Source organism: Spermophilus citellus (genome assembly GCF_964194105.1).
Source record: "Spermophilus citellus genome assembly, chromosome: 12".
NCBI classification, from domain to species: domain Eukaryota; kingdom Metazoa; phylum Chordata; class Mammalia; order Rodentia; family Sciuridae; genus Spermophilus; species Spermophilus citellus.
The window spans coordinates 36,922,540-36,994,628 of NC_138198.1; the positions used below are offsets into that span (position 1 = coordinate 36,922,540).

The window sequence follows — 72,089 nt, forward strand, 5'->3', positions numbered from 1 at the left end:
TTCAACTCAAGAGCCAAGACTCTGGCCATTAAAGAATTTGTGGGTTAGTCTCACAAAAATAGAGCATCTTCTGTATCTGTCCTCAGGTGCCACAGCACCATCCATGACTTTCATTTAAAAGAAAAACAGAAGCCAGGAAAAAGGAAATTTCTCTCCAGGGAACTTTAGTGACATAATCAAAACAAGTAAAAAAAATATGAATGTCAGATATTCAGATAATAATTCAGCCTACAGCAGCAGTGCTGATAATCCCTTGAATGAAATCTTTATATTCTTTTGTTAGTCATCCTGCAGTCTTGGATGAAAAAAAATAATTAAACTATGCTTTTTCTTTAAATTACTATACAACCTATGTATTTAAACTTACATTTTTATGGAAACTACATAATAAACCTTTCATTAAAATTTTCCTTGTTGATGTATGCAAACCAGGTCAATTTCTGCTGGATTTGCATACTTGGTTTTATCCCTAATTCAACTTCTTGTTAAAGGTTTAAAACGGAGAAAACGTCAGATTACAAATAAAGCAAATACTGCTTATATGTCTAGTGAACACTGACACCATTTACAGGTTTTTCCCCCTCTTTTCCTTGGGGTAGAGAGCCCTGTCAATAATCATTACTTATTAAAAAGGCTGCCATTCCCTACTACAGGATGTAGAAAGAGAGCACAGAGAGGCAGAAATAATTACCTTGGGCTTTTCTTTAAAGACCTCCCAAGAATGGAATGAAAGGAAATCAACTAAGAACATGAAATACCCCCATCATGTGCCATCTCTCCACACTCGCATACACACAAGGTTGGGAAGTATACCCACACTCCATTATTCATATCAACTGCATCAAAAGGATTAAAAAAAAATCTGGGGTCTTCCAGAGAGATAGACACCTATTTTCAATCCATTGAATATGCTCATACTACACTTGCAAATCCTTTATCCCTCCACAAAACTCAAGCTAGATTTGCTAAAAGGAGTCTCTAAGCACCTCCTGAGAAAACGTGCTCTTAGAAATGATTGCTTCAACCAAAGCAGAGAAGAGCTGCAAGTTACTGGCTCTACTGCCATTCTGGCTTGTGTCAGATTCCTTCCTTCCCCTTTCCTTCCTGTCTCCCAATTCATCTGCTAGCCTCCCCCGCCCCCCCCCCCATAGCAGACTATAGGCAAAAGGACTTGATTCTGGAACTTACTAACAAGTACACAAATCCTATCTTTTACAAAAGTTTCAAGGGTTAAATAACACCCTTGGTAAGATCACAGGTAAGTGATGTGAAAAATTACCAGATGACTGAAAGCAAAGATGGTGTTTTTACCAGCACGGAAGAGTTAATGATGAGCACTTTCTTTCTTTCCCCAGATGTTAGGGCTCAAAACAGAAATACAGTATCAAGACAGCATAACCTGACAGTTTTTGCAGAATAGGCTTGCACAGAACTTGAATTGGCATGCTGGGGGTTTGTCCTAAATAAACTTCACAAGTTGCACAAACTGTTCCCATACCCTGATCAATAGTCAGATAAAAAAAGGTTCCTGAGAATTCTTTAGAGTAAGAATAAGGTGAGGGGTGGGGGTGGGAGGTCAATTAGCTACCTAAAACGTTAATAAAAATAGAAAATATACACCTCCAAAACATAAGATGCTGTTTTGCTTTGGGTAATCTGGCCAGTACTGGCACCAATTGCACCCAGGATGAACATGCTACCTCCTAAGGGTGACATGTTTCAAAAGCGTTGGATGTTCTCACCCTCCAGTGCAGAGAACTCTGTCCCAGACCGCCTATATTTTACAGGAACTGAGAGGTGATGAGGTTCACACCCCACCTTTGGGAAAGGAACAAAAGCTAACGCTTGGCAGAAGTGTGTATTGGGGTGGGGGGGGACCCTTCTCTTTCCACAGGACCTTAGAACCCTAGAGGTGGCAACTCTGCAGGGCTCCTTTCATATATCCGTCTAGTTAACTCACAGTCAGTGGACACAGAATCCAACAATCAATTTCTGTACCTTGGAATAGCTACCAAAAGGCTGAGGGGTGATCAGTTTAGCCCTTTGCCTAGGATCTTCTCCTTTCCCTACCTCCCCCAATGGTTTCTAATTAACCCTTCCAGGTCCCCGCCTGGGCTGGAAGCGTCTTCCCTACATTCTATCAACACCCCCAACAAATAGCCATTCCCCATGGGACATAACTTCCCTTTGTGGTTTACCCTCGGTCAATTTGCGAGTGCTTTTGTCCCTGTCCTTCCCAGCAGCGGGCGGGGAAAGGGTTGGGAGCTTTGGGGAAGGCCCACCCTCCCTCCGCAACCCTCTAAAGGAACCGGATCCGGGAGCTCGCCGGCAGGTCTGCAGTGAGAAGGGATCACACTGGAGTTAACCCTTTGAAAGGAGTTGGGAGATCGGTTCTCATTTGGGACCCACTAAAGTAGGACCGGTGGAGCTTGAGGATCTACCTCTCTTTCTCATCCCCCAGACTCCACACACAGTCCCACAACAGGCCGACGCCTTTACCCTCCGTGTGACCAGTTGGAACCATCTTCCATGCTCTGCCCCAAACCTGGGATGGCGGGGAGGGGCAGGGGGGTGTTAAAGACAGGCAGCTAAGGGGAAAGACAGCAGGAGAGCAGAAAGGAAACTCGGTAGTAAATTATAGTTGAGACAGCGTGTTTATTTACGAAATTTGGGGCTGGTGATAGTTTCTGGTGTAGTGGTGGTGGAGAAGGAGGAGGAAGAGGAAGAGGAGGAAGAAGAGGCGGCAGCATCCTCAAAGGGAGACAGGGTCCAGGAGGGAGTAGAATCATGAAGGTAGGAGGAGGTAGCATATGCCGCAGTGGGCCAGGAGGGCATCGCCTGGGTACTGGGGGTCTGGAGCCCGGCGTACTGCTACTGAAGAAAGGGACGGTGGTGGACAGGACCGTCGGAGGGACCGCAGTGTTCCGTGCTGTGGTGGAGCGCGGGCTGGCCCGGATAGGCACTCGGTGCCCGGGAAAGCGAGTGGGTGCCCGCGTGATAGTGGTCAGGCGAGTACTAATCCGGTTGGGCGTCCTAGAGGAGGCGGCGCCGGCGGCGGAGGGGGTGGCGGGGGACGTGGTTGAAGTGGTGGTGGTGGTGGTGGTCTCCATGGCCTTGGGGAAAGAGCTGGGCTTGGAAAGGAAGAAAGGGTCCTGGCCCATCCCCTTGGAGTCCACCAGGTCGGTGGGCACGTACTCCTTGACGGAGCCCACCACGATCCATTTGAGGAGCATGAGGCTGAGCCCCAAGCCGATGAAGCCGATGAACAGAGGCACCACGCACAGCCACGTCTGCTGCCGGTTCCACACGATGCAGTCGCTACAGCGTAACTCCCGGGGGGGCTCGGCCGCCCCTTCGCCGCCGCCGTCCGGGCCCCCGCCCGCCGCCGCCGCGGTGCCCTCCTCGGCCGAGGCGGCGGCTGCCGAAGCGGCACCAGGTGGCGAGGCAGCGGCCGCCCCTTCACTCATCCTAGGAGCCGGTCTTCACCTTCGCCCCCCCCCGAGGGCCGCGCCAGAGGCATGGGGCCGCGCGGGCCGGGCGCGGGCGCGGGCTCCGGCGGCGGCGGCGGGCTCGGGCGCAGGCAGCGGCCGCGGCGGCCGCATGCAAATCGGCTCCCTGCCCCCACGCCCCTCCCCCCGAGAGGCAGGCGGCGGGCGGGGAGGAGAGGAGCGGGGGAGGGGACGCGGCCGGGGAGGGGGCGGTGAGGATCGCGGAAGAGGGGCGAGAGCGGCCCCCCGGCGCCGCCGGTCGGTCAGGGAGCTGTGGGGCGCGTTTGCAGCCTGCCAAGCAGCCTCCTGTGCGCCGGGGCCCCGCGCCCGCTGATGCTGCTACTGCTGTCGCTGCCGCCGCTGCTGCTGCTGCTGCCCGCCGCCTGCGTGCGCTCCAGCCGCGCCGGCATCCTCGGGGCGCCGCGCCCGGCCCGCTCCCTGGGGCGCCCGCCCGCGCCGCCGCCGGGCCGCGCCCAGCCTTCAGAGGCCGAGCGGGCTGGCCGCGGGGTACCCGGCGCCGGTGGACCGCATTCCGACACAGGGGGCCGGCCTGGCCGCCGCTCGCCTAGCCCGGCGCGCCGCGTTCCTCAGCGGCTGCTCGGCGAGCCCCGGCGGTGAGGTGCACCTGTTCTTCACCCGGCCCACAGCCAACCCTCGGCCAGCACTCTCCGGGAGAGACCAATCCGAGCACAGCGCGGAGGGCGAGCGGCCGGGCTCGCCTCGCTCCCGCCGCTCGCGGCTCCGCGCAGCCACTGCCGCCGCCGCCTGAGAGTCAAACTCCAGCGAGAGACGCTGCCAGTGCCACGACCAGGGGCCGGGGCGCAAGAGGGTGCCCGCGGGAGCAACCCAACAAGCAGGCAGAGAATTCAAAATCACGCTAAGGCGCCGCAGCCGGGTCGAGCTTGGGGAGCAAAAAGCGGGAGAACGCGTCAGGGGGTCCCGAGCGAGGCAGATCCCCGGCCAAAGGCGGTTCCAGGCGGGCTCTGACAGCCAGGCGGGTGCGGGTGTGTGTGTGTGGAATCGCGGCGGACGGGCTGGGATTCGGGCAGAGTAGCACCTCCCACCAACACCTAATGGTGGTTTCTTAATGCACACAAGATAAATAAATGATCCAAGCAAAACCCCGTTGGCGATGTGTGGCAAAAGCAGTTCCCGACCGATTGTGAGAAGGTCTCCTGCGCGGATCCAGTGGGGGTCAGAGACTGACGCTGTGGGGCGAACGATTGGGGGCGTGTACGGGTGGGAGGGTGCTTGTGCCATCCGCTGCCTAACTGCGTGCCATGGGTGCGGGATGCAGAGCCACCTTTGCCTCTGAGTTCCTGAGAGGAATGCTGGTGAAGCAGAAGACCTTTGTGCGATCAGACCTGTCAGATCTCTCCAAGCCATTTATAACTTGCCTTTAAAAAAAAAAAAAAAAAAAAAGGATTTTTTTTTCTTTAAATGTATATGTGCGCACAGGTACACAAGTCACAAGACAAGCACATTTGAGAGAAAAATGTAAAACGATTTGGGTTGGTTATCTGAAATTCCGATGCCGGTTCTTTCCCTGGTGTAGGCAGGCACCTGAGTGCTTGTATCTCAGGTGCAACGTGGTACCTGTCTGGCGCTCAGGGTGGCATAGAAAAGAAAGAAGGGTAAAGAGCGTTATCACATGGTATATGCTGATGGTGCAAAACCTCGCTTGCCAACTCTCCCGGTATTTCCTAGTCGAAAGTAGAAACCGAAGAGATGTTTTTATTCACAAGTGCCAAAAAGGAGAGGTTGAGAATGGCAGTGTCCTAGTACACCTCCCTAGCACTGTATGGAGCAGATGATGGAGCCAGCGTCCTCTTGTCCTGTCATACTCTCAGCAAAATGAAGTTTTCACGCGGTATCCATTTTATTCACAGGTGAAGAGGGAAATGGCACTCTGAGGAGATGGCAGAGAGCAAAGGATGCATTGAATCAGGAAGCCCCTGGGGTTTTGTGCCTACAGAGTTCTTTGTACAGACATAGTTAATAAATTATTTTTGGTGGCAGTAATATGACTGTCACCTTTTTCAGCTATAACATTGAGACTTCTCCCATAGGAAAGCTTTTGATTTTTAGTTTGATGGAACATGCCCTAATCCAGTAGAGCTGAATTATGGTTCTAAAAATTGCAAGTAAAAAGGCCAGAAACTCTTGAATCCACATTCCATCAACTTTCTAATGCAAGGCATTGTCCTCTTAAGTCAAAAATTGATCCAGTCCCCACCTTCTGTAGGTGCTGGGCATTTACTCTCAACCTTTCCTACATAGCAAATCAAAATGTCCATACACTTCAGTAGATTGCTGTCACATATTTGAGACAGAAAATTACTTTTCCAGAATACTCCTAGTGTACTTCTTTTTTTCCCCCCAGTATTCCTGTGGTCTCTCTCTTCATCCCTGCCCACTGGAATAAATGCAGTGTACAAAGAGGGGTGTTGTAATGCTTCAGCTGGGCAAATGCTTGGTTTCCTGAAACCATGACTCAACCACATTCACTCCATGTCCTCTCAGTGCTCCCCAATGCCTTCTTCATCTACTTCTCCAAATTTCCTCCACTTCTCATTTCCACCTGGCTTTAACAGCTTATTCATGGTTCCCCATTGAGTTCATTTTCTCCTGGATCCCAAGCCACTGCACCCAACTACCCATTAGCTGCTTTCACAAGGCATCATCACTGGAGGGGGTAAAAAAGAGCCCATTGCTTTGACAGTTTTCTATTGGGGAATGGATTTTACCAGCCCATCCAAGAATGTTTGGCTAGTATAAATATTAAATTGTGGTTTTACTGTGAGGCTTTCTGGTAGCAGGTAGTAAGGACTGAAATTGGAATTGGGGAGGGACTGTCCACAGTGGAGACAAGAGACAAGTGGTAGGCTGTCACTGCTCATGAGCTGCCAGTTCATAAGTCCCCCAGTAAGGAGGAGTCTCATTCCAGTAACTCACAGCTCACTGAAGCAAAACACTGGATTTGGAGCATCTAGCTTCGAATGAGGGCAAAAATCCATGTTAGAGTTATGCCCTTAATAGCTATAAAATCACTTTGAGCCAGTTTCCTCAGTTGTGAAATGGAACTGCTATACCTACATACTATACCAAATATATGAGATTGTATAGCTAAAGGAACTATTCACGTATGGCACCTTTTAAGCACCATTATCAGATACCTTTCTAAAACGAGGCAGCTGTATGTGTTATTCTACTACAATTCAATTTTTTTTTTTTTTTTGTAAAATTGCCAAGTCTTGGCTGGGCACAGAATCACGAGCCACCACACAGCTTTGTAGATTCAAACAGCAATTCTTTATTCCCGAACTCACACCGGCCTCCACACACGTTCTGGGGCAATCCCAGTTCTGCTGCCACCCAATTCACCTACTCCACGAGGCTTTTTTCCCAAAATGCTCTCTGATCTCACAAGAGCTCAATGGGAGCTCAGGTAGCAGGAACGCCCTATTTCCAGCAGCAATAATCCTCAACATCGAACTTCCCTAAAACCCAAGGTCTTAAACTGGGAACGCCCTAAACCCAAGGACCGGGATACTATACTTGCTCAAACTGCAGGATACACCCTAATCCTGGATCCACCCTCGTCCTTGAGTAGGGTCATCTTTCTCAAACACACATGCAAGGTCACAGCAAATTTAACATGGGGTACGCTGGCAAGGAAATCGATGCGTCATTCCTACTTGGTAATAGCCCTCAGCATAAAATGGCATCAAAATTTCCAAACTGAGAGGCTCTGAATCCTTTCCATTCCCATATCCAAATTCAGTTGGTTGTCAAGTCATTTACCTTCTGTCTTTATGGCATGATTGTCTAGGGACCTCAACATGAAAAACCTTTGATGAAGTCTCATGTTTAGAACCACAGAGATGAAATGATATTAGTGGCCAAACACATCCAATCTGTGATCCTATAAAATGCCCAGCACAAAAAGTCATTTTAATTCCAATGGAGCTGTATGGAAGATGTCACTTCCTGGGAAAGACGACCCTGCCTGTCCATAGTACACATCATTTAAAAACAGTTCTTGTTGAGCTAAAAAATTTGCCTTCCAATTCTCTCACTGTTTCTTTTTACCTCATTCAATAAAGAAAATTTCCAAAAATTGGGTGACAGACATGGAGATATAAGAGAACACAAAATAAAGGTTGCTACCTTCTTGAAGCTTCTATTGTAGTGGGAAAGACTCACAGTTAACAACCAAAACAGATAAATTATGTAGTATATCCAAAAATGTGCAGTTTTGGACCACAAAGAACTTGCCTAGTCTGCATGATTATACAGGACCTCTCTTCTCCAATCCCAATATCCCTAATCAACTTACTATCCCCTCCATTGCCACTAGAACTTGAAGCAATGACCAGGGCGATTTTTTTTTTTTAATAAACAGGATTCTCTGGGTAGTGTAGTCACTTTAGCAATCAGTCTGTCCACTGGGAATAGTGGTGCACGCCTGTAATCCCCACAGCTAAGGAGGCTGAGACAGGAGGATCACAAGTTCAAAGCCAGTATAAGCAACTTAGGGAGGCCCTATGCAACTTAGTGAGACCCTGTCTCAAAATTGAAAACAAACAAAAAGGGCTGGGGAATATGACTCAGTGGTTAAGCACCCATGAATTTAATCCCTGGCTCTGAAAAAAAAGTCTGTCCTGCAAAGTACTGATATATTTTTAAAAATTTTTTTAGCTGTCAATGGACCTTTATTTTATTTATTTATATTTATATGGTACTGAGGATCGAACCCAGTGCCTCACACATGCTGGGAAAGTTCTCTACCCCTGAGCCACAACCCCAGCCCCTAATATTATTTTTAATGTCCACTGGAGTCATGTATATAGTCCGTGTGAAACCTCAACTCATTTCACAGAGTAAATATGAGACAATGGATAAAGTTCACCCTCTTCCATATGGTTACCTATTTCCTCATTCTTTCTTAGTTTTGTCCAGTGCTGTGAATAGAATAACAAGCATTCTGTTGTAATTCTGGTGGCTATTTAAAAAGAAAAGCTGATTATTTTCTTCTCAAGTGTCAACAAGTTACCTAATTTTTATGGTTTCTTGTGTGCTCTTGAAGACTCTTGATGTAAACAATCAGCACAAAAATGTACTAGAAAATTCCCCCAGCATGGATTGCACTATTCATAACCTCTTGACTTTAAGGATTTATGAATTGCAATCCAATGTAAATAAAATGAACAATAAGATACATGAACTATACAAAGGAAAACTCAGAAAGTGCAAAAATGAAGAATTTCCATTCTAACTATATCCTAGTCACAAAAGATGATTGTAACAATATTCAAAGGCTTAAGGAATTTGGAATGTTGCCAAATTGCTCTATCATAAATTAAGAAATGCTGATTACTCTATAGCAGGATGTGGAATTAGAAGTTTTGAAAGAGGCGCTAAGAAAAAAATAGATGTGAAATTTCAGCAGGAGTTGCCAGAAGATAATCTAAATTTCAAAATAGGTTAACTAAGGACTGGATGTATGGAAGGAGGATTTTCATGAAGAGCATTTCTTTAGCAGAACCGTGATCTGAGTTCAAAGGGGGAAGATCAAAAGTACACAGCCCTCTTATTTTAAGTTCAGTGAGAGGGGACTCAGGGAACCCCAGATATTAGGTAGATCCTATTTGGATTGGGGTACTCAGTGACACAAGGCTCAGGAATCTCAGGTCAAAGAGCTGGCCCAAGTGACCTGTGGCAGGAGAGGCTCTGTGTGTTCAGTGTTTGCCATCACCTGAAGGCATGAAGCCATGCCACAACAATAGCATCCAGAGGAATATAATAGGGCAAGCACAGAGGAGAACAGAAGTGGAAATGAACTGGAGAATAGTGCTGAAGAATGTTGGTGTCCCAGACACATGTCTGAATTCTTTCTTTTACCCTGAATTCCAACTACCTCTACCTTCTCATATTCATGTGGATACTTCATTCTTAGCGTTCAGAGTCACGTTTGCTGTTTGTCTATCTGGTTTTGATCTCTTTGTTATTATTATTATTATTTTTTTTTTTGCCTTTCTACGGAACACTGGCAGATTCTGATTTTTTTATGACTACACAGTAAAATTCCCTTATTTTGGATTGTTGTTGTTATTTTTATGATTTAGGATTGGAGAACTAGTAAGTGGAAGTTTATCTTGACAATTCACAAATCAAGTTCCCTCAGAGGACCCCAGGCTTTGTGAGATCCAAGATGTCTTCTCAGCACAGTCTGAAACAAAGGAGGGGAGTTCCCGCTCTCTTTTCCTCCCTCTGGACCACACAGTGGATTCCACTTGACCACGTGATGGTTCACAAGTTTGCCATCTCTCTTAGTTGGGGGTGAGAGTGAGAGAAGCTGCAGGCATGGAGGAGAGGCAAAGCTGCCTCTCAGAAATGCTTTCTCTTAACCAAGGAAAAACATCTTTGACTCAAGCTTCATTATCCCTAAGAAAGGCAGTGAAAAACAGCTGCACTCAGAAAGAGTTGATGTGATTTTTTGTTTGTATAAATAACACTTTGGCTTCATCTCACCTGTGTTTTCTGGAAATCTACATTCTGCTTTCTTCGATTTGGGCATGAAACCTTCATATCACTTGATGGGAGAAAACAAAATTTTCCACAATTCTTTACTGGTTTACTTTATGCTGACACAAAGGGGACTCCCTGCTAAACTGTTCAGAGAATACCCAGCCTTGGTGCCAGTCCCTGAGACCCTGGCCACCATAGCTGCCACACTCAACATAACCCTAACTTTCTCTCTTTTTTTTTTCCTAATATAGTACTTAAAGTCATAAGTATAAGCTTAGAGTTTCCTTTCTCAACTCGAAATCTCTTCTAAGAATTATTGGTGGTCTCTGGAGGTTTTCAGTGCTCTACAAACTCTCTCTCTTTTGTGTATTGGATCCAGAAATTTTTTTTCTTTACATAGTTCAATCATAAGTCAAGGGGAAAGAGCAGAGATTCTGGAGTCAATCAGGCTTGAATATGACTTTCAGCATGTGGTTGCACAGTTGAAAAATGTCACATGTGTTGTGCCCAGTGCTGTGTTTGGCATATGAAAGGCACCCCAGAAATAGTAGCAAGTACTATTTAATGAAAATAGACATTAAATAGAAAAGCTGGATACAACATGGGGTACCTTTGAGATTGTTTAGCAACCAGTGAATTCTGAATGGAATATTGCTATCATTTGTATGTAATCTGATTATCTCCCCAAAGTCCATATATAGAGGTTTCATCCTCAGAGAGGATGCTATGGACCTTTAGCAGGTGGAGGCTAATGGAAGTCTTTATGTCATTGGGTGTGTGCCTATAAAGTGGGTTGTGGAATCTAGCCTAAGCTGCTTTCTGTCCTTGGCTTGAGGCATGACTGCTGGCTCCAATGCATGCTTCTTCCATTGCCATCCATCACCCTCACCAGAGGCCCAAATCAATGAGGCTGCTTGATCTTGGACATAACCTCTAAAATCGTGACCTAAATTAACCATTTCTCTTTATTAAGTTGGCTGCCTCAGGTATTTAGTGGTAGTAATGCAAAGCTGACAAATACAAGCATTATCTAAGGAGCCCTCTTTATGCAGGAGATAGTCACAGGAGTTTGGCACTTGCATTGTTGATTTTAACAAGTTGGATCTTGGTGGGGTGTATGGACTTCAGGATCAATAAAGGGGTACCATGGAAAATCAGTATCATTAGGGCCACCGGTGATGAATGTACATTCATTCCATGCCTTGTGTGCCATCCCTACCACCATGTCCTTCTCAAAGGAAATCCACAGAATTTCCAAGGAGTAAGTGTTGATACTCATAGCAGATTTGGCACATCTGTTATTGCTAAGAAAGGGTATTTCAGGAGAACAAAACTTGCTTTGTGCTTTTAAATTGAAAAAAAAGAAAGGAAAACACCACCTAGTTTATTTAGAAAAAAAATATCAACAGAACCCAAAATGGCTAACAATGCCCATCCCTTCTGAGATAGATACTCTAAGGGATTCCCAAGACTTAGAAAACCTGTTTTTTGGGGGGTTGGGGATGTGGCTCAAACAGTAACGCGCTCGCCTGTCATGCGCGGGGCACTGGGTTTGATCCATATATAAAATAAAATAAAGATGTTGTGTCCACCGAAAACTAAAAAATAAATATTAAAAAAAGAAAACCTGGTTTTTATCTTGTCTTTGAGATTTTCACAGCAAGGAGGAAAATGATCCTCTATTTTAAATAAAGTGAACAAAGGCACCAATGAACATTTAAGTGTTCATGTGATGGGGTGCAACAATAATGCCAATAGGATATGGTAAAGATAAAAGGATTGTTCAGGGACTGTTTTTGGTGGTTAAGTTATCAACTGCCTTCAGAGTTTTATTCAGAATTATCTGAGCATCTTCTTAAGAGTTGTAGTTTTGCTGAGCATCATCAATGCCAAAGACAAAAGCAGAACAAGTAAGGACATTGATTTTGTTCAATGAAGAGATGCCCCAGGTCTGCTGATCAGAATGTCTCAGCACAGTGGTTTGTTTATCTTTTGATTCTCTTAGGGAGGGACTTGGGATGTTATGGTCTGAATCTTTAATATCCAGGAAAACCTCATATTTTCAAAGCAGGGTGCCTAATAAAACAAGTTTCAGAGGTGGAGATGTTAAACAATGATTAGCTTGTGGGGGCTGTTACTTTGCAGTGGATTAATCCTCTTAGTGGATTAATCCTTTTGATGAATAAATAATTTAAATGGACTACTGAGGGGAAACTGTAGGCCAGTGAAATGTGGCTAGAGATGGTAGCTCACTGCGGACATGGCATTGGACTATAACTATCCCTGGGCCCTTCTTCCCTCCCTCCCACCACCCTCCCTCTCCCTCTCTCTGCTTCCTGGCTGCCATGAACTTAGCAGCTTTTCCATCATGCCTTCTGCCATGATATTCTGCCTCACCTCAGCCCCAGAGCAATGGAGTTGTCCTAGTACTAAGCCTTCTGAGACTGTTAGTTCAAATAAACTTTTCTTCCTCTAAGTTGTTCTTTTCAGGTATATTGGTCACGGTGATAAAAAGCTGGATACAACGTGGGGTACCTTTGAGATTGTTTAGCAACCAGTGAAGTCTCAGGAAACCAAACAGGAAATATTCATTTCTGTGTCTGGCTAGTTTTAGTGGGGAGGGAAGTTATAATCTCAGGTAATAATTGAAGAAAAAGTTGTTGAAGGGGTTTGTTTCTGGTTCATGATAAATAAATGTCTATGTTTGGCCTCATTACAGGTAAGTAAGGAGGTCAGCTGTGAGTCTTATGTGAGTCATGCCAAAGAATGGACAAGGAATCTTACATCAGGCATTGGAGAAAGGGTGGTTCTCAGTGGTAAGCTACTTCCTGGAACACAGAAGGTAGAAGGGATTTCTGAAAATCAGAATTATGGGGGTGGATTCCTTAACTTTTATTTTTTTCTAAAAGCAGAGGGCTCAGGTCAAGCTCAACATTCACACTTAGTTTTATCATTCTCTTTTTAGCTTTACAAGAAAGTATGTGTGCTCATGATTATTACTAAAGATAAGAGTGATAATATGTCTATATATTTATGCTTCCTTCTTTCTTATATGGGAGAAATAAAGTAAAATTTTCCCCATATATTTAGTACCTGTGAAAAACACTGAAAGCACATATAAATTCTGTAGGGAATAGATAGATGTATCATAACTTGATAAAGTATTATTCTTATTCTAGTTATCTTAGCAGTTACAGGATATTGTAGAGGCTACAAAATTGTGCCTTAGTGAATCCTTGAAAACCGTGAGTGTAATCCTATATAACATAAAGCACACAAGCTATGTCAAGGTTTTTGTTGTTTTCTTCAGAATTTGCATAATATACATATTTTTCAGTTCAAGTTCTAAAAATATTATTTTTAATTAATGTTAAGAATATAATCATTATGAGAGGATCTTCTCTTTTGAATGTAGATTTCTGGGAACATTTGATTAAAACATTTAACCAATAGTTGTGTTTATGCATCCTTTTATGGGGTATGTGTGTGTGTACTAACTTATGTAAAGAAATAAGAGTGGTATGGAAGCAGTTGTTATATACCTAGAGAAAAAGTTAATGTAAGAATGGAATTGCTTATGCAAATTAGGGGAAACTAGATACTGCACTTGGTTACTAGATTCCAAATGCAAGTGGAAGAGGATAGAAACAGAAAATTCTTTGGGCTTGTTTACCCAAGGAAATTGCAAGGAGTAAGGAAATGTGAAGTTGACCCCAGAGAGACTTCAAGCCAACAGGCTTAGGAAAGATCCAACTTTGCATCAGGCAAACAGGAGGCTTTTGGAAGATGGCCAATTACACTGCTAATAGTTGGTTATATTAAAAACACTCCACAAGTAACTGGAATAGGAAGATCTTCCCAACTCTGACCTCTCCTAAATCACTGAAAATGGAAATATTTTTTTAGTCTCTAGTACACTGGATAAGATTAAGAACCAAAACAGCAGTATTTATGGTTTACGGTTTAAATATTAAAGACAACATTAGGCAGAAATCTCAGAATCATCATTTTGGGAATGACATAATATAAAAATAATATCCTTGGGAAATATCCAATTGGTTAGGAAGTATTCCCCTGGTAAACAGAATGAATAGGAGATGTTGGCACTGTCTTGCCTTAAGGCTGATTTGCAAATAATTACATATTATTTACCACCCCACACAGAGCTCTGTCCAACGCCCTTTCTCTTTCTGGGAGTACCAAAGAAGTAATCTCACTTAGCATTCTTAATGCTTCTCCAGGGCCCACCTCTAACTTCTCTGGACAACTGACTCAGCCATCAAGATAGCCTTTCTGCAAAGCAGTTTCCAGAAATTGAAGCCCGAATGCACATTTACCTCTTGATCACTAAACTCATATGCATATGTATTTAAGCAAGAAGAGCAAACACTGGTCTAACCCCTGGAAATTCAAACCAGGTCTGAAGAATGGTAGAAAATCCTTATGGTCTCATACAGGAGAGCTGCCTAGAAATCTAAACATTACAAGTTTCCTCAAAAAGTTTAGTAAAGACTAAAAGTGGCAGCAATCTACAAGCATGTTGAAGGATGGCCCTGGAGAGAATGCATCTCCTGCACACAAATACTTTTAGGCAGTCTTTCCTGGAAGTTGTGTTCCAGTGACCCTTTGAAGTGGCAAGGCACATGCAGGATCTCATCATCCTACGAGGCTAATGGGTAAGAAGTGATACCTTTCATCTTTAAAGCTTGAATACAAACTTACATCATTCAAATTCTCCAAGCAGTTCCCTTTCCCTACATAAAATAGCAATATCTTCTTTCTTTTTAAAAAATTTATTTTATTTTATCATCATTATTTTTTGTGTGAGTGAAGATGGAACATCATGGGGCCATTCTGCCTTTCAACTCCAGGTTTGGTGTCAGAAGAATCATCCTAGAGACAACTCTGCTCCTCAAAGTATCCTGTCCCATTGTGCTCTTAACAGAGCTTTAAATTGTGTTGCAAATATTCTGGTGAAGCCAAGCTAAGGGTCACATATCATTTCTAAAAACACTGGAATCAAATATTTGATGGATTAAAAATATAAGTATCCATAAAACAAAGAGGAGAGGTGAAACTCTGGTAAATTCTTGATTCTTTGATTTTAATTAAGGTTCAGGCAGTGGATAATGCATTGAATAAATAGTCAGAAAACTGGACTTGAATCTTACTTTGTCTTATAATTTTATGGGTCCTTCCTAGGTCTTGGTTATACTGCCCCTAAAACGTGGGAAATGTTACCTACATCCATGATTATTATATCTGTCACAGTCCATGATTATAAATGCTAAAAAAGAAAACAAATATGAATGTATTTTGCTAATTTAAAAAACACTGTGCATATATTGTAAAACATTGCAGTATTTTCATTTAATGTGATTGATGAACATTTTCCATTTTCATTTGTAACTTTATACTGGATAACAGAAGATATGTGTATCTCGCTATTTAAAAAAAAAGCCCTTGAAACAGAAAAGTATCATAAGAAACTTTTATTTTTTAACCATTTAAAAAATATGTGCCAGGCTTCTTTCTTGTTGTCTATCTGGGTACTACTCTCCCACAAGCAAATGAGGCCCTGCAGTACACCTACCTAGGGTATAGGCCAGGCCATTACCTGCCTTAGGCAAACTTTTAGCCAAGTAGACTTTGAGTTCTGTCTACTATTGCTCTTTGCCCTATGAGGATGAGAGGGTGGAAGTGAGAAAACTAATTTGGAGCCAGCCCTTATCATAGTTTCCTTTATCTGGCCCCAAACACTTCTATTTGGGATCTTGCAGATGACATCCTTTCTACTTCCCTCAGTTCTGTTATAACCATGTTTTTCTCTTCGGTGATTATTGATGGTGGCCTTGTTGATTGGATTGAAATGATGAAATCCGAAGGAATAAAAATCACTAATTGCCTGATGGGGCACTTGGGATCCAATAACTCCTCAGAATCATTGTTAAATTTTCCTAATAGATTAGTGCATTATATATATAAAAGTGTTCACATGGTAAGAACCTACAAAATAATATAGGATTTATATACTAGTCAAGCATTTCTCCCAAATATCAAACTACCTCTCTCTCTCTCTCTCTCTCTCTCTCTCTCTCTCTCTCTCTCTCTTTTTCTCTCTCTCTTTGGGGGGGAGGTACCTGGGATTGAACCCAAGGGGGTTTAACCACATCCCCAGTTTTTTAAAATATTTTATTTAGAGACAGGTTCTCACTAAATTGCTTAGGCCCTGGCTAAGTTGCTGAGGCTGGTCCTTAACTTATGATTATCCTACCTCAGCTTTCCGAGTCACTGTGATTACAGGTGTGTGCCACGACACCTGGTTCAAACTATGGGTTTTTTTTAATCTTTTATTTTTTGTTGTTGTTATTGTTGTTAGAGAACAACATTATGAGTGCTGTCATCAACATGGTGACTAAAGAGTGTCTGAACATTTTCTCTCTCATAAAAGCAATGAGAAAATTGGCAGATATTATCAGAATCAACTCTTTTAGAACTTTGGAAATTGGCCAGAGCAGCAATCTGGGGAGATTTTATTCAATAAAAAAAATGGCTGAATCTTGGTAAGAACAGAAAGTTTGTCCTATTTCAATCCTTCTCTCCTCAGCTCCTCACTACCCTGAAATCAATAGCCTTCAATCACCCGTGAAACCAGCAGACTAGAGGGGGCAAAATGAGGCTGGAAATCTTTTAAAGCCTCATTCCTGAGGTATTGTCACTATTTGACCCATCTAGTGGTTCCCAGGAAGAGCCAATTGCAAGGTTGACTTTACCAGATATGATGCAGAATTCACCAGTATGAAAAGGCCCTGCCCCAGGGACATTTGTCAAAAAAGATTTATAGTCAATTGTTTAACATTTTGGCTGCCTGAAGTAATACATAACAGTTAGGGTAAACAATAAACTGAGCAAAAAGTTTAAAAGGAAAAGCTGACAAGGAAAAAGGTTTCACTATATTTCTCAGAATGTATATCATGTGTCTGCACAGGGCTATGCTTATGCTCAGGAAGGAACTGACAAGGGTTTGAGGCACCATATCAACAGAAGGTAAAAGTGAAGACAACATTGTAATCCCCAAGAGCACCAAAAATGTGGTCAAACATATAGAACCACTGGGCAAAGACTGGCAGACGCATCAATTCCAGGGGTTGTTCAATCATTAATGAACTACCAAGCTAACTGAGCAAAAACTTTTGGCCACATATGACAAAGTATTGATTTTACATAATTTATCCAGACAAGTTATTACACAATAAAAAGTACAGTAATAGCAACAATCCCTAGGGAGAAGGAAAAGTTTGATTTCCAGAGTTGTCACATTATAGAATATAAAATGTTCAGTTTATAACAAATGGTGAGATATGAAAAGAAAGCATAGTCTGCATATAGAAAAACACAATCCAGAGAAACTGTCTCTTGGGGAGCCTAAAGGTTGGGCTTAATAGGCAAAAGACTTTAAATAAGCTATTTTAGATATGTCCAGAGACAAAAAGGAAATCACATCAATAGAAATAAATGTAAGTATGAGAATGTCATGTCACCAAATCATCAAGAGGGAGAGAGATAAATGATAAAAAAGAACCAAATAAGAACTCTTGAGTTGAAAAGTACAAAAACTGAAATGGAAAATCCAATATAGAGGCATAACAGATATTTGAACAGGTGGAGAAAAGAAATCATCAAACTCTAAGAGGGAACAACTGAAACTGTCCAACCTGTGGGAAAGGGGGAGGTGGGGAGGAAAACAAATGAACAGAGCTTCACAGATCTGTGACAGCATACCAGCATCCATATTATGGGATTACCAAGAGGAGGGGAAAGAGGAAAACAAGCAGAAAAACAGTTACAGAAATAATGGTCCAAATTTGTTTGAAAACATACATTTACAAATCCCAAATGCTCAACAATCTATTATAAACAGGATAATCTTTAAGTTACCCATAAATTGATACAGTGTAATCAAACTTTCAAAAGACAAAGAGAATCTTAAAAGCAGCAAGAGAGAAGCAATGTGGCATGTGTAAGCAAGCCTCAATAAAACTGATGGTTGAAATCACATAACAAATGCTGGTGAAGATATGGATAAAAAGGATCTCTCATACTGTTAGTGAGAATGTAAATTATTATAGCCATTATGGAAAACTGTATGGAGTCCTCTTCCAAAATAAAAATACATCTACCATATAATCCAATTCTCTCAGTTCTAAGACGTATATCCAAAGGAAATAAGTAGATGTCCCTGTTTATTGTGGCAGTATTCACATAACTAAGATATGGATCAGCATAGGTTCCCATCAGCTAATGAATGGATAAAGAAAATCATACACACACACACAAGCACACACACACACAGAGGAATATTATTCAGCTATGAAAAAGAAAGAAATTATGTCATTAGTAGCAAAATGGATGGAATTGAAGGATATTATGTTAAGTGTTGGAACCTAAAAACACAAGTAGAAGATATTTATTATCATATGTGGAAGCTAAAATATTGAACTGAATGTACAATGGTGATTACTAGAGATTAGGAGGGTGGGAAATAAAATAAAGAGATTCCAGATTTGATTAGTGTACCCTATAAATAATGCAGTATAATCTCACCCTGAACTCCATTAATAAATATAATTAATACATATTGATGAAAAATAAAATGTAATTTTAAAAATCAACAACTGTCTGATTGCTCTGGATAGAATTTCAAGAATTGTGTTAAATAAAAGTGGTAAAAGAGGGCATCCCTGTTTTGTTCCAGTTTTTAGAGGGAATGCTTCCAATTTTTCTCCATTTAGAATGATGTTGGCCTGGGGCTTAGCATAGATAGCCTTTACAATGTTGAGGTGTGTTCCTGATATCCCTAGTTTTTCTATCATTTTGAACATGAAGGGATGCTGTATTTTATCAAATGCTTTCGCCACATCTTTTGAGATGATCATATTATTTTTATCTTTGAGTCTATTGATGTGTGAATTACATTTATTGATTTTCATATATTGAACCAACCTTGCATCCCTGGGATGAACCCTACTTGTCATGGTGCCCTATCTTTTTGATATGTTTTTGTATATGATTTGTCAGAATTTTATTGAGAATGTTTGCATCTATATTTATTAGAGATATTGGTCTGAAGTTCTCTTTCTTTGATGTGTCCTTCTCTGATTTTGGAGTCAGGGTGATATTGGCCTCATAGAATGTGTTTGGAAGTGCTCCCTCTTTTTCTATTTTATGGAATAGTTTGAGAAGTACTGGTGTTAATTCTTCTTTAAAGGTCCTGTAAGAACTCAGCTGTGTATCCATCCATTTCAAAATAATTTCTAATTATCTTCTGTATTTCTTTAGTATCAATCATAATATTGCTTTTTTATCATGGATGTTAGTAATTTGAGTTTTCTCTCTCCTTCTATTCATTAGCATGGCTAATGGTTTATGAATTTTATTTATTTTTTCAAAGAACTAACTTCTTGTTTTGTCAATTTTTTCAGTTGTTTCTTTTGTTTCAATTTCATTGATTTCAGCTCTGATTTTAATTATGTCCTGTCTTCTACTGTTTTGGGGGTAGATTTGTTCTTCTTTTTCGAGGGCTTTGAGTTGTAATATTAGGTCATTTATTTGTTTTCTTTTTCTTCTTTAAAGGCATGAACTCCATGCAATGAACTTTCCCCTTCCAACTGCCTTCATAGGGCCCCAGAGATTTCAATACATAGTATCCGTTTACTCATTTACCACTAAGAACTTTTTGATCCCTTCCTTGATGTCTTTTGCAGCCCATTGTTCATTCAGTAGCATGTTATTTAGTCTCCAGGTGTTGGAGTACCTTTTATTGTTTTTATTTTATCACTGATTTCTAATTTCATTCCATTGTGGTCTGAGAGAATGCAGTATAGTATCTTTATGTTTTGTATTTACTAAGATTTACTTTGTGGCTATTTTAGAAAAGGATCCATGTGCTGCTGAGAAGAAAGTGTATTCACTGGCTGATGGATAACATATTCTATATATGTCAGTTAAATCTAAGTTATTGATTGTATCATTGAGTTCCATAGTGCCTTTGTTTGGATAGGCAGTGTTAATATTGCCCAAATGAGCATACTACCAAAAGCACTATACAGATTCAATGCAATCCCAATCAAAATCTCAATTATATACCTCATAGAATTAGAAAAAGTAATCATGAAATTCATCTGAAAAAAAATAAGAGACCCAGAATAGCCAAAGCAATCATTAGTAAGAAGAGTGAAGCTGGTGGCATTACTACACCAGACCTTAAAAAAATACTACAGAGCAATAGTAACAATCAAAGCGTGGAATTGGCACCAAAATAGACTTGTAGACCAATGGTAGCGAATAAAGAACACAGAGACTAACCCACATATCTACAAAGTTATCTTATATTAGACAAAGGCACCAAAAACATACATTGGAGAAAACTGGAAACCCATAAGCAACAAAATGAAATTAAGCCCCTGTCTCTCACCATGCACACAACTCAACTCAAAGTGGGTCAAGAACCTAGAAATTAAACCAGAGACTTTGTGCCTAATAGAAGAAAAAATAGGCCCAAAGCTTTATCATGTCAGATTAGGCACCAACTTCCTTAATAAGATTCCTATAGCGCAAGAATCAAAACCAAGAATCAATAAATGGGATGGATTTGAACTAAAAAGCTGCTTCTCAGCTAAAGAAATAATCAGGTAAATAGAAGAGCCTCCTGAATGGGAGCAAATTTTTACCACATGCACATCAGATACAGAACTAATCTCTATGATGTTGATATATATATATATATATATATATACATATATATATATATATATATATATGTATATATATATATATGTGTGTGTATATATATATATATCACTCAAAAACCTTAACAGCAAAAAAACAAATAACCTAATCAATAAATGGGCCAAGGAACTGAACACTTCTCAGAAAAGGATATACAATCAATCAACAAACATATGAAAAAAATGTTCAGCATCTCTAGCAATTAGAGAAATGCAAATCAAAACTACTCTCAGATTTCATCTTACTGTAGTCAGAATGGCAGCTATCAAGAATACAAACAACAATAAGTGTTGGCAAGGATGTGGGGAAAAAGACACACTCATGCATTGCTGGTAGGACTACAAATTGGTGCAGCCAATCTGAAAAGCAGTATGGAGATTCCTTGGAAAACTGGGAATGGAACCGCCATTTGACCCAGCTATCCCACTCCTCAGTTTATACCCAAAGGACTTACAAACAACATACTACATGGACACAGCCATATCAATGTTCATAGCAGCACAATTCATGGTAGCTAAATTGTAGAACCAATCCAGATTCCCTTCAGTAGATGAATGGATAGGGGCAAAGTTTCTGACATAAGAATAATGAGCACTGGGATCTCAGTATAGTTTTGTGACTATAGTTAATGAAATGATTGTACAATAATGGGAACAAAAGGAAAGATACAGATATTTGACAATAAGAAATTTGAGGAAGTTTGATATTAAACATACTATCTGTCAAGAGACACACAATGAGGGAATTGGATCTGATTACTTTCCTTACACAAGGTCACAGAGTTTTCATTTTGGGGTGATAATGTATTTTAAAATTGTTTGGGGGCATGGTGGCATAAATCGTGAATACAGCAAAAACTATGGAGTTGTACATGTCAGATTGGTGAATTGTATGATTTAGTAATTAGATATCAGTAAAACTATTACAAGTATAAAATATGGAGAAATTACCACATTTCCATGTTTAAAAAGGCCAGAGAATGCTTTGCTGTCATAGCCCTCATCCAAGAAATGCTCAAGAGAAACCTTTAGCCTGAAATGAAAGGACTCTATATAATAACTTAAACGTGCACGAATTGAAAACACTAGTAAAGGTCTCTGTATTAATACTTATCAGACATTATAAATGTAATTTTTGCTTATAATTGTTTTTTTCTATCTAATTTTCAAAAATTACATAAAGCAACAATCATAAGCCTGTGCTGATGGGCACACATCATATAAAGAAGTCACTTATGTGACAATAATAGCATAAAGGATCAGGAAGGGAACAGATCTATATTGGGGGAAATGTTCTTATGATACTGAAATTATAGATGTTAATAAGAACTAGGCTGACAGATGTATGATATCAATTTTATCTCTGGGCATTCATTAAGAATATGACAAAAATGTAACAAAATAAACAGCAAAATTTAAATGGCACACTGTAAACTATCGACTTAAGACAAAAGGCAATAATGGAGAAAGAGAGGAAACAAATACAGAAAACAAATAGCAAGAAGGCAAAGGAATATATATTCTTTCCAAATGCACGTTAAAAGTTATAAAGAATAATGCCATATATTTGACTATAAAACAGATCTCAATAAAAGTAAGATGACTATATCATATGAAATATATTCTCTAGCACAAAAGGAATTATGTTAGAAGTAAATTTTAAAAATTAGCAGATAAATGAACACTTAAACAACATATTCCTAAATAAATAGTTATTCAAACAGTGAATCACACAGAAATCAGAAAGTGTCATAAAATGAACAAGAATGGAAACACATCATGTTAAAATTCATTTGATGCAGCTAATACAGTGTTTAGGTCACTTTATATCTACAAATGCCTACATTGGAAAAGATCTAAAATTATCTAAATTTTCACCATTTAAAACACTGAAAAGAGAAGAGCAGGTTAAATTCAAAGAAAGTAGAAGGAAGAAATAATAAAATTTAGGGTGGACATATGAAAGGGAAAATAGAAAAACAATAGAAAACCAATGAAGCAAAAATTCTATTCTTTGAAAAGATCAACAAAATTCAAACATCTATTCTGATGAAGTTTAAGCGAGTGAACAGAACTCACCAAAATAGTGAATAAAAAAAAAAAGACATTACTGCCAGGTGGGTAGGTAGATAGATGACAGGCAGACTTTCTAAAGGAATAGTATGAACAATTGCACGCTGACAAATTAGATAATAGAAAAAACGAACAGAGTTCTAGGAAAATAGACATTATTGAAACTGACTCAAGAAGAAATAGAAAATTTGTATAGACCTATAACAAAGAGAAAAAATTAGTTTCAAAACATTTCTCACAAAGGAAAGTCCAGAATTAGATGGCTTTTCTGGTGCATTCTATCAAAAAATTAATGAAGAATTAACACAATTTTTTTCAACCCCCATTAAAAAATAAATAAAAAGAAACAAGGAACAAATACTTCCTACATTTCCTGAATCTAGATGAAAAATTATCAAAATATTATTAAATCAATCAGAAACATATAAAATGATTTTACAGGGCTGGGGATGTGGCTCAAGCTGTAGTGTGCTCGCCTGGCATGTGTGCGGCCGGGGTTCGATCCTCAGCACCACATACAAACAAAGATGTTGTGTCCGCTGAGAACTAAAAAATAAATATTAGAAAAATTTTCTCTCTCTCTCTCTCCTCTCTCTTTAAAAAAAATAAAATAAAATGATTGTACATCATGTTCACATAAATTTATCTCAGGAATAGATTAGTCTTACATGCAAAGTCAATCCAATGCTGATTAATACACTATCTTAACAAAATAAAATACAACAACCACATGGTCATCTCAGTGATGCAGGAACAACCATTGATAAATCCCTTTCATGAGAAAAACAACCTAAGCAAACCAAGAATGAAAGAGAAATTTCACAACTTGATAAATGGCAGCTATGAAAAACCTACAGTTAATATAATATTTCACACAAAATGATTTACGGCTTTCCTCTGAAAATCAGGAGTAAGACAAGATGTCTGCTCCAGACATTTCTATTTAACATTGTAGTGGATAATGTTCAGAGAAATGATGGGAGAAAATAAAATAAAAGACATCCAGATTGCTAAGGAGGAAGTAAAACCCTTACTATTAGTGGATGGTCTGTATTTCTATATAGAAAATGCTAAGAAATGCACAGATGAAAATATAAATAAATAGAGCAGATTCCTTCAGTAAAGTTGCAGGATATAAGTATAAAAAATCAATTTTTCCTATATACTTACAATGAAAATATGAAATGATATTAAGAAAAAGTTCTATTTAACAAAATATCAAAAATATTTAGAAAAAATAATATAAGAAATATAATGCTAGTTCACTGAAAACTATAGAACCATTGAAAGAAATTAAAGAAGTCATCCTGTGTGAACATATTGAAAAAAAAATCAATACGGTTTCAAAATCAAATTGATGGGCAGATTCATTGCAATCTGTATCAAAATCCAAGTTGGAATTTTTTTTCCCCAGAAAATGACAACATAATCTTAAAATTCTGTTGGGAATTTTAGTATATAGAGGAACTAACACAATCTGGAGAAAGAACAAAATTGAAAGACTCACACTTTTGGTTTCAAAGTGTGAACCACTTTGGTACTACAAAGCTACATTCATCATGACTGTCTAGTAGTAGCATATGGACAGACACATAAATCAATAGAACACCTGGGATTCCAGAATTGATAGCAACTGATTTTCCTAAAGAGTATTCAGTGAGGTGATAGTGGCCTATCAAGAAATGGCACTCAGAAAACTTGATAATTACATACAAAAGAATGAAGTGGACCATTTCTTATTAGCAGGTACAAGTAGAAAATTGAAATGGATCAAGAACCTGAATATAAAATCTAAAACTATTATACTTATAAGAATATAAATGTGTAAATCTTTGTAAGAAAAGAAGATATTTTATACTTAATTGTAATTAAAAGTTTTTAAAGAACACTGTCGCGACCCCTTGCCCGCAAGGAAGACGCAACAACAGGAATCTTCTTTCAGCCGTTTATTCAGGCCCCTGATGTTTCTTCTTCTCTCTCTCGGACGCCCCTCCCAGCCTTAATAAAGCATCCCAAGCCCCAATGCGAAGCTGCTACGTGGAGCTTTCTCATAGGGTGTTACAAAATCACGTGCCAACTCTCCCAAATAAGGAGTTGTTTGTCACAGACCACAGCGGAGCCAGCGCCATCTTGTAATGGTGACCACAGTCCAAAGAAACGGCTCACCACAGTTCCCCCTTTTGTTTTCTAAGAACAACACAGGAGAGAGTAGAGGTCCTATCCCACTGTGCAGAAGTGGCTGCATAGTATGGCTCAGCCCCAAGGAGGCGCCTTCCCCAGATCTGAGGCCATATCAGCCGACGCTTTTCTCCGTGGGACGGGGCGTGGACGCGTCTAACCCGCATACAATAGGACATGCTCTCCTTGAGGTCCACTTCAAGGATCACTCAAGTGCAGTGCCTTGCCTCGCATCCTGTATCGTGACGATGGTGGACGAAGGGGGATAGCTAAGGCTGAACTGTGGCTGTATAGAAATACAACGATAAACAAGTTGATAACACCCTAAAAGAAAGGCACGGGTCTTAAGGCGATAGAATAGCACTAGTGTGGAAACCCATCTGCGTGCAATGGTAGGAAAGCCGGCAGAGTGCAAGGGCTTTCCAACACTAAGAGAATAACAAGGAAAGACATGTCGATCCCAGTGCAATGTCCGTAAGACTTGGGGTGCGACGACCATGCCAAAGATTTACTGTTTAATTTGCGCAAGCCAAACTTGAGGTGAGTTGCCATTTTCTAAAGCTGCAAGAGCTTGTATGATCATAGCTTTATCGTGAGCATTGCGGGCCTTGAGGCGATAGAGAAACCACAAGCAGAGAACCATACCGAAGCAACACATTGCACCAAAAATGCCTACCCCCACCCACTCTTTAAAAAAGGAAAAGGCAGAGGATATCCAATCGGTGAATTGACCCAAAGTCACGGGATCGACATGGGTACTGTTCAAGACAGCTATCTGGGTCAGTTGAGACTGGATCATGTCTTCCGCTGCCATGGACCAATTTCCGGCCAAGTATTCGCCAATGATACGGGAGGCATTCCTGGAATCATTAAATCTGACAGAGGTTATACATAAATGTGCACGTTGGTCAACACAGCCCAAAAGCACCAAATCAGCCAATTCTTCTACCTGAGCTTGGAGTAAATCTATTCTTTGGTTGGCAGCTAAAATCCCTGACAAAATATGTTGATTAATTGTATTCTGGGATTCAAGTATGGTGGAAGTTTGTTGAACAACTTGATTAATGGTGGCAGCAGTCTGCACTTGACTGGCCATGGCCACTCCGGCCGTGACCGCTGCAGCAGCAGATACCGCCACGGCTGTCACTATAGCAGCTGTGATTCCAAAATCCCTGCGGACTCTAAGTAGCTCAACAATGGGGAATTCGTCAGGGTCCGCAGTGACTGGGATTGGGACAAAAGTTGGAATTTTCATAACCACCGCTACAGTCCAAGAACCATCCCAACACTCAGATAAGAGACAGGTAACATTAGAACAATCCAGCACCCCTGACGAGGTGTCATTAGCCAAAGGGAGTAAGAACGGGGATTGGACACAGACCATTGCAGGGGGCAATGCGGCATTATATAACAGAGAGTTGAACGAAACAGATGTGAGTCTTTTACCTCGTTCACTCTCCCTAACAGTGCCAGAAACATTAGCCAGCCAACTTTTGGCTCCCAGCAATTGAGCCAGTGCAGAAATATCAGCTGAAGCCCCCTTTTCATTGGAGATCAGCCATTGAAACCAGGACCAACCCACTCCTGTAGAGGAGTTGACACTGTTGTTAAAGTTATAAACATACCTCTTAAGAGAGGGGGAAAGGGAGAAACCTTTAGCAACTTGACGTTGCTCCCAAGAATGATCCTGACAAGGTGTAAATGTTGGGGGGAAACCAAGATTAGGGGTACAGTAAGGAGAGGCCTTAAAATGGGTGGCATTATAAAGACTATTAGAAGAAGGAGGCACTGGGATTAGTACCTCGGAGATAATAGCCAAGGTAGTTGTGTTTAAAGCAGAGCTATTTGCGGGGGTTCCTGAGCCTGTTTGTTCCCCTGAGACTACTTGGCTCAGCACAGCACTGAGAATGCTCCCTGAAACCTGACTGGACCGCAATGGGTCCTCCCAGTTAGTCAAATTCTTGGTCTTAAGACTAATACAATGAGTGTTCCCAAGGCTGAAACAAAAAACTCCTGTGAGATTAACTTGAGATTGATTAAAAATGCTATCCACGTCCCCTCTAGGAGAGGCACAGGGAGCAGACATCTCACATGAGGTAGAGAAAAGAGTGGGGAGGACACTAGAATTACCATGAACCGGCATTGGCATTGGCCAAGCCCGTGCCACTGCCCACCACTGCATTGGTGTCATCTGTGTCATCGGCATCAGCACCAGAGCCAGAGCACTTAGCAGAATGAAGATCCTCATCACGGGATTGCTGTGTTATTTCCTGTTGCTGGTTAGCCGACGTCAAGACTCTTCTTGTCAGGCGTTCAGGGACCCACAACGGTTCCGTGCGATCCTGGGGAAAAACACATACAGATCCTCGTGCCCATGTCAGCACGGGGTCGGGGCCGTTCCATTGGCCCGTAAGAACATCTTTCCACTTAACATAGCCAATCACAGAGGGCTGAGGGGACACATGTCTATCGGCCGCAGAGCGATCATGAATATCCAAATTCAAAAAATTAATGGTAAAGAGAGCTAAGGACAGGCGTTCTTTAGGAGTATGTTCAGCACCTATTCCCCCCTTTTGTTTATGTAAAGTTTCCTTTAAGGTGCGATGAGCACGCTCAACAATGCCTTGCCCTTGAGGATTGTAAGGCAAACCATGAGTAAGTTGCACTCCCATAGTAGAACAAAAAGATGTAAATTGTCTTCCAGTATAAGCAGGTCCATTATCAGTCTTAAGGGACGTAGGTGCACCCCACGCCGCCCAGGCCTCCAGGCAATGAGTAATGACATTACGTGCCTTTTCTCCCGATAAAGCAGAAGCATGAATAATTCCAGAGTACGTATCAACAGAAACATGGACATACTTGAGGCTACCAAAGTCAGGTATGTGTGTCACATCCATTTGCCAGACAACCAATGGCTTCAATCCCCGTGGGTTCACTCCATAAGTAGGGGGATGAAGAAATGTGACACAATGGGGACAGTGTAATACTATCTGCCGAGCATCTGCTCTTGAAATAGAAAAACGCCTGCGCAGTGTTAAAGCATTAACATGAAAATTTTGGTGAAACAATTTAGCCTCCTCTAAGGAGGAAGCCAAACAGATCAACTGACCTCTAGTGGCTGAGTCCGCACAGGCATTACCCTGCGATAACGGACCAGGAAGAGAGGTGTGAGCCCGGATGTGCACTGGATAAAAAGGAGCAGTGTGGCCACGGATAAGCTGTTGAAGCTGATTAAAGTAAGCAGATACATTACGGGCATCACTAATAGCTCCCACAGCCTCCAGGATTTGTAGTGCTTGCACCACATAGATGGAGTCCGAAATGAGATTAAAGGGAAAAGAACACTGTTTAAAAACCTCAATAACAATTTGTAGTTCTACCCATTGTGGATTTCCAGGAGCAAATTGATGCTGGACAGGGGGAGAATCATTAATTACATAAGCTCCCATTCCAGACTTGGAACCATCAGTAAAAATGTTAACAGCCCCCGGAATGGGACTGGATGAAGTTACTTTAGGGAAAATGATAGGATGTTCTTTAACAAAATGGAGTAACGGATGAGAAGGGTAATGATTATCAATATCCCCTTGAAACGAGCAACATAGAATAGCCCAGTTATCTAGAATAGCACACAAGACACTAAGTTGAGCTTTAGTGTAGGGTATAATAAGAGAAGAAGGTGATTGTCCGAAAAATTGAATGCTTTGTTGAATCCCTTTAAGTGCTAATGCTGCAACAGCATCAGGATAATATTCTAAGGATTTTCCTGGGGATACATGTGGGTGAATCCATAGCAAAGGTCCATCTTGCCACAGTACTCCAGTAGGCTGCCGCATAGTGGCAAGCACACATAACTGGAAAGGTTTATCACTCTGGAGCCTGCATAAAGTAGCATGTTGTATAGCTTCTTCTACTGTCATAAGGGCCGCTCTAGCCTCTTTGGTGAGGCTACGAGGGGAAGTAAGATCTGGATCACCCCTAAGAGTAGCATACAAAGGCTGTAGCATAACATTAGAAATATGTAAATATCCTCGTATCCAATTAATATCTCCCAGCAGTTTTTGAAAATCATTTAGAGTTTGGAGATCCTGAGCTTGTATGGTGATTTTCTGTGGTCGTAATTTGTCACACCCAATTGTTGCTCCCAAATACTTAATAGAATCCCCTGTTTGAATCTTTTCAGGTGCGATATGCAGTCCATATTGAGCTAACAACTTCACTAGGTCTTTATAGGCCTCATGAACTGTCTGCTCTGATTTAGCAGCCAATAATACATCATCCATATAATGAATGATCTTGATGGAGGAATACTTTTGTCTGAGAGGTGCGAGTGTCTTCCCCACATACATCTGACACATCGTGGGACTATTAGCCATTCCCTGCGGCAACACTACCCACTCAAACCTTTGATCTGGTTCCTCGTGGTTACACGAGGGAAGGGTGAAGGCAAAACGCTGCGAGTCTTTAGGATGCAAAGGAATAGAAAAGAAACAGTCTTTAATGTCAATAACAATAATGTGCCAACCCTGAGGAACCGAGGAGAGCAGAGGCAGCCCTCTTTGAATGGGCCCCATAAGTTGCATTTGAGCATTTACTGCTCGTAGATCATGCAGTAGGCGCCACTTCCCTGATTTTTTCTTAATGACAAATATGGGAGTATTCCATGGAGAAGTAGAAGGCTGGATGTGACCCAAGTCAAGTTGTTCTTTAACTAGAGCATGGGCTGCTGCCAATTTAACCGAGGGAAGAGGCCACTGAGGCACCCAAACAGGCTCCTCGGTGAGCCATGTTATGGGTATTTGAGCCCCAGCGGCCCCTAGGAAAAACCCAGACCAAATCTGTCAAGCTTTTGATGACCTTGTACAGGATGCTTACGTCCCTGTAAATGTTTTCCTAGTCCTAGACCTGGCCTATACCCCATATTTTGCATAATCTGTTGAGACACTGGGGAATAGTCATTACTAAGAGTGAACCCCATGTCTTTCATCAGATCACGGCCCCATAGAGAGATAGGTAAATCAAGTACATAAGGCTGAAAGGTACCATTATGTCCTTCTGGATCCTTCCAGACTAGATGTCTACAGCTGATCTGAGGGGCCTGGGCATATCCAAGTCCTCTCAAGGATTGATCAGAAGTCTGCACTGGCCATCCCTTAGACCAGTCCCTAAGTGCTATAATACTACGGTCTGCTCTGGTATCCAGTAATCCCACAATAGATTTACCTTCTATGCTTAATTCCAAAGTGGGGCGATTGCTCATATCTAGTGACAAATAGGCACAATTCCCTCCGGTGGTACCAATCTCATTCCCTGTCCGTGACCTTGAATCAGCAGGGAAGTGATTATGTAAGCTAGGCAAAATTAGCAATTGAGCAATCCGATCCCCTGGGGAGATGGACACAATGCCCCTTGGAGCTTCCACCATAACCTTTATTATCCCTACAGTATCAGGACTTATGACTCCGGGGAAAACATGAAGACCTTGTAAAATAGAGGATGCACGTCCAATTAGCAAACCTACAGTGCCAGGTGGTAGAGGCCCTGTAAACTCAGTTTCCACCAATTGGACTCCCATCTTAGGTGTTAATACAAGTCTGGAGGTGGAACAGAGGTCCAATCCCGCGGCACCTGTAGTGGCTCTCCGCGTTTCATGGGATGGCGTAGAGATGGCCATGTCTCGGGTTCGGGTGTGACATTCTCCACTGCCCCATATATTTGTGGGCCCTGGGGTCGAGGGCCCCGTCGGCCATTTTTTGGCCCAGCTGAAATAGGCTGTCCATGGATGTCCCTCACTGATCTACACTCTCTTGCCCAATGCTTCCCCTTTTTGCATCTTGGACACAACCCCGGTAGACGAAGGCCATTGGAAAGGCCACCGTGAGAAGGTCCAGTAAAATTGTCTTTTTTGGAATTGTCTTTTTTGGGACATTCACGTCTAACATGACCGGGTTGACCACAATGGAAGCATGTTCCGGCGGCAGGACCGCCCCCTTTTGTAATCCGAAGGACAGCAGCTGCAAGACCTGCATTAGTTAAAGGTCCTCCAATCTCTCTACACACCTTCATCCATGCTTCTATGCCTTTGTTCTTATAAGGAGTGATTGCTGCTTTACATTCCTTGGTGCATTGCTCAAAGACCAATTGCTTGACAAGGGGCATGGCTCTATCAGGATCCCCAAAAATCTTTCCAGCGGCGTCCACCATCCTTGCTACAAAGTCTGAAAAGGGTTCTGTAGGGCCTTGTATAATCTTAGTCAAATTACCAGATACCTCTCCTCTATTTGGAAGTGACTTCCATGCCCGAATGCAAATGTTATTAATTTGATCATATACCTCAAGAGGGAATCCCGTCTGTTGATTAGCAAATCTACCTTGCCCCAAAAGCATGTCCTTATCCCAATGAGGGTGTCCCGCCGCATGGTTTTGGGCGGCCTGCTCTATTGCGCCCTCTAGCACAAATGCTCTCCAGTCCAAATATTTACCTGGGGAAACACAAGCCCGAACAAGGCTAGCCCAATCAGAGGGAGTCATACAGTATCTAGACAGACTCTCCACCTGAGTTAGTGTGAAGGCGGCATCCACCCCATAAGTGCGCACAGACTCCGCCAGAGTCTTCACAATTTTGAAATCTAAAGGCTCATGGAATCTTCCCCTATTATCATCCTGAAAAATTGGATAAGCAAGACCCATCTCAGCGTTAACAGCCCTCCATGTTTGAGCATGGAAAGCTCTCCCCGAAACACCCCCGCCATACGGCGGTGGATCCGGAGGATCACATTTCTTGAGCTCCTGTTTATTTTTGTTCCCTTCTCCTATAGCTAAACTCCCTAGCTGGCGAGACAGCCTCCCAAGCTCCTCCTCCTCATCCTCCTCTTCCTCTGACCCACTTTCACATGGGGGTGTGCGCAGCGCACTGAGATCTGGATACAATCGTCTCTTCCCCTGTTTCACGCTCCGCACACTTCCATCCTCCCGAGATACCTCACTTCCTGCCGTCTCCGATTTCTCCTCATGTAATTGTTCTAGAACTTCTTGTCCTTTAGTAAGTGCTTCCTGACATCTGCCATCTGTGAGACAACTACGGACCATTTTCCAAAGGGGTATCACCCCGCCCTCTAATATGCCCTGCTCAGAAGCAAAGTCAAGATCTTTGCCTAATTTATCCCAACTAGGTATAGTAAGACTGCCCGAAAATGCAAACCACGGTGCAGCAATATCCAACTTCCGTAAAAATCTTTGTAAAGTACTATGTTTCACTTCCAGGCCCTTGGAACGTAACAGGCCGTCTAGGGCCAGAAGAAGCGGACTTGAAGATGCGGCACCCATGACACAGCAACAAAAGAAACACAGAAAACAAAAGTGAAAGTACACAGTGCAGCTGCAATAAAATATAAAGCTCTCTCTTACTTTGTAGAGGAGCTGACCCCGCTTTGATCGCGGATCCCACTTACTGGGACTATCCCCGCTTTGGTCGCGGATCCCACTTACCTGGGACTAACCGGTGCACCACCCCTGACGGCTGAAAGTTCTGGTTCCCGGGTTTCGGCACCACTTGTCGCGACCCCTTGCCCGCAAGGAAGACGCAACAACAGGAATCTTCTTTCAGCCGTTTATTCAGGCCCCTGATGTTTCTTCTTCTCTCTCTCGGACGCCCCTCCCAGCCTTAATAAAGCATCCCAAGCCCCAATGCGAAGCTGCTACGTGGAGCTTTCTCATAGGGTGTTACAAAATCACGTGCCAACTCTCCCAAATAAGGAGTTGTTTGTCACAGACCACAGCGGAGCCAGCGCCATCTTGTAATGGTGACCACAGTCCGAAGAAACGGCTCACCACAGAACACTATCAATAAATGTTATAAAAACTCACTAAATGACTGAAAGAACATTTGAAAAATCATATGTAAGTATATAGTACTCAGAATATTAAAAAAACCTTATGGAACTTATATAATTCAACATAAGAAGGCCTGTGGATTTAAGGACACATTTCTCAAAAAATTAAAATAAAATAATAATACAAGTGATAAATATGAATATGAGAAGATGGTCAGTGGTCACAAGGGTTATTAAAATCATAACCACAATAAAATACCATTTCATACCCTCTGTAATGGCCATTATTAAAAAAAAACAATTAAAAAATACCCCCAAACCAAATGCCGAATGCTTTCTCTGATATAAGGAGGTTGATTCATAGTGGGATAGGGATAGGGAGCATGGGAGGATTAGACGAACTCTAGATAGGGCAGGGGGGTGGGAGTGGATGGGAGAGGGCATGGGGTTAAAATGATGGTGGAATGTGATGGTAATCATTACCAAATTACGTGTATAAAGACACAAATTGGTGTGAATATACCTTGTATACAACCAACCAGAGATATGAAAAATTGTGCTCTATATGTGTAATAAGAATTGTACTGTATTGTGCTTTCATATATAAATAAAAAAATGTTGGCAAGGCTTTGGAAAAAACAAAACCCTCATGATTTTTTTGTGAAATGTTAAATTGTGCAACTGCTTTAGAAAATAGTCTGGTAGTTCCACAAAATGTTACTCACAGAATTATCTTATAACCTAGCAGTCTATTTATAGCAGTTCTACTATGCAACCAATAGAATTAGAAACATATGCCTATACAAAACTTTCTACATGGATGTTCATAGTAGCATTATTAATAATGCCCCAAAGTACACATAATCCAAGTATCCATCAACTGATGAATGCACAGAATATGGAATATCCATATAAAGGAAAATATTATTCAGTCATAGAAAGGAATTTTCATTTCTTTTTACTACACTGATAAATGTTACATCTTGGATGAATCTTGAAAACTTTATACTAAAAGAAAAAGGAAGACTTGGAAGAAAGACAAAGTCTATAAGATCTTACTCATGAAAGTTGATCTCAAGATTTCATCTCACCCCAATCATAGTAGATATTATCAACCAAACAGAAAATAATACATGCTGGTGAAGATGGGCAGAGCAGGAAGGAAGTCTTATATTTTGCTGGTAGAATGGTAAATTAATACATTTACTATGGAAAACAATATAAAGGTACCTAAAAAAGCTGCAAATAGAACTTCCATAAGATCAGGCTATACCACTCCTAGGTGTAGACCTGAAGGAAATGAAGTCAGCCTACAAAAAAGATGTCTGCTTACCCACATTCAATGTAGCACTATTTATAATAACCAGGTTATAGAATCAGTCTAGGTGCCTGTCACAGATGAATGGAAAAAGGAAATATATACACAATAGAGTATTATTTAGCCATAAAGAAGCATGAATTCAGGACATTTGCAGCAAAATGTATGGAAATAGAGGTCATCATATAAAGCCAAATAGCCGTACTCAGAAAGATGAGTATTGCATGTTTTGTTTCACATATGAAAAAAAGAAAGATGGCTTGACGGTCAAAGCAGGCCTCTCAGGGAAGGGGAAGGAGACATGCATGAAGGAAGAAAGTCCAGAACAAGAGTGAGTAGTACAGAGGGTGGATATGATCAAAGCACAGGAGATGTATGCATGAAAATGTCACAGTTAAACCCATTTTGTATAATTAATATGAGTAATAATTCATTTAAATAGATAGGTAGATAGATAGATAAGTTGAACTCATAGCAGTTGGAATGGAATTGTGGTTATTGAGGTGGAGGAGGAAGAGGGAGGGCGGGATAGGAAAGTTTGATAAATGGCTACTGATTTATAACTAGGAAAAATAAGTTCTGGTGTCCTGTTGCACAGTAGGTTGATTATTATTGTAGATAATGATAATGTACTGAGTATTTCAATGAAGCCAGATAAAATTATTTTGAATGTTTCATCATAAATAAGTCATAAACATTTGAGAAGAAAGATATATTTGCCCAGACTTGAATAATTACACTAGGTATATTTGTGTTAAAGGTCACATGGAAGCCTAAAATTATGTAAATTTTTATGGCTCAATTAAACAATTAAAATTAAGAAAGGAAAGAAGCCTGGTTTGCAAGACTACATATTTTTATTCCATATATGTGTGGTATCTAGAAATGGGAGACCTCTAGTGATAGAATGCAAGTTAGTGTTTCCCAGGGACTAAAAGGAAGGACTGCTAATGTACAGTGTTACTTATTGAGGTAATGAAAACACAAGGGCATTGCATCTTAGCTGTTTGATCTTATGAATATACAAAAAGTCATTGAATCATTATGGTGTCTCCAAAAAAAAGGGAGAAGGAAAAATTATAAGGCCAAATATTTTTATTTAAATTTGGATTGTTTAAAACACAAGTAAGTTATTACATATTTCTTAAGTACCTGTAACAGAGAGGTCTTTTGTTCTTATCTAAAATAGAAAATCTCAAGTCCTTCCCTCTGTTTCTTAAATCAGGGTCTGCATTTTTGCAACCTGCCTCCTTTTCTGATTTTTATACTTTTGCATTAGAGAAAAAATGATGAGATGACTATAAAGGAGTTACACAAATACTGTCAACATGGGCCCCCAAATATCAGCATTCCTTAGGAGGGTGGTACCAGAAATATGCTTTCAAACAAGAACTAAATTATGTACTTTTCTTACAACTTTCCTCCTCCTCCATGTCTAAGATTCACTCCCTATAATAAATGTGGGGGGCAAGACAGGTGTGTATCAAGTCCACTAATGGGGCGACAGTGCACTGGCCCATCCATGGACACTGCTCTCATCTCCACGCTGGAACTCCAAGGCTTCACCCACTCCCCTTACTTCCCAAATATCATTGGCTCAAGGCTGTATGCATAGGTCACTTTATTACTGGTTGGAAGGCAAAGTGACAATGACAGTATCTGAAAGCAGATAACTTAATAACAAACTGCATCTAGCCCTCTGTCTGTGGGTTCCACATCCTTGGATTGAACCAATCGTGGATTGAAAATATTTGGAAAAAATAAGCCTCTACTGAGCATGAACTTTTACTTCTTGTCATTATTCCCTAAGCAATACAATATAGCAACTATTTACACAGCATTTACATGGTATTTGGTATCATAACTAATGCAGCAATGATTCAAAGGGAGATTGTGCATAGTTTAAATGCAAATATCACTCAATTTTATGTAAGAGACTTGAACATCTGCAGATATTGGTATCTGCAGGGTGTCCTGGAACGAATCCCCCAAGTATACTTAGAGAAAACTACATTAAATATGTCTGTTCTTAAAGTCTGAAAGCATTTCTCATTTGCCCCTCATCTACAGTTCCCACTTAGCTGACTCATTCCATCCAGTGTAAGCGGAAGAACTCTCTTCTCTTCTTACTGATTTACTCATGAAAAATCTACACTTTTTGCTTTATTATTTAGAGCAAGTCTATTCCTTTTCTCAGTTTTCTCAATCACTTACTCACCCCCAAGTGGCCCATCAACATGTTTTTTTATATACTATAAAAATGTACTTTTCCAGGAGAAAAACCATTCTGGTCTCTTATTTAAGAGTTACATGGGGTTACATTCGGACGAATGTCACTTTCCCCCTAATAGATTTATCTTGTCAGCACACAGGTACCCTATATTTATGAACCTAAAACTGAAAACAGTTGGAAGGAAGAGTTCAAAAAGGCAAAACCTTAAAAAGTCAGAGAGCATTTATGCTAAGAAGACCAAGACTCAGGGCTATAGATGCAGCTTGCTTGTGTGCAGATCAGGAATGGGCTAAGCTTATATTTGCTAATTAAAAATACACTAGAGTTAGCACACACAGAATTTTCCTTTTGTGGTTGCTTGCTTTCACTTCTGGTTCTTTTCCTAAGCATTATCCTGTTGTTGTTGGTTTGGTTTGGTTTGTTTGCTTGTTCTTGGTACTGGAGATTGAACACACAGACACTTTACCGCTGAGCTACCTTCCCAGTTCTTAGTATTTTGTATTTTGAGACAGGGTCTCACTGAGTTGCTGAGGGCTTCACTAACATGGCTGAGGCTGGATTTTAAATGGCAATCCTCTTTCCTCAATCCATCAAGTTGCCAAGATTACAGATGTGTGCCACCATGTCCGGCTCTCATTTATTTTTAAACAAATAATTGGATGAAAGGGGGTTAAGTTAATCATATGTCACAGACCCAAAGGTCAACTAAAACTCAACAAGTCTTTTCATATGACATTTTTTCCAGTTCTGGGGCTTGAACCCCTGTTTATTCTACCTCTCAGTTACATCCCAGCCTTTTTAATGTTTCATTTTGAGGCAATGTCACGCTAAGTTGCTGAGGCTGGCCTCTAGTTCATGATACTCCTGCCTCTGACTCTCATGGGAATTATAGGTGCATACTACTGCAGATGGCTTACAGTATAATTCTTAGAAAAAAAATTTTGGAAGTATTTCTTACATTAGATTCTCAAAAATAGAAAATATTCTATTCACCATACTGTTCTAAACCATGAGCCAGCCTTCCTTCTTTCCTTCCTTCCTTCCTTCCTTCCTTCCTTCCTTCCTTCCTTCCTTCCTTCCTTTCCTTCCTTTCTTCCATCCTCCTTCCCTCTCTCTCCTTCCTCTGCCCACTTCCTCTCTTTTCTGTATCTCTTTCCTGTTCACTATTTTCAACAAATGCAATATTTGAAAACTGGTACCTTTTTAAATTTAAGTTTCTTTGATTCTTTTCAACCTAATCTCTTTCTATATATAATATACTAATTTTATATCCACTTTGTCAATTAATCATATCTACCTTATTTGTATTCTCTCCAGTCTCCACATTGATAATGATGACACATAAATTTATATCCTAATCTTAAATGGATATATTAATTTTTTCTTTAATAAATATTTAGAATATTAGTAAATATTTAATAATGCTTAGTAAATATTTAGAATGTTTTCTTAAAATAGATAGTAGGCAATCACTGCTGATGCTGTTGCTACTCTGACAAGATTCTCCCCAAACCCTTGGATCATTTCCTCAGGACTATCCTCTGGCTTCTGAGGTCCAGGGACCTGAAAGTCTATCAGTGCTTTCTTGGTGGAACATGGAGAGAATCTGAAAGCCCTAGGGGTTCATGCCCGTACCAAAGGAGGTCTTTACCTTGATAGATCACAGTGAATTTATGAAAGCTCCTCTCAGCAACCATTGTTCAACCTGGGACCTGACTTGCATTCTCACTTTCTTATAGAACTTGGCTGGAGACTCTTTCTGAAAGACTTTTGAGCCAGATCACATTTTTGCTAGGGTCTTCCTTTTTCAGTTCCAGCTCCCCTCATTTCCTAATTAGTTGTCCCTTGCCATTCAAATTTTCTGGGGACCAATGATAGTAAAGCTTTATTTATTTATTCTGTATTCATTAATTTATTTATGTACTGGTGCATTTATGTACTGATACTCAACCGCCAAGCAACCCTCCCCAGCCCTTTAAAATTTTTTTTTTTTTTGAGACAGGGTCTTGCTAAATTGCCTGTTTAGGCTGAGCCTCCCTACTCACTGGGATTATAGGTGTGCACTACCATACAATAGTGATGCTTTACTGTGACATAAAGAGAGAACAAATGTCCTGGAAAGAAGTAAATTATGGAAAATGGAAAGACAAAAAGTAACTAAGAAACTTAATACAAAATCAACTGAAATGATTCCGTGGACTAGATTACTACTAATATTTTTATTTGGCTACTTACATTGCAATCAGCATAGCCCTTGATTTGAGAATCATCTTGGTTTGAGTGAGGGCCCTGGTTCTACTACTTCTAGTTTCATAATCAATAGCATTTATCAAAATTCCTCTGCTTTGGGCTGGAAATGGGGCTCAGGGGTAGAGTGCTTGCCTAGTGTTCTCAATGCCCTGGGTTCAACCCTCAGAACACACAAAAAAATAACAACAACAAAACAAACAAACAAAATTCCTCTGCTTCAACCACCTTGACTGAAAGATGGAGATGATTTTGGTTTCTTTTTTATATTATTAATGTCAATATTAAAAAAATATTACATAGTGAGATATTAGGAGGGCTACGGATATGTTCTAATTGTTTCTGGGAAGACACTCCTTAATTTAACACTCTTCATGTCCTGAAAATTTAGTTAAAAATAATATTGCTGTTGTTTATAAAATCAGTACCACTCATTGGTTATTGCCATTTACATTGCATGAAGTGTTCACGTGTAATGACTTCCTTTGATTATCACAAAATCTCTATGTTTTAGGAGAGGAAACTGAGTCTTCAGGTAGAATCACCTGGATGATTGCAATCTCTATTATCGTTTTTTCCCATATCACAGCGATGAATGCTAAGAAGGCACAGAGAACATTAAGGCCCGAGATACAGAAGGAGAGTGACACATCTTGTGATGGATGCTAAGACAGACTTATTGATGCGGCTTGGAACATCAATAACACTAAGTACATGCCAGATAGGCCACTGCAGCCCAGGGTATTGGCAGTTTGGTGGTTTTCCTCAGAGAATTTATTACAAAATCAATGAGTTTCTCCTGGAAAATGGAGGAAAAACTGGAATAATCTGACAGCCAGACAGTTGTTTGTATGAGGGATAAGAGACATAATGTGGATTTCTACATTTGTGAAAATATCTGTGAAGCCAACCTTGAGCAATTTTCAATGAGATTCCATAGATATGTGCTAAATGCAAATTGAAGATATGACCATACAACATCCATTTCAAAGAAATATGGGAACATAATAGCTAGGGAGTAGAAATAAATACATTTTTCTCAGATACACTGTCAAGCCAAATTGAGGTTGCTTTAACATCCAAAATCTGATTAAAATGTTAAATAATAAGCCTATTAAGAGTACCTGATTGCCAGATCCCCATTGTGTGAAACTGCAGCAACTAAATGCTAAGAATAAATTTTAACTCACAGCCAGAACCAATACCAACATGCCATTTGAAATGCTCAGGAAGGCCTTGTTCTAAATTCCCAAACAACAAATGTGCATGGAGCCACAAGCTCTGCTGCATCATACAATTTTCTCTCTCCTTCTCCCTATTGTCTGTTTTATTTTGCTTTCATGGTGAAGATTTAGCTCATACAGAATGCTTAAAGATGGAACAAAATTTTACCAGAAATAAAATACTATCAAATAATGAAATAACATCAAAGATTTTTATATTAGGTGAGAAAAATCTCTTTCTCACAAGTTCACACCTATGGAGCAGCCATGTTCTAAGGGAAAAATACTTTTCTGACTTTCTATTACTCAAAACACACATTATATATGGATAATTCAAACAAACATGGTGAGTATAACTGTTTAGCTGCTAAAATGGCACCACTATGTTCAAGAGATAACATACAACTTAGCGTTCACTCAATTTTTCAGCCTAATAATTATTCAATTCTCAATGAATGTTTAATTTTATTGGATTCATATTACTTTACACTTTATATATAAATTAAGACAATATAGGCTTGGGTATAGGTTAGTGGTAGAGTGTTTATCTGATATGCCCAAGGCCATAGTTTCAATCCTCAGAACTGAAAAAAAAAAAGAAAACAAAGATTTTATTATCATTTTATAATGTTATTCAAATGTGCCAAAAATTTGTTCATGCTTTATTAGATCAAGATAATAAGCATTGTCTGTAGAAGGCAAATTTTAGGAAGGATTCAATGTCTCACCAATCCTTGCTCCTTCTTTTGCCATGAGGAAAAGAACATTTTTTAATGATTCAAGGAAAAATTGAATGCCAAGGACAACAAATTAGATATCAATGTGAGGCTAATGCAAGTGTGAAGGACGACTACTAGATTTCTGACTTGGCTCACTGGATGCATGATAGTGTCATTCCTGAGAAAAGGGATGCTGCAAGAGAGTTATGTTTGTGCAGAAGTTGGGGTTCCAGAAGCCTGTGGAGCAGTACAGCAGACCGTAGACTCTACAAGTTTGCAGCTCACAGAAAAATGAAAGCACTCATAAACTAGAAAGTGCCAAATTAATGTTTTATTCATGCTTATGTTTGTTATTACTCTCATACTGCATTCATTGAAAAATAAAGGGATGAATATTCCAAACATGCTAGTCCTTACTGTACCCTTACAGATATCCAAGACCTATATAAAAGTTTCTCTCAGTATAAATCAAATATGATTTGTCATGATGGAAAGCAAACAGACTGTAATGGGAGAAACTCTGCCTTAAAATTCTTAGGGAGTTGGAGGTATCAGGAGACAGACTACCTCCTAGGTGAAGATTATATACAATGCATGCCATTCATTTATAGGCTTCACATCTATGTCCAGCTATGGAAAAAAGTCTGAGCCATAAAGTACATTCTTTCCAAATATATCCAGAGCCATATGGAAAACAGAAATAATGACAAAGAATTTCCTCTGATAAAAAAACATTATTTTTATAGTTTAAATTATATTCTCCCTATAGAAGATTTGGAAGATTTGAAGCCTGTTTCTCTTGGTAGTTATATACTTTTGGGAACTGAGATTATACTTTGAATTGTTTTATTTCTAAGCAGTATTTTGCCAAAAGAGAAAGTAACCCCGTGACAAAAAACTTTCGACTTTTATATAACAGCCATTATATTTGATGTTTTCCTAAAAGAAACCTATTTGAATCAGTTATTCTCCCTTTCTATACATATGGTTTGTTTACAACCCGTATTAAAATCAAGCCAATTCATTTCTGATTGATGTGTGTTGGTAACTCAGTCCTTCATACCTGTTTTTTTTCCCTTCTAACATCAAATCTCTTCTCAGCCAAGTGATTTAGAAGCCTAAGCCTTAAAATCTAGATGCTGATTATGACCATTTGCAAGCCTAGTAACTTCGATAGTGGGACTCAGTGCACTAAATCAAAGCACAGAAGTGCAAGTATTTGCCTGACTGGACAGGGAGTTTATAAATGCTACATAATCACAGTGCCAAAAGATGAAGATAAATGATTCAGTGCAAGCCAAATGTTATGTTTTGGTTTCTCTTGAATATAAATGCTTATCTAAGAGAGTCAGAAAGGTCCTTTGAAAATAACTCCAAACAAAGGAGTGAGCTTGAATCCCAGCTCTGTGTTGTATTAAAGGTGAAGCTGTGGGTGAAGAGTCCGAGTGTATGTGAACTTAAGATTCTCACCTGTAAAAAAGGATAAGAGTGCTTGTTCTATGTGATTGTTGGGAATACCAAATATTGTGATGCATGAAGATGAGTATGTGTCCTGTGGCACACTGCAGAACATAAGAAACAGTGAGAATAATGGTCCCAGGAAAGAAAATGCTTCTGACAAATGTATTATAGGTAAGAGGGAAATAGGGTCACAACAGCCATTACACAACAAGCCCTTAGTCCCTTTTCCGGAGCTGCCATTTTTTAAGTTTTTACAGAGATAGGTTCAAACAAGCTCGTTCAAACCTGTGTCATCTTGAATTAGATGGTTCCAGACACCAATGGGCTGTTTCCTCCTTTCATGAACAAGGGTGCAAAAGATCAGAGTGACTCCCTCTTTAGGGTCATCTAATTTGATAGGAATTCTTGTCCTTCATCCTGGGAGTATTTGTATGGAAATAATCTAGGTGCTATGTATCATAAAGTTCTTAGTTGGGCCTCTTTCCTTAAAGTTGGTCCATTGTCTTTGGGTGAAATTTGTGTGTCTCAATCCTGTTTTCCCAATTTTTGTAAGGTACTCAGTCCCTCTTGTCAATGGACAGTAGCCAGTTCTGGCTTCAGCAGTGAGGATCAGGAGTGCATAATACTTAGCTTTCAAGTTCTTTCTCCTGGCACATATATAAAATATTCATGGCCATGCTGAAAATGGCTAATTATAACATAATTTTAATGACTCTGTTATAGGAACTTTTCTCTGAAACCTTGCTACAATGGAAGCATTTTTCTCTCCTCAAGCATTAACATCATTCTTTATAAAAGATGTAGCCAATATTTCTTTGCTTTCCCTTATAGAGTGGGAGAAAAAGGCTGAGCTGTGATTTGTTGGATCTATAGTCTAGGAATAATTATTTTTTACTTTCCTTTGTTCTTCCCGTTAGAAGAACAAAAGGTACTTTTTTTCCCTCTAGAATTGAATCCTATTTTTTTTCATCTGAAATCCATTACATTTTTTCTTCTTCTTGACTACTAACTATATAGGTAAGTCTTCAGTTGAAGACAAGCTTCCCATAGTCCCTATTTCATGGTATCCCTTTATATTGTCCATGTTGACCTGAGCCTTTAAAGCACACAATTGCATAACATACCACGAGTCAGATTTGACAAGGAGTGAGCTGCAGCCCCTGGGCTTCATGGGAGATAGTGATCTGGGGGTCCTTCCCCTCTCTCTCACCAATTGTTTTTGCTTCTGTGCAGCTCTACTCATCTCTGGACACTTTGGTTTTCTTTTTTGTATGTTCATCTATTCTTTTTTTAATGGCTTGACTTTGTCCTACTTTTTTTTTTTTTGCCTCTCTACTTCTTATCTCTTTGAACACCACCACCTGCCAAAGTGTCAGCTCCTTGTTATTTAAATACCATCTCAGGCAACATCCTAGCTGGGTGTACCAGGACATTAGTGAATGCCAGCTCTTTTATTCTTTTTTATTAGTACAACTTTGCCTATTTTGTTTATCATTGTAAGCCATTACATTTTTTTTTTTGCTTTTGCAAGCAGTCAGGGAATGAATAACATTACTTTATACATCAAATAACTTGAGCCACACACATGCATCTAAGTTCCAATGTAGCTGTCTTGAACTCTACCAATCAACTTGTAAATGTGGAGATCACTAACACAGAGAATGAAAAGTTTAAAGAACATAATGTTCATGACATTACTTGCTTCAAAGGATTATTATACTTTGGAATAGGTCTTTCCTTTCAGGCTAGAGGGGGAAAAGCAGTATTTCATGTAACAAAATCCCAGGACTAGGGAACAATGAGAAGCCAACAGAATTTATTAGGATATGGTAATGCATCTGTATATTGTGTATGCATACCACTCAACGTTACTAATTGGGAGTAACTGAGGGAGACTCCACTCCACTTGAATTTTAAAACTTTCAGATCATGGAACAGTTTAAAAGAAATTTGGTTTTATCGTTTTAAATACATTCAGTTACATCAACTACTGGTAAATTGATGCCAAATTGATTTCCTGCCAGATGTTATTTTTATACTTAAAGAATTCTTTATGTTTAAATATTACTTTAAAATGGCCAGGAAAACGAATAAGACAAGATATTTTTGTTCAAAAACCCCCAAAAAGCAAACTGACAAAACTGAACACAAACACACCAAATGTACAAAAGCTTCAGATGGACAGCTGTCAGGAGGAGAAGCAGCAGGGTTTTAGGGAGAGAGCTCGCAGAGACACCTCACTCTCAGGGACCCTGGAGCCCATAGTGAGAAGCCACTGCTTGTGAAATAACACTTCATTTCCAGCACAGCTTTATGTTGGGTGTGAGTGTCCTGGGAAGTTTTAGGAGAGAGACAGGGAGGGCTTTAAAATTTTCTAAGTGTCAGAAAACCTCATTTCACAGGTGAGAAAAATTTGGACATGAGCCTTGAAAACAGAAAAAGGTAAAGGGAGAGAAAAAGTATTTTTATTTTTACTTTTGCAGCGCTGAGGTCAAACCCAGGGCCTCGTGCACAATGGGCAAGCACTTGTCTACCAAAGGACTCCCTCAGCTCCTCGAAGAATTTGAAGTAGAAAAAAGAACTCAATCATGCATAAAGAAAATCATGGTGGGATTTTTTTTTCCTTTTTTTTTAGGTCATTGAGAGAACAGGTCTTATTTGCTGGAACAGATGTGTTGTAAACACCTGTTTTATTCAAATACCTTAACTTCGGGGGCTTCTTGTGTTTCTATTTATTTTTGTAATCAAACATGAACCATTCAGTGGGTTGGATGAAATGAGCCCCTGCTCATTTTCTGTTCTATTGGATTGGTTTAAAAAGGTGGCCTGAGTCCTCACAGTGGAAGTTTGATGTCTGCCTCAGACCCCTAGCATCTCCACACCATTGTCCTCTGGTTTCATGTATGGTATTATCTGTCATCACATTCTACAAGTCACTCACATCCACTGTGCCCAAACTGGGACCACTTGCCCTTCTAGAATGGTGGTTAAAAGTACTCATTCACTCAGAAAAAACAACTGAACATCCACTTCAAGGAGATGCTGGGACCAGACCAGTCAAAATAATAATCAAAATAACCCAATATGCAATTTGCATCTGTCAAAAAAAGCTTAATTTCAGCAAAATGATCTCTCTGTCTTCTTTCCTTCGTCAATTTCTCTTACCTAAGGCTTTTGGAGGCAGCCACTCCTCACCACCCAAAACTTCCTGGGGTCCTTGAGCTCCTCATTGCATTGCCCACCTCTCAGCTCTATACCAAGGAGATCAACCTACCTTTTTATTCTCTTTTAGTTTCTTTTTCCTATTTCTCAAGCCTAGCCCTCCTCTGCTCATTTTTTGATGTATTGTAAAGTTCTAAATCAGTGTTTTCAGGGAGCTATGTACCTCAGAGAGAGGGAAGGTAAAGTCAAACCAGGTAAAGAACATTGTCCTGAGGAGTAGGGAAGAGCATAGGGGGTCAGAGAATTACAGTTCCCTCCCTGCCTTTCTTCCTGTCATCTATGTCTGTTTTACAATACTGTAATGTTCTCCTGGCCAATCCTTGTTCTTTCTCCCTGTCTCTCTCTCTTTCTCTCAGATACCCATAGCCACACAAAATTTAAACTATAACATGACTCCTAGGATTTACAATTATTTCTATGATACCTTCTTACAAGATGATGTGGATATTTTTAGGTGTCTCTGAGGATACTACCAGATGTAGCCTGTTTGAGATTTTCTAAATATCTTTGCTGAAAACTTGAAATTGGTGGATGGATGGCTGCCCAGAAAACAAACACGACCTCTTCCATCCCTCTCCTCTTAATCTTGATGCACAAACTGGCTGGAAGGTATGTGCTAACTAGATGACAACCCTCCCAGTGTCCTGCTGCCACTAGATGTCCCTCCTAGCCAATGCTGAGATGCTAGTACACTTCCATCCTTGCTGGGGGCTCTGAACATCTGATGAATGAGTGCCCACCCAGTCTTCTGTCCTGCTTGCAAATTAGAGAGGGGTTTCTCAAACCTGGTAATCATAGGCTAGGGATGTAGCTCAGTGGGGGAGTGCTAGTTTAGCATGCATGGGGATCTGGGTTCAATTTCCAACACTGCAAAAACAAACAAAAAAGATAAACACAATCCTGGTAATCATTCCTCTTCTCGGTATGTCTGGGTAAACTCTCATGTTTATTCATATTAAATAAGACATGGCTTTTTGGTAGTACCTCTTTGAGAAACTGAGTCATAAATGACTTTGAGCTTTGCCAGGTCCCCACAGTGCCTTAGATCAGAACTTCATTACTTATCTTTATTTTATAGTTGCCATATCCTTTGTCCTGTGCTTGGCTTATTTCATCAATGGGAAAGCTGGCAGGTCTTCAGAGTACTGACATTGTCCAATAAAGTTCATTGACTGCAGTGGCAGAAACATACTATTATAACCACTCATAAACCACACCCTAGTATATTCTTCCATTATGGGTTATGGAAACTATAACTTACCCCTAATCAATACCATATGACAGAGGTGATGGGATATCATTTCCATGGTTATGTGAAGTTTTATGACAAAGGTAAAAGGATTTTTTTTTTCAGATCTAATTACCATTCCTAATTTGTCAACTTTGAATTAATTAAGAGGGAGACTGTCCTGGGTGGGCCTGACCTAACCAGATGAACCATTAGAAAAATAATTTGGTACTTCTCAGAGATTAGATGCTCCAAGTTGCTAGCAGACTCTTCTCCTTAAAACAACCAAGTTGCTATGAATTCTTCTGTTGCACGAAGCAGAACTCTGCCAAAAGCTGATGGAGACTGGAAGAGGATCTTCCCCAGGCAATCTTTCAAATGGAATCAAAGTCTAGCCAACACTTTCAACTGAACTTCCTGGAAATTTGACCTCAGGATCCAGATAACCAGTTCCTAGTCTGGTCCACAGAAATTATGCAAAAAGAAATAAGCCATTGAATTAGTGGAAATTTTTTATGCATAAAAGTAAAAATAAAAAACAAAGCTGATGTTAAAAGTCCTAAAATATTTTCAGCCAAGGTGATTATGAGTAAAACTGGAGTCTTTAACCAGCACCCTATCCAACTGTTAGTGCTTCTCCTATTTTTATATGTAAATGCAAAAAGAAGAAGAGGAAGAAGAAGAATCATATTTATGGTCTGAGAATCCCACCTCTATCATGCATTCACATCAGTACTTTTTAAAAATCCTCTTAATTTTATGGTCCCTTAAATATTTTGAAAGTAATCAATGATATTTCTTTCTCTCTGAGTTTCTGTTTCATTGTCTTATGGATTAGATGAGATTTGGGAGTGTTTTTTTTTTTTTTGACAGTAATTCCCTATAATAAAACTATTGGTTTTCTTGATGACTTTGCAGGTTGGTTCTCCCAGGTACGCTCTGAGTTGTGGATAGGGCTCATATTTTCTTGTTTGGGAATCACTATCTGGCTGGGCTCTTCTCATGGCAGACAGCAGAAGTGCAGAAAGGCACGAATATGGATGGAAGTCTCTTAACATCTCCACTTGGCTACCACCAAGTCCCTTTTGTTCACATTTAATTTCTCAAAGCAAGTACCTGGCCAAACTTAAAGTAAGCTAATAGAGAAGCATGGTTTGTCTCACAGCTGTGGGAGCAGAGAAGAATATAGTGTTCTTTATATGATTCACTGCACCTTCTTTCTATGGTACCAAGCTTGTGTTTTTGCCCCTTAGGTACTATCACTAATGTCTGAACTTTAGGTTTATAAGCAACTTAGAAACAATCATCATTCCAGAGTTTATCTGATAGATGACTGATTTTGATTATGGAAGTAAAGCAAAAGTCTTAAATCAGGAAGGTCCAAACTTCTTTTGATATCTACGTGATTATCAGTGGAAGTTAGAGGAAAAATAAAACAAATGGTAAGCTCCAGTTTTATATTGCATCATGTACAATGCAGGTAGTTTGCTGAGTTTTGTTCAAGTTAGAGACCATACATACCTTGTGCTTCTTGCTAAAAATTTAAACATTGAATAGAGAGCCCTCTTCCAGATTATGAAGCTCTTACTAGGACATTATCCCATTGAGAATGCTTTAACATTATCGTTTGATTCCTGATTTGATGGAAACTTTGTCAGTGCTAGTGTCATGACACTTTGGAAGTCAGGGTGAAAAATACACTTTGACTCACATTTAGAATGATGCCTTTCAACCTGAGTATAGCTGAGGGCTGAAGCTAATGTATGCAATCCTGCATAGTAACCCTCCAACATGGGACTCCAAGAAACCAAAGAGAATTCAGCCTCAGAATGATGTTACTTTGAAGACATCCAAAATGTTTCCAAAAATATTTGAAGAAACATGTGCTGCATCAGTTTTACCATGTTGCAAATTGTTATGGTTTGGATATGATGTGTCCCCTCAAATTCCTGTGTTAATGCAGGACTATTCAGAGGTGAAATGATTAGATTATGAGAGGGTTAACCTAATCAGTCCATCCTAGTTTGAATGGACTGATTGGGTGGTAACTGTAGGCAGGTGTGGCATGGCTAGAGGGGATGAGTCACTGGGGGTGTGCCCTGGAAGAGTTCATCTTCCCTGCACCCCCTTTCCAACGCTCTGTCTCTGCCTCCTGTCTTCCATGAATGGAGTGGCTTCCCTCCACCACATTTTTTTGACATGTGCTGACTTGGGTCCTGGCCAATGAACCACAAGTTAGAAGAAACTTTCCCTCTTCTAAGTTGTTCTTGTTGGGAATTTTGGTTTACAGTGATGCAAAGATGACCAACACAGAAAGTTCACATCAGTGGCTTGCCATGTTGACCTTTATACCTAAGTGGGTTTAGAGCAGTAAAGTAAATTACAATGAATCAGAGCCCCCCAAGTGATAGTGCCTCCAGGCTCTGCACAGGTTTTGAGGTTGGAAAAGTCCTTTACACTGGTTACACCTGGCTCTTTTGGTTTAGGAAAGTAGTACCTGCCCATGAAACAGGAGGGTTGATGGGTGGCATTTCTGTGATTTTTCTATCACTCAAGATGGATTGAGCCTTCTTTACCTGGCCACAACCCCTCATATGCACCTATCTAACCTATTCTAACACTGGATCTCCTCTTCTTCTTTAATGTAATTTGAATTATCTTGTCTTGTAGGAAATAGCATCTCTTGAGGAGGGCTGGGAAATAGGGGGCAGACAGTGCTATCCATAATTCTTCTAATTGACCTGGAGGTGAAGTCAATCTGTGAACACACATGTGTTCACAGTTTTCACTCTTCAGCACGGAGGGAGGCTTTCCAAAACCAATTTCTAGAAAAGAATTCAAGGCCATCCAGTTAGATCCTCCCTGTATATCCTATCTTGTATGTTCTTTACCACATACCAGATAGGAAAGTGATACAGGACTGTTTATCTGTTTGGTCTGCTCTAAAGAAACCCCAGTCTATGTTCACAGCTGATGTAGTCAGCATAACTTCTTCCAAGAAACCCTAAAATGTCTCCCTTCAGGACGTATTTCTAATTTCTAATAACTGATGGTCCTCTAAGTATCTGAAAATGACTCATTCATATTATTGGACTGAGTGGGTATTATTTCAAACACCTTCTTGTTACATGGACTCAAGAATCCTTATCATCTTTTTTTGTCTTAGGGCCATATTTATTTGTAACTTTTATTCTTTTCCCTGGACTTTAGTGGTTTAGCAAGAAAAGGACCCATCAAGTCTTGTTCCCATCCACAACAATCACATTCATTCAGCTGAAACTGCAGTAGTATTTGGGGAGTGAGGAAAGCACAGTATGTGTGGTAAGAACTCTAACAGTGAGTTTAAAGCACTTGGATTCATATCAAGACTCAATTACTTGCTAACTATGTGGCTGGTTTCTTTATCAATAAATCTATATCTTGCCAACTTAAGTTCATGTTTTCCCCAGTGTCTCAGTGAGATATGCAAAGACCATCCATAATGGCTGGGACAGTTCAGCTCATATTTTCTTTTGTTGTTTTTATTACTCGGAAATCCCCCAGTTTTCATTTAAAAATCATTGCCTTTTTTTTTTGTTACTTGGGAGTGATCCTAGAGGTGCTTAACCACTGAGCTACATTCCCCAGCCCCTTTTTTATATTTTATTTTGAGACAGGGTCTCACTGAATTAGTTAGTGCCTCACTAAGTTTCTGAGGCTAGCTTTTGAACTCAGGATCCTCCTGCCTCAGCCTCTGGAGCTGCTGGCATTATAGGGGTGCATTACCATGCCCATACTACTCTTGTTTCTTTATTGTATTACTCATGGTAGATTTGACCTATTCAATTAATCCCAGGGTCAAATTAAGCCAGAATATTCCTCCACAGGGTCTCTTGATATCAAAGGAATCTATTTAGGCCTGGAGATTATAATTTACTGATAAATGCTACAGCTTACTCCCTTTGAATAGAATATCATAAAAATCGTAGCAGTGATTACAACACCATTTATTGACAATAACATATTTACTATGTGCCAGACATAATGGTAAAAGTCACACAAACATGTAAACACCTTAACACACACACATACACACATATACTTTTTCTTGTTCCTGGTTTTCCTATCAATAATCTAAGAATAATTATTATAACAGTGATTGTAATAGCAGCAGCTGCTCCACTCCCTGAGTCACAGAGACATTAAAAGGATAAAGAGACAATATCTGAACGTGTTTTTTTTCCAGAATTTGCCAGCAGGATTTGCATTTGTGATTGGGTCTGTTTCATAGGCAATTTCTTTCCCATTGAAAACATCCCCACAAGACCATTCCACATATCAGCACAGCTTCCCTTTGGCAAACACATCACAATTCCTAACATTTCCAAAGAATCTTAAAAAGTGCTTTCATAAACAGTACCTCATTTAAGCCTCACAAAAACCCTACAGAAAAGAAACTTTAAGAGAGCTTAACAACACTTCTAGCAAGGCCTGTACAGCCCCACTCAGTGATGGGATTAAGATCTCAATTCACAACCAAGTACTCTCTGTCCTCCTTCATCCCCCCATGCAAAGTTGCCTTCTGAGAGTCTTGACCTGGGACCCAAGTGGCCTACACTTGAATCCAGGTAGTAAGCTTACTCTGTGGCCTGAGTGTCAGTTTTCCATCTGGAAATGGTCAAAATATTCCTCTCCCAAAGAGTGAGTGTTAAACAACATTGTGTAGATAAAAGCACTCTGCAAGCTTGCAGGTGTTGAAAAGAAGTTCATCACTGAAATGTGAGTGTAATGTGGACCAGAAAATTCAGGCTGATTTGCACACTCTCAGTATGACAGTTATTGGATGATCAGTGCTTTCTATAGTGTGAGTCAACATTTTGAAGTATGTGCTTAAGAAAAATGTACAGATGATTTGTAGCCATTTGTAAATATTTACATCTTGCATGAGAATGGACTTTAATATTTTTCCATTTGTGAAGTCTTTTCCACCATCTCTTTATTCATCTACATTTCTCATTCACACTATTGCAGGTGAGTAAAAGCCAAAATAAGAACATTGGTTGCCCCTTAGAAATAAGTCTTTGATAAATATGTAAAGGTGTATAGTTGGGGTAGGTGATTTGTGCTTCATTGATGTTCTACCCAAGCTTAATAAGGTATTTTATCCACTTAAGCTTCCTTTTCATTCCATAGACCATAAATTTAGAAAAACATGCAGCCACAGAATTATTTTTCTATTATTAAGTGTTATATTATTTGTCACAGTTATTCTTATTTCAAAGATGGCTTCCTAGTTATTTAACAGGACTTGTTAGGGAATATCAGAAACAAAACTGAAGCAGACATATATCTTTTGTAAAAAATCTTTTGATTCTTTTAATCAAAGAGCTTTATATACCAGGAAAAAATGTAAGTATCAACCAAGTGACTCAATAGTTATAGGCAAGTAGTTCATCTTGGATTTATAGTGAATAAAGTAAAATCATTTTTTTAAAAAATGCTTTACCATTTTCAAAATGTTTTTATTATACACATATGTGCAAAATACACAAATCAGGAAAAATGATAAAATATCAGGGCACAACAATTGACTGGCTATATTTGCCTTAGATGGTACACCACTCAAAAAGTGCTAAGGATTTGTTCATTATACATTGTGCTTCTTAACAGTAAATGAGGCAAGACCTTGAATAATACTTACTTATTACACTAATCCTATTAATATTTGTAAGGCTGAATTTTAAGATCTATTGCTTTACCAAGCACCAATTACAACTAACCAGATATTACTAAGTGAAAAAAAAAAAGTGTTTGCTAGTCACTTCTCCAGGTCTTTCCTTTACTTTACCAAATCAATTTATCTTTTTTTTAAGCGAGAGAGAGAGAGAGAGAGAGAGAGAGAGAGAGAGAATTTTTTAAATATTTATTTATTTTTATTTATTTTTTTTTAGTTTTCGGCGGGCACAACATCTTTGTTTGTATGTGGTGCTGAGGATCGAACTCGGGCCGCATGCATGCCAGGCAAGCCTGCTACCGCTTGAGCCACATCCCCAGCCCCCAATTTATCTTTTTCTAGTATAATCCATTCCAAGGAATTACAGTGAATTTGTTTCACACTTCAACCAGATTATAAGGTCAGAAGAAGAGTTAGGAGAAACAAAGTTAGTACATGCATCAACATGTGCTTAAAAATTGTTACAATCATTTTTTTTAAAAAAATAATTAATGCTGTAATGGGATATCAAATATAATAAAGCAGAAGATCAAAAGACTTTTAAATAAAATCAAGAGTAAGGAAAATCTTAAAAATCTGTTCTGCTTTCATTCTGTTATAATGCTGAAATTTTCTCTAATTTCATAAATATTTTTCTTGCAACTTTCATCCTGTTTGGAGCTAAGATCTTTGTTGCCGCTTTCTTCTATCACCCCAAGACTCCTGAATCACAAGGACTTCTTGCTGGCTGTCTTTGCATTCTCAGAATTCACTCCTCTAATTCCTTTGCCATGTAGCTTCTTCCACTCTCTTTCTCTCATTAAAATCCCTAGTTCTTTACTTGGCCACAAAGGGCCCCTTTAGACTAGTCTATGATGTATTTTCTATTCTCTTTCTCTTTGATCTGTGCAGAGGTCTAATTTATTTTCCACTATTTCTTCCTCAGAATTCTCTACTCCCTCTTCTCCCTGGTACCAGGCTCCTTACCCACTACCATCTTTTGATGTACTCCTTCTAGTCTTTTAGACTTTTGGGCTGGTCCCTACCCCTCAAATAATATACCTACAACAGAAATCAATTTTCAGTTTTCTGCTCATACAAGTTCATATATTCTTCCTTCAAGATTTCAGTCATCCATCATTTTTTTTCAGTAGACCATCATTTGTAGTATTTCTAAAATGATTAAAAATGTGTTATACGCTGTGAGATGTAATGATGAAATTTTCCATAAAAATGCTTGATTATCAAATTACCACTAGCCTAATTATATACATATACATGTATTTTCCAATCCAAATATATTACTCCCACTTTTTGCCAGAATACCAAGATACTCCATCTTTGGGCATCACTGCAATAGCTTCACACTCCAAATGACCTAAAAATTAATTCATCCTTTTTCTTTTTCCTTGCCTAATCCTCTAAAATTCTTAATTCTGTCCTATGACACTGGCCCTGTCACTCAAATCTGATGCATTAGGGTATATTTGACTATTTCTTCTCACATTACTAACTTATGTAAGTAGTTAGTAAGTGTTATCAGTTATTTCTGAATTATAACTATTTCATCTAGTCCCACCTTTACAATCTCAGTGGTACCCCTCTATTGAGCCCCTATCACATTAAGTGGAGCAATTAAGATGTCTTATGGTATCAAGTAGCTGCGCTCAAATGCTGCTCATCTCCAACTTTAATCCATTAAATGCTAATTAGAATCACCTTTCTCAAATCCCCACTACCTAAATAATCATGAATATTGGGGGCCCTCTACAAATTATTGCCTACTTCACTTCTCCATCCTCTTCTCCAAAAGTTCCTTTGAATAAAATTAAAATGTTTATTTCATATTTTAATATATAGTTTTATTTTTTGCAGTGCTGGGGATAAAACATACAGCCTCCTGCATTCTTGGAAAGTACTCTATCACTGGGCTACCCTCCCCTGAAACTCTTTTTGAAGGCTTTCTGTCTCCTACCAGAAACATTCTAGCCTCAGTTCCCTTTCACATGCTAAGTCTCATATTTGGATTATGACATCTGCCTCTCTGCTTTATTGATCATATCATTCCATATCAATATACCAACTTTCTTTTGACGATTAGTATACCAATATTTTGGCCAATTTCTATATCATTTTGTCTACTATATTCCAGATTTTGATTTTTCCTCTTAACTGATGTCATGTATTACTTATTATGTTTATAATTTATTTGGCACTGCAGGCACAGACTCTTGAACAGGTCCTATATTTCTTTTTTTCTTTCTTCTTTTTTTAGTTGTAGATGGACAGAATGACTTTATTTTATTTATTTTTATATGGTGCTGAGGATTGAATCCAGCCTCTCGTACATGCTAGGCATGTGCTCTACCACTGAGCTACAAAATCAGCCCCAGATCCTATATTTCAATCACAGAATGTGGAATGTAGAAAATACAGAATATTTGCTAAGGTGGGCCTTCCTGGAAATTAATAACACCAACATTTTTAGGCATTTTCCTCAATTATTCTTAATTCTACTATTCTTTCACACAATGTAAATGTGAATCTATGTCCAATTGGTTCTGAAGACTTCTGAATGCTGGCCTGAATTTCATTACTTTCATGACTGTAATGCCAGACATCTAGAAAGCACAAATTAAGTGTCACTAATATTGGATATTAGAGGACAAGTACATAAATATATAAATATTTATGTGTTGGACTGTATAATAAAAGCATTGAACTATATAATAAAAGATTTTAACAACAGTTGGTACACTTTATGATGGCTGGGATATCTCAGCTTTGTTCAACACTACCTACCTAAAACCTACCACAGTGTCTGAAACAATATAATTTTGTTGAGTAAATGAATACATTAAAATCATGCTCTAGGGAGCATGTATTATAGGGCACTTATATGGAAATTTCTGGTTAATTTTCTATCCATACAGAATTGTCTCTTATAAAGCCTATGTTAGCTTTCTGTTATGATGATGGAACCCCTAAGATAATCAATTTATCAAGGGAAATGCTTTGTTTGGCTTACAATTGTGGAGGTTCCAGTCCACAATTGGTTGGCTAGGTCACTTTGGACCTGTGGTGAGGAAACATATCATAGCAGGAGTGTGTGTTGGAGCAAGACCACTCACCGTATTTCGAGGAGGTACAAGAGAGAAATAAAGGGTTGGTATCCCACTATCCCCACCAAGGGGAAGCCCTCAAAGACATAAGTACCTCCCACTAGTTCCCACTTCTTAAAGGTTCTGCCACCTCCCAATAACACCATTCAGGGGACCACGTCTTTAATATACTGGGGGATATTCAAGATATTCAAGATCCAGACTATATCAGTCTTTAAATACATATTTATTATCAGCTGATCATATAGTATGTGGACAATGTAAAATTCTTGTACAACATAAAATATTGTTATGGACAATGTTTTGGTTATAAAGAGGGAGAAAGAAAAAAAGAAGTAAAATTTCCATTTTGGAACCTTCATTTTATAAAATAAAACTCATTAAAGAAATGAATTTATGAATTAGGGATTGAGGGGACATGACTGCCTATCATTCCTTCCATAGATTATCTATCTATCAACAGTGGCTAAATTGGCCATAATAAAAAGATATTTATATTCAGTTTAAAATAGGAATAATTAATTATGAAATGAAAAAAAATAATATCTAGGGAAAACCTAAACCAATCTTTCTTGGTAAAGCGTGAACCAAGCCCTCTTGCTTTCCTTGTTGTCCTGAACTAATGTATTAGGAAGGTCTCTCAGGTTTCCTTTCATGTTCTTCATCTTTTTCAAGAGAATGAGTACAACCTGGAACAGGACAATCAGTTATCTGTAGGTATAAAAACTGAGCATAAATAACAAGGACTTGATGTTCTATCTTCAGGTTTTATTTTCTCACTGTCAATTAGTTTATCCACTCATTGAGGTCAGCATTGCTTGGAATTCATATTTTTTATTGGTTTCTATTTTTTCATTAGCCTTTATTTGAAACCTAAAGTCTTCCCACAGTAGATGAAATAAGACTTGAATGTGTTCAGGAAGGTGACCTAGATTGTTAGAATAAATTCAGGAGATAAAAGCCAACCTCACAGTCCCTCCCTGCTCTTCTATTGTTCCAGTACTGTCCCCTGTGTTTGTCTCTGGCTGGTCATCCTGGGTCTCTGAGTTTTCCTTTGACCATGGCAATCAGCTGGGCTGTTTGGGGATAGATTCAGGTAAGTGTCCAAGTTCTTGAGAAACCACTTCTCAGTCTCTACTAGAGAAAAGAATATCATGAAGCACTAGTGGGATGAAAGCAGCATGTGTAGGAAAACAGATGTCTGACTTCATCAGGCTTATTCCTGTGAGCGTCTAGGTGCAGGTAATTGCACCTGTCAAAGAGGCTTGAAAACTGCCTATTATTTGATGCACACACCTCAGAACAGTGACAATCAGCAAAGAATATTTGCTTTCCCAGAATGGTAGCAGCAGCAACAATAACAGAAAACCAACCTACCATGGTACCAAATTGTTGTTAAGCTGTTCTTAAATCAGTGCATCCCAAATACTCTGCTTATATATTTGTATGAAACTAATGCGATTTTTGGGTATTACCACACCTTCTTGAAAGAATTAATAAAGATCTTCAAGATATCTAAAGGCAAAACAAGGTATCTAGAGGTATCCAGGGTATCTAAAGGCAGAACAAGGCTTACTTTATTTCAACCTTTGCATTTTTCAGGAAAAGGAAGCACCTAACATTTAAATTGGAAAAGAGATCAGGCCAAATGTACACAATTAGTGAAAGAACTAATATTCTATCCTGTAGTCTAGAGAGCTCTGACCTCCATCTAAAGACTTAAAACTTTTTTTTTCTCCCAAATTATTCTGAACAACAGTGATCTTTCTCATTTCAATAATACAGAGATTTATAGACACAACAAAAGTATCACTTCTTTTACTATTAAGGTGTGTGTCATAAAGTATACATGTGTGCAACTTATTTATTATTAGTTTTATTCAGTGTTCAGTTTTGCTCCCTAAATATGTCAGGGTCTGCCATTTTCTCTTGTGGCAGAGCAAACAAGTAAATTACCTCAGAAACAAAGATATCTCTCTCTCTCTCTCTCTCTCTCTCTCTCTCTCTCTCTCTCTCTCTTTCTCTCTCTCACACACACACACACACACACACACACACAAATTTGTTGGTTGAAATTAATCCTCATTTTAATTTTCCAGGTCACTGAATATTTGTCTATAGCCTCCTGTTACTTCTTTTGATTAAAAACTTCCTCTAATAGAATATTACTTCAGTTTTCAGTATACATATGATTTGAATTTAGCCAAAACTCAATTACAGAGGCCTGGTGCCACTTAAGCATTGTATAAATGAAATGCGAGTTGAGAAATTTAGGGGTAAATTCTGTGGTAAGACCTTCAAAGAAGGTGTGAAATACTGGCTAGAGAAACAGAAAATTGCCCTCCAAATTCTTTTCCAAGCAGGGAGAGTTCAAGTTAATGGCAGGCTTTTGTTTTGCTAAGAGTTGGGTTGGTCTGTATTATAGGAGGGATTTGGAAAGGAAAAATGGGAGGAAAGGAGAGAGAGAGAGTGATTTGCTCTTTTAAAGAACTGGATCTTATTATTCTCTGTTAAGTGCCACATCTTTTCTTTCCCTTCTCAGCATGGAATGAACCTTTAATATGTTATCTTTTTATTTATTTTATTTTTTGTATGTTCTAAGAGGTTGAATCAGTTTAGGAATTGTTCCAAGTGCTATGTAGTGTTTCAAGGTAAATGAGGAGGGACACGAACGGGGACAACCCCATTTTTATTTCTCACTGAGTGTGTGTGTGTGTGTGTGTGTGTGTGTGTGTGTGTGTGTGTCTGCAATGATCTGTAAAGACCTGGGAAGCTGGCTATCCTTAACCTCCAGAGGACTTGGAAAGTACTAGGTCATCCTGACCTCAAAATTTCAGGAAATGTAAGACCTACTTGAGCATATCTTTTGTGTGACTAGGAAAGAGGAGGGGAAATTAGTAGCCACGCTTTTGGAAACCATTTTTGCACTCCTAATCCAACTTTACTCCTCTCCCTCTACTACAAATTTGACAGGATTTTTCTTAGAACATCCTGAGCACTGCTTCCAAAAAAAAAAAAATAGAATATGCAGGTACACACATACATGTGCACATACTATCAATCAAATTCAGGGGCATTCCCCTACAGACTTACAGCCACACACCCCCCCCCCCCGCCCCTGCTCTTTTTTGTTTTTTGAAATAGGGTCTTACTGATGCTGAGGCTATCCTCAAATTTGGGATCCTCCTCCTTCAGCCTCCCAGGCCACTGGGATGACAATCATAAGTTACCATACTTGGCTAAAAAAAGTATATTTTAAATTAACAAATTAATTTTAAACCAACAAAACAGCATATGTTTATAGTGTACAATATGAATTTTTGATATAAGTATATATTATGCAATGGCTAAGTTAAGTTAATTAACATACATGTTACCTCATGTGTCTTTTCTTATTATCTTTTTTTTTTCTTTTTATGTAAGGGGAGAATCCTTGAAATCTCCTCAGCAATTTTCAAGCATCCTATTATTTCAATACACTATTATTAACTGAACTCACCATGATGTACAATAGACTGTGAATTTATCCCTCCTGTGTAACTGAAATTTTGTTTCCTTTGACCAACTTCTCTGCAGTAACTAAACTTCCAGACCCTGGTCACCAACAGGGTTTGTAAGCTCAGGGGTTTCTGTTTCTATGAGTTTAAACATTTTTGTATTCCACATGTAAATGAGATCAGGCAGTACTTGTTTTTCTGTGCCTGGATTATTTTATTTAACAGTGTCCAGTTCCATTTGTGCTGTTGCCAGTGACAAGATTTCATTCTTTGTCAAGGCTGAATGGTATGCCATTGTGTATACAGACCACATTTTCTTTGCCCATCCGTCTGTTGATGGACACTTGGTTGATTGTGTATTTTGGCTCCTCTGAACAATGCAGCAGAAACCAGAGACTCACAGGTATCTCTTCAAAATACTGATTTCATTTCCTTTGGATACACTGTATACCAAGCAGAAGGATTGCTGGGTCACATGGTAGTTCTATTTTTAATGTTTTTAGGAAAGTATATGCTGCCTGCCATGAAGGCTATACTAATTTATATTTTCTTTATATCCTCACCAACACTAGCCATCATTTATCATACTGATAATAGTCATTCTAACAGGTGTGAGGTGATATTGTGGTTTTAATTTGCATTTTCTTGATCATCAGTAATGTTAAACATTATTATGTTTGTAAGGCACTTATTAGACATTCATATGTCTTATTTTTTATTTTTTAATTTGTTCTAATTAGTTATACATGACAGTAGAATGCTAATTCTCCAAAAGGAGAGTCTAGGGAAGAATAGAGTTACTTTAGATTAGGTAGAGGGGAGTGGAGGGTGGGAAGAGGGCATGGGGGTAGGAAATATAGGAGAATGAAACAGACATTATTACCTCATATGTCTTCTTTTGAGACATGTTTGCAGGCACTGTGCCTATTTTTAAAATCAAATAATATTTTTTGCTGTTGATCTATGTGAGTATTTTGGAAAGTAACCCCATCTGGATGTATGAATTGAAAATATTTTCTCCCATTGTCTATGTTGTCTCTTTGGTTCATGAATAGTTTCTTTTGCTGTGCACAAGATTTTAGTTGATATATCTCACTTGCTCTTGTTGCCTGTGCTTTCAAAGTCATATCCAAAAAGTCATGTGAGCACGACTTTTTTTGTAAAATACCCACTCCCTAAACCTCATCAACAAAACCTATTGAGAAAGCAAGCTAGTTTATTGCTTATAACAGTAAAGAAGAACACCACCTAGAAAGAACTTCATTATTCTCAGAAGATAATGACAAGATGGATGTTACTAAGAATAAAACACTTGGTTTACGATGTGCCATTGACTGGGATTGGAGAGCAATCATGATATAAAAGTTTAGGATCTTTTGTCAGTGGAGATTTTGAGATGAGAAGGCTAAAAACTGAAGTTCTGTTTGTACTTCCTATTGAAAGTTTGATGAGAAGTTTTACAATTTGGAGAAAGTCCTGTAATGAACAATCAAGTTATTTATTCTGGACAAGAGTTTCCTGGAATAATGAAGGTGTGTTAATCAAGAAAACAATATAGTCAAATTCTGTTAATATTAATGCTAAATTGTGTGCATGTGTATGGTAGGTATGTAGTGTTGGTTTTTATTCCTTTATCCTGAAAAATGGAGGCAATCACAGAGGAAAGTTCAAATTTCTTCTCTCATCAATTCTTTTGGTATTGAATTCTTGTTTTGAAGCATTTTTTTTCATAAATCTTTACATAATGGAAAATCTAATTATATATCTTATGAAACCATGTTTTTGGTTCAATTTGCACAGGTGAAGAACTGTGTAACAGGAGGTGATACTGTCAATCCATAGAGGTCAAGGTCTGAAGTACTCACCATGTGAGAATCTCACAAAGTTTTGCTTGCTGATAATTTGGTAGTAGTAAAAATAACTTTTTCTTGAGCCTTAACATTTTTATTTATGTTCTAAATTTTGAAAATCCTGTTATCATGCTCAAGGTTCTACTTTAAGAATGTAATCTCCAGACTTTAAGGAAATCTATCTATCCATTAAGATCTATTTCTGGATTTATCCTGGACTCTACATAGGGCCATTAACTGCTCAGACAAGATCTCTTTGGATCTATTGATATAACATAACTCCTATGAGAACAGAAATTATTCTCTGGGGTCTTGCTGGGCATGATGGCACATGCCTGTAATCTCAACGGCTTGGGAGGCTGAGGCAGGAGAATCATGAGATCAAAGCCAGCCTCAGCGACAGCAAGGCACTAAGCAACTCAGTGAGACCCTATAAAATACAAAATAGGGCTGGGAATGTGGCTCAGTGGTCAAGTGCTCCTGACTTCAATGCCCAATACCCCCCCCCAAAAAAAAAGAAAAAAGAAAGAAAAATTATTCTCTAGGGTATCAACAAACTCAAGTTGACAATCCATTGTCTTGAGAAACACAGATATCCAGGAGTAGGATGATGCTCATGATCTCCAAAGATTGTCATCTTATTATTAGGGACTGACAAGTTATAAAATTGAAATGCAATCAGAAATGAAAAGAATTGATTGAAGCTTTTTCACTTATTAATAAACTTTATTCAAGGTCCAGGTTAATTAAATACTGAAAAGGATAGTTTTGGGAAGAAGCACATATGATAAAAGGCCATACTGCTTAAAATATACATATTTATAAATATATATTTAGTGTTGTTAGGCCTTTATTTTATTTATTTATATGCAGTACTAAGAATCGAACCCAGTGTCACACATATGCTAGGCAAGTGCTCTACCACTGAGCCTCAGCCCCAGCCCCCATACCACTTTTTTTCAGGCTTCTAAAAATTTATTTATTCAATACTAGTGGCTTGGGGATGAAGGAACTATTGAATTCTGCTGTGTTGCAGAAATAAAAAGAAGCCAGTTTCAGCTTGTGTTTCAAGAATGCAAGACCATGAAATTACTTGGAGCTTTGCCTGTTATAAATTTGGTGTAGGAAAGTAGGCTGTATCCTTGGACATAGTCCACTCAGCTTACAATTAGGATGCTAGAACTGCAAGGGACTAGAAATGGTTGGTGTTCAGGAGGTTTAGTAAGAATATCTGGCCCATTGCAAAGAGATAACAAGTAATATTAAATATATGACTTGAAGGTTAATGGGTGGAAGAAAATTCAGGAATTAACAGAGAATTAAGAGTTACCATCATTATAAAATTCTACCTGAGTATTTAATTTGCTTTTCATGGAAATGGATTAGTCAGTGTGCATCAACAGTGAAAATAGTTTCCCCATGGTGTGGAAATCATAGGGCCATGATTCCATTTCTGTGGCCATTGGCAAAGATGGACATCAACAATGTTTTTCCTATCTTTTTGTGCATATTGATCCTCTCACATCAAGAACTGGAATCAAATTCACCTCCTCTTAAATATGGACATCTTTATGATTTGCTTGATTCATTTTATTTGGTAAAATAGATGCTAGACAGAGGAACTCTGACTTGGTGACAGCAGAAAGTAAAACAGGTCAGGTGAGAAAACATAGTAGCCAGGGTTTTGACAAGGACTTCTCTTAAGAGAAGGGAAACGGCACTGACCGGTGTCAGGCCGGCTCCTCAACAGAAGAAGGTTAGTTTTATTCAGGTGAAGGGTGTGTTTGCAAAGAGCATTAAGATTTAAGAATGTTAATTGGCTTCAGGTAGATTTCAAAGGTGTGTTATCTTTTCCTTTGAGGGTTCCTTAACTCTGAGGAAGACTCTGTCAGTTGGTCATTCTGGAGCCAAAGGTTAGTTTTTCACATTGATGTTGCATCCTGTATAAACACTCTGCTTTGTGATGGGGATGAGTTGCTGTAGCTGTCACGAGAACATAGATGGGGAATGGAAGAGCACACACTATCATGGCAAATAGCAAGTTAAGGGCACTGGGAATTTGCCATTTGGATGGCTCCTCAACAGTTTATTTTTGTGTGTGTGTGTGATTAATAATTATTTATTTTAATATATTTTTTAATATGTTCTAATTAATCCTCAAAAGTTTTTAATCCTATACATTGCACTATAGGATATATTTGTGTCATACAGCACATAGCCAGGGCAAGAGTATCCTGGCCTTAAGGATGCACCTGATTTCTGAAGCTGATAAGTTTGTTTCAAGGTGATGGTTAAGGTGTGTACTAAGTTTTAATAGCTAACAGGCTATGATTTAAGGTGGGATAGCATGGGAAAAGCTTATACTATCTTTAAATGGTGGTCTGTTCACAAATTAAGGCCCAGGATCCAGAACATGGCCGCCGATGAGGAAGCAGTGATTCTAATGTCTCCACATTAACGGGATCAGAAAGACCCTTTGGAACAGCGGCAGTCTACCTACTGAGGAACTTCTAGCAAAATTCCGTGAAGTGGGGTCCTGCCGGGAACTGGTAGGTTTATTAAAAGTGACAATTTGTGGCCGCCGGGACTCGGGGCCCGGGGACTGTGGTACTTGCCGGAGAGGGGCTGTTGCCTCCCCGGCCCCGGATGCCGCTGGAGCTAGGAGCCGGAGAGACACGGAGTGGGCCTCGGTGCGGCCAGAAGCCGGGAACACCGGGGGCGGAGAGAGTGACCGGGGCAGCGCTGGCTGTGGGGGCCACGGCGGAGAGAGGCGCGGGAGCCCGAGGCTGAGACACACCGGAGGGAGCGGAACGAGAGCCCCGCATCATCCCGAAATAGCGAGAAGAGGAAGATGGCGGCAGGAAGTGAGTAAGCCTCTCCGTGCTCCGCGCCCCACGCCGCCGCATCTGTAAAGCTGAGACAGACAGCTGTGACTCTGCATTAATCCATCCGGCTGAGGCGGCTGGTCAGCCCTTCCCATCCTACGGAGGTGGATGCCTGCCGGGCCTTCTTGGGTAGTGGCCACAGGTTCCAGGCGGGGCTTGGGAGAGACAGTGGGGACCCGCCCGTTGCGTTGGTCGCCTGGCAGGGGGAGGCGAACTGTTGCCGTTTGCGGGGGACACCACTGTGGCGGAGGGCTGGCGTCGCAGGGCTGTGGCGGAGGAGATAACTTCATTGAAGCCTGCTGCTACAGGTGTGTAACCCCCTAGCTTTCCCTCTCCACGCATCGGGGAAACCTTAAGGGCCCCTCCCAGCTCTCCCGTGAGTGCTACAGTCAGCCCGAGTGAGTCAGAGGTGGTTCGGGACCCGCGGTGTGGGACTGCTGCTCCCGCGAGGGCTGACTGCTGAGGTCTCTTGCACCAGCTACGGGGGAGTGGCTACCGGAGGGCAAGTAAAATTCGCTGAGGATTCTCAGCCCCAAGCTCTACAAACTGGAGGAGTGAGCCCAGTCGTTCATGAAAACAGGGCTCCCGGGAGCAGCAGACCTGGCCTGTAGCCAATATTGTGGTGAGAGGGGCCTGGCTAGAGGAAAAGTGGAAGTGATTGGACACAAGAGGAGGCCCTAGGCACTCAGGATTGGAGACTCGCCCAGTCTGGGAGGAGGTGCTCCACAGTGATTGGTTCCCGCGTACTGACAGGAGAGACTTGACCTGGTGGGCACAGCGCCACCTAGTGGAAGAGAAGTTAATCAAACTCTAAGACGGCATTTATTAGTTTTTTTTTTTTTTTTGATTTGGGTTTTTCTTTCATCTTCATTTTTCTATCTTGTTTTTTTCTTTTTTTTCTTTTTTCTCTTTTTCTTCTTCTTTCTCTTCTAATTTTAATTTTAATTTTTTTAATTATTATTATTTTTTTTTTAATTTTTTTTCTTTTTTTAGTTCCTATTTCTTTCTTCTTTTGTCTTTTCATTTTTCTTATCCCCCCTTCCTTGAATTCTATCTGCCTACTCTCATTCTCTTTAGTGACTTCTTCCCTTCCCTTCTAATACCTTTTCTCCCAAGCATCAAATAAATTTATAGGAGTAAACAGTAACTCAGCAGTCAAAAAGAACAAGAAGCAACATGAGCAGCTTCAAGAAGCAAGGAAGAAAAGGAGTACAAACAATGCAGGACAGCCTAAATATTCAGGAGGACCTAGAGTCATCAGAAAAATGGTCATATAAAGACCTCAAGGAACACCTTAGACAGATGGAATGGAACCTTAAAGAGGATACAAGACAGCAAATTCAAGCAGCGAAAGAACACATTGAGAATGAATTACATAAACAGCTAAAAGAAGAAGTTAAGCATCTTTATCAGGAGATAGAGATTATAAAAAATAATCAAACAATAATTCTAGAAATGAAGGAAACGATAAACCAAATTAAAAACTCAATTGAGAGTATCACTAACAGAGTGGAGCAAGTAGAAGCCAGAACGTCAGATAATGAAGACAAAATATACCATCTTGAAAAGAGTCTAGCCAACTCAGAAAGGCTGGTAAAAAATCACGAGAAAAACATCCAAGAGTTATGGGATAACATGAAGAAACCAAACTTATGAGTCATCGGGATAGAAGAAGGTACAGAGATTCAAACCAAGAGAATGAGAAACCTGCTGAATAAAATAATTACAGAAAACTTTCCAGAAATAAAAAAGGAAACAGATATACAAATCGAAGATGCATACAGGACACCGAGCACACAAAATCACAGTAGACCAACGCCAAGACACATTGTTATGAAGATATCCAATATACAGAACAAAGAGAAAATATTAAAAGCTACAAGAGAAAGGAGACAGATTACATTTAGGGGTAAACCAATACGGTTAACAACGGATTTTTCATCACAGACACTGAAAGCAAGAAGGTCATGGAACAATGTATTTCAAACACTGAAAGACAATGGATGCCAACCAAGAATTCTGTATCCAGCAAAATTAAGCTTCAGGTATGACAACGAAATAAAGATCTTTCATGATAAACAAAAGTTAAAAGAATTTGTAGCCAGAAAACCAGCATTGCAAAGCATTTTGAGCAAAACACTACACGAGGAAGAAATGAAAAACAATAACCAAAACCATCAGTGGGAAGTGCCTCAGTAAAGACAGAGGGCGAGGGGAATGATAATCATGAAGAAACAAACTAAATTTTTTTTTTTAAAAAAGGATAAACAATCAAACATGGATGGAAGTTCAAACCATATGTCAATAGTAACTCTGAATGTTAATGGCTTAAACTCTCTAATAAAGTGACATAGGCTGGTATCATGGATTAAAAAAACAAATCCAACAATATGCTGCCTCCAGGAGACACATCTGAATGGAAAAGACATACACAGGCTGAATGTGAAAGGATGGGAAAAAATATATCATGCACACAGTTCTCGTAAGCAAGCAGGGTTGGCCATCCTCATATCGAATAAAATCGACTTCAAGACTAAGTTAATCAAAAGGGATAAAGAGGGTCATTATATACTGTTAAAAGGAACCATTCACCAACAAGACATAACAATTATCAATATTTATGCACCAAACAATGGTGCTGCGACATTCATAAAACAAATTCTCCTCAAGTTCAAGAATCAAATAGACCACAACACAATAATTATGGGTGACTTCAACACACCTCTCTCACCATTGGACAGATCCTCCAAACAAAAGTTGAATAATGAAAATATAGAACTCAATATCACAATCAATAACCTAGACTTAACTGACATATATAGAATATATCAACCATCATCAAATGGATATACTTTTTTCTCAGCAGCACATGGATCCTTCTCAAAAATAGACCATATATTATGCCATAGGGCAACCCTCAGTAAATATAAAGGGGTGGAGATAATACCATGCATTTTATCTGATCATAATGGAATGAAACTGGAAATTAATGATAAAAGAAGGAAGGAAAAATCCTACATCACATGGAAAATGAACAATATGTTACTGAATGATCAATGGGTTACAGAAGACATAAAGGAGGAAATCAAAAAATTCTTAGAGATAAATGAAAATACAGACACAACATATCGGAATCTATGGGACACAATGAAAGCAGTTTTAAGAGGAAAATTCATCGCCTGGTGGTCATTCCTCAAAAAAAGAAAAAAACAACAAATAAATGAGCTCACACTTCATCTCAAAGCCCTAGAAAAGGAAGAGCAAAACAACAGCAAATGCAGCAGAAGGCTTGAAATAATTAAAATCAGAGCGGAAATCAATGGAATTGAAACAAAAGATACTATTGAAAAAATTAACAAAACTAAAAGTTGGTTCTTCGAAAAAATAAATAAGATCGACAGACCTTTAGCCATGCTAACGAAGAGAAGAAGAGAGAGAACTCAAATTACTAACATACGGGATGAAAAAGGCAATATCACAACAGATGCTACAGAAATACAGAAGACAATTAGAAATTATTTTGAAAACCTATATTCCAACAAAATAGAAGATAGTGAAGACATCGATAAATTTCTTAAGTCATATGATTTACCCAGACTGAGTCAGGAGGATACACACAATTTGAACAGACCAAAATCATTGGATGAAATTGAAGAAGCCATCAAAAGACTACCAACCAAGAAAAGCCCAGGACCGGATGGGTATACAGTGGAGTTTTACAAAACCTTTAAAGAAGAATTAATACCAATACTTTTCAAGTTATTTCAGGAAATAGAAAAAGAGGGAGCTCTTCCAAATTCATTCTATGCGGCCAACATCACCCTGATTCCGAAACTAGACAAAGACACCTCAAAGAAAGAAAACTACAGACCGATATCTCTAATGAACCTAGATGCAAAACTCCTCAATAAAATTCTGGCGAATCGAATACAAAAACACATCAAAAAAATTGTGCACCTTGATCAAGTAGGATTCATCCCTGGGATGCAAGGATGGTTCAACATACTGAAATCAATAAATGTTATTCACCACATCAATAGACTTAAAGATAAGAACCATATGATCATCTCGATAGATGCAGAGAAAGCATTTGACAAAATACAGCATCCCTTTATGTTCAAAACATGAGAAAAATTAGGGATAACAGGAACTTACCTTGACATTGTAAAAGCTATCTATGCTAAGCCTCAGGCTAGCATCATTCTGAATGGACAAAAGTTAAAGGCATTCCCTCTAAAATCCGGAACAAGACAGGGATGCCCTCTATCTCCACTTCTATTCAATATAGTTCTCGAAACACTGGCCAGAGCAATTAGACAGACGAAAGAAATTAAAGGCATAAAAATTGGAAAAGAAGAACTTAAATTATCACTATTTGCAGATGATATGATTCTATACCTAGAAGACCCAAAAGGGTCTACAAAGAAACTACTAGAACTAATAAATGAATTCAGCAAAGTGGCAGGATATAAAATCAACACGCATAAATCAAAGGCATTTCTGTATATCAGCGACAAAACTTCTGAAACGGAAATGAGGAAAAACACTCCATTCAAGATATCCTCAAAAAAAATAAAATACTTGGGAATTAACCTAACAAAAGAGGTGAAAGATTTATATAATGAAAACTACAGAACCCTAAAGAGAGAAGTGATGAAGATCTTAGAAGATGGAAAAATATACCCTGTTCATGGATAGGCAGAACTAACATCATCAAAATGGCGATATTACCAAAAGTTCTCTATAGGTTTAATGCAATGCCAATCAAAATCCCAATGGCATATCTTGTAGAAATTGATAAAGCAATCATGAAATTCATATGAAAAATAAAAGACCCAGAATAGCAAAAGCAATTCTAAACAGGAAGTGTGAATCAGGTGGTATAGCGATACCAGATTTCAAACTATATTACAGAGCAATAGTGACAAAAACAGCATGGTACTGGTACCAAAACAGGCGGGTGGACCAATGGTTTAGAATTTAGGACATAGAGACTAATCCACAAAGTTACAACTACTTTATATTTGATAAAGGGGCTAAAAGCATGCAATGGAGGAAGGATAGCATCTTCAACAAATGGTGTTGGGAAAACTTGAAATCCATATGCAACAAAATGAAACTGAATCCCTTTCTCTCGCCATGCACAAAAGTTAACTCAAAATGGATCAAGGAGCTTGATATCAAACCAGTGACTCTGCGTCTGATAGAAGAAAAAGTTGGCTCCGATCTACATATTGTAGGGTCGGGCTCCAAATTCCTTAATAGGACACCCATAGCACAAGAGTTAACAACAAGAATCAACAAATGGGACTTAATTAAACTTAAAAGTTTTTTCTCAGCAAGAGAAACAATAAGAGAGGTAAATAGGGAGCCCACATACTGGCAACAAATTTTTACTCCTCACACTTCAGATAGAGCCCTAATATCCAGAGTATACAAAGAACTCAAAAAATTAGACAATAAGATAACAAATAAAACAATCAACAAATGGGCCAAGGACCTGAACAGACACTTCTCACAGGAGGATATACAATCAATCAACAAGTACATGAAAAAATGCTCACCATCTCTAACAGTCAGAGAAATGCAAATCAAAACCACCCTAAGATACCATCTCACTCCAGTAAGATTGGCAGCCACTATGAAGTCAAACAACAACAAGTGCTGGCGAGGATGTGGAGAAAAGGGTACACTTGTACATTGCTGGTGGGACTGCAAATTGGTGCGGCCGATTTGGAAAGCAGTTTGGAGATTCCTGGGAAAGCTGGGAATGGAACCACCATTTGACCCTGCTATTGCCCTTCTCGGACTATTCCCTGAAGACCTTAAAAGAGCATGCTACAGGGATACTGCCCCTCAATAGATGAATGGATAAAAAAATGTGGCATCTATACACAATGGAGTACTATGCAGCAATAAAAAAATGACAAAATCATAGAATTTGCAGGGAAATGGACGGCACTAGAGCAGATTATGCTTAGTGAAGCTAGCCAATCCCTAAAAAACAAATACCAAATGTCTTCTTTGATATAATGAGAGCAAATATGAACAGAACAGGGAGGAAGAGTGGGAAGAAAAGAGTAACATTAATCAGTGACATGAGATGGGAGGGAAAGAGAGAGATGAGGAAAATTGCATGGAAATGAAGGGAGACCCTCATTGCCATACAAACTTACATATAAGAGGTTGTGAGGGGAATGGGAAAATAAACATGGAGAGAAATGAATTACAGTAGATGGGGTAAAGAGAGAAGAAGGGAGGGGAGGGGAGGGGGGATAGTAGGGGATAGGAAAGGTAGCAGAATACAACAATTACTAATAGGGCATTATGTAAAATTGTGGATGTGTAACCGACATGATTCTGCAATCTGCATTTGGGGTAAAATTGGGGGTTCATAACCCACTTCAATCTAATGTATGAAAGATGATATGTCAAGAGCTTTGTAATGTTGTGAACAACCAATTAAAAAAAAAAAATAAGGCCCAGGAGTGCATTTGCCCTTTGTCCCTAAGGTCGTATCTAACTGTCTCAAAAGTGACCTCCTCCCATCATAAAAGGCTTTGTGGCTCTTTCCTGAGGTTCTTCTGATGCTTGATTTGGGGAAATTATTTTTACAACCTGATTACCATGTGGTAAGAAGTCTAATCTATATAAAGAGGCCCCTTGTGGGACCTTTGATCAATAACCCCAGATGGGTTCCCAGTAGATAGCTAGCACTGATCACCTGCTCTGTGAATGAGCCATCTCTTCACAGATGCCATTGACTATTCAGATAACTCCAGCCTTCATCTATTTGAAGTCTCACCTAATGCAAGTAAGATTTGCTAGTTGAGCTCACTCAAACCACAGACTGCTGAGAAATAATGCTGTTGCTTAAAAAATAAAAATTTTGCAGTGTTTTTTACCTAGCAATAAATACCTGGAAAAGTTCCTAAGGTATTATTTACGCAAATTTCTGTCAGTTCACAGTAGGTTAGTTCTAGACAGTTAGAATGAATGAATATATGGCTGGAGTTACACAAAACTGAAAACAAACAAAAAAACTTGGTATTGATCCTGTTGTCTGTCTCTTCCAAGATAACACTATATTCCCTGGTATGTAGCCATGAATTCGGACTGACAATATCATGCTTTCTTCACTGGATATTCTCACTTAAGGATGGAATTCGTCTTGAAGATTTTAAGATGCTTCAGTGATCACATTTTATTTTGGAGTCCTGTTTAGATTGTATAAATAATATTAATATCCTGGTATTCTAAATTTCTCTTATAGTTCTATGGAACTCATAAGGGACAAAGTATGATATGTTGTGTGGGAGTAATCCATCTTAACAGGTGTTAAAGGATGAACATTAGTTTCACTGACATATCAGGTAGTAGCTGCTGGTGAAGAGACTCAAACAGAAATAAACTCCCACATGGCAAGGAGGGAGTAGGAGGATTATACAAGCAGAAAAAAAAAGAAGAAGAAGAAAAGAAAGAAAAGAACGGAAGCAAGTAAAAAAGACTTCTTACATGTTTTAGGATTAAGATGAGGGTACAATCACGTTGTTAGGATTTACTATGTGTTACCAAATGATTGAATTGATAATTAACTAAAACATATTTTATAGGGTTACAGAAGATCTGTCATGTGGTATTTCTAGAATTTTATGTTGTTATCTGCTGCACATTTTATATCTCAGATTGGTAATATTTCTCGACATAAGGTAATGTATTATTAACAATGGAAAAAGGAGGCTTCAATAACTCTTTGACCTAGAATCCAACAAATACAGAGCTAAGATTAATTCAGTTAATATTCTAATATTTTGAGATTTTTCTGGGAGCCTATAATTGAAATTTTAGGAGTCTTATTACTTTTTTTTTTTTTAACAGAAGGTCAAGTAAGAAACAACTATAGGGATTCAATCAAACAGGAAGTTTTTCTTTTTTCCTCACAAATATTTCATTTTTTTCTCTAAGAGAATGTCTTTCCTCTAATCACCCCAGGATGAAAATAAGAAAGAAAGAAAAAAAAAACAAAAACAAAACCAACCCAAACCAAAATCAAGCCAAAAAACAATGTAGAGGAGAAGCACCTGCACACACCAACCTCTAGGGGGAACTCAAGGCTTTCTCTCCTTACAGGGCCATGGTCCACCTTGGCCATTCCCCAACAGAGCTTCTGATACCCAGCACAGCGCTTCTTCCACTAATGGCACTTACCACATTGCTATCACTATTATGTTCATAGCCTCTTTCACCACTATCTTTTGTGTAAACTGTGTTTGCATTCAAGGACAAAAGTCTATTTAATTATTCCTTATCTTGTGTGTTTACTCTTATATGTATGTGTATGATTACAGCTGACTCTCCACATTTCACAGTTACACACCTGGGGAGGATTTAACCAATAAAAAGTTGGAAATATTTGGAAATAAAAATCGTGTATGCACTAACTCTCTCTCTCTCTCTCTCTCTCTCTCTCTCTCTCTCTCTCTCTCTTTTGGTTATTACTCCC

The 72,089-nt window shown here is 39.3% G+C and overlaps 1 long non-coding RNA gene and 1 pseudogene across 2 annotated transcripts; both read right to left on the bottom strand.

Annotated features, from left to right (window-relative positions):
* Window positions 1–2,655: 2,655 nt before the first annotated feature.
* Window positions 2,656–3,467, bottom strand: LOC308631608 (pro-neuregulin-3, membrane-bound isoform-like; annotated as a pseudogene). The gene has a single exon. The product of its transcript is annotated as a pro-neuregulin-3, membrane-bound isoform-like (transcript).
* Window positions 3,468–25,514: 22,047 nt separating this feature from the next.
* Window positions 25,515–32,682, bottom strand: LOC308631923. The gene is made up of 3 exons (XR_014018388.1): window positions 32,546–32,682; window positions 27,232–27,399; window positions 25,515–25,917 (listed from the first exon to the last, which is right to left on the bottom strand). It is a non-coding gene; the product is annotated as an uncharacterized lncRNA (long non-coding RNA).
* Window positions 32,683–72,089: the final 39,407 nt, after the last annotated feature.